The following is a 72,089-nucleotide window of genomic DNA, read 5'->3' as shown; positions in this document are numbered from 1 at the left end:
TTTGTCAGCTGTGAACTCAATCTATGCAACCTCTACTGAGGTTAATCAACTCTTTACCCAGCTAAGATCTGAGCTGACTAGAGCTCGTGAATTAATCTCCTCCTCCTCCCAGTGTTCCATCGAACAGATAAGTGAAGTTGTTCGCCTCCTCAATTTGAATAAACAGGAAATGGACATTGACCTAGTCAAGACAACTGAGATTCTGTAGTACTCTCAAGCCACATTTAAACATGTCCGGTATACCAATGCTCAACGTAAGTTCTATGATGCTGCTTTGCTCAAAATGTATCATCAATCATATGGCAAGCTGACTGACTCCATAACTTGGATCGGGAAGTCTCAAGAGTATCTTTTAAGCATGCTCAGTTCCACCATTAGGATCCCCACTTCCACTCTGGATGATGGTATGGCAGTCTTCGACGGTCTTCGGGAGAGTACGAGTCAACTCCAAGCGTACTCAACAAAACTGACTCGTGCTGTTCTTCGCGATACATTTACTCATCCTTCACCCGATGATGGCAAAACGGGGGAGAAAGAACAAGCTGCTGGAACTCAACAGACTACGGGGGAGACATCTTAGCAACAAAGAATCGCCAAAGGCAAAGGAATAGCTAACCAAGCTCAAGTCAACAGGAAGAAATAGATTGGCTAGTCTTAGTTTTTGACTTGTAGTTTTATCTGGCGTGTTCTTTTTTGTTAATGCTGATCATCTATATATTCATGCATATTTTATCCAAATTGACCTATCTATATGCCATGCTTACCTATTGTGCTAATTTGTCTTAAAATGAACAAACAAACAAAATTAAAAAAAAATATACCCAGTACACACTAGCTCTGATATTAGCTCTGATACATCTTTTCATAACACTGAAAACCTAAACCGACTATGTATCAAACTGAGTAAACATATGAACTCTTTTGAAAGATGACCTAGGCTCATCTGAATTAGATCTTGGAAGGTCTAGAATTGAACTAAGTCAGTATATGCATGTCTTAATTTTACTCGATTAAATCTTAGAAGGTTTAGAGTTAATTTAAGTCAACAGATGCAACCCTTACGGGGGAGTAACTTCAGAAGTATAAAAGGAATTTCAATCATGGAGAATCTCAATGCTGAGTTCCACAATTAAATATTTTGCCAACATCAAAATGGGGGAGTTTGTTGAAACACCTTTCCATGAGATTTTGATTTGACAAAATCATTTAAGTTAATTCATGATTAAGAGACAATTAAATTTAAGTGCTTTGGTTTAATTGTACTAATATATTTGTTCAATGTTGAGTATAAGTATAAATGAAAACAGAAATAAAAAGTAAGACAGGACGAAGTCAGCATGAGAACAAAACACAAGCTGAGTGGAGTGCCACTCAGCACAACAGAAGAAAAGACATCTTCAGAACAAACGCTTAAAGATGAAGCTGACCAAAGAAGCTGAGTGAAACGCAACTCAGTATCAAAGAAGAGAAGTTTTCCTCTAAACTAAAGCTTGCAGACAAAGCTGACTACGGAAGCTGAGTAAGAATATGACTTAGAAACAAAGAACAAAAGCAACGTCAATAAAGTCAAGCTGAGTGTTCGTCAGGACAGCGTGATTGATTTGTTTACTAAAAGACAAGATCCGACAACTGTCTGCACCAATAATAGAAGCTTTGGAACTATGTACGGAGACAGTTTCGAGATGCATGAGTCAACTATCTGCTAGCTAAAAGACGAACTGGCACTAGAAGACGAACCTGCAGGAAGAAGACAAGCCTGACGCCTGCCAATTTCAGACGACAGGATTGGCCTCGGATTTCTAAATGCTGACCAGAGAATGACGAAAGGAAGCCATTTGGATTCAACGGATATATCCAGATTCAAATAATTGAGGCTTTGGATTTCAACTATAAAAGAACAAATCCATCATTTGGAATAGACACAAGGTCGTAATACAAAAAGCAAAAAGAGCATACATACAAAAGCACATTCAAACAAGAAAAATATCTTACACCAAATTTTATCTCTGTGTAAAAGCTAGATTGATTTTGTAATCATCTAAAGTGTTCTTTGTCTAAAAAGAACAAGTTTGTATCGATTGTAAAAATTGAGAGAGTGGTGCTGAGTACTCGGTTTTAGTACTCAGTGGTAGAGAAAATCTAAGTGCTGGGTTGTAGCGCTTAGTGGAGTTGAGTAGATGAATAGAGGACGGTACTCTTGCATATTCAACTGCCTTGTAAACGGTTTGTGCTCTACCTTTAAAGAGCTCAGTAGTGGATTGAAAAAGCCCGGAGGGATTCTGGGGACTGGACGTAGGCGGAGAGGCCGAACCAGGATAAGTCTGCTGAGTTATTTCTAACTCTTTCTCTCAATATATATCTATATGTGTTGCTTGCTATATTTACTCAGGATATAAATTGTATAAGCTGACACTGAGTAAATCAGAGTGCTGAGTTGGAAGCTGACCATAAACGTGTCAATTCCTAACTCACAAGTAAAACAGTTCTAGTCAGCTTCTGACTATAGCTGTCTTGCATCTCACTCGGCCGCTGTCCAAAACTGAGTAAAGTAATTCAAAGAATTACACTAAGTCAGCATAATCAATTGAAAAAGTTATATTAGTTCCTAACCCCCCCCCCCCCTTGGAACTAACTACACGGGACCAACAATGTCATCCTCCATCCATGGCCAATAATAATTGCGTTGAAGGAGAGCTGACATACGATGCCATCCTGGGTGACCCCACCCATAATATGTCATGACATTCCTTCTTCAACATCTTCCTCAAATTTGCGGCAGTTAGTACATGATGCGGTTTCTGGGAAACCTCACTAAGGGATAAGTGTACCCCGTCGTTATCAAGTAATAAATTTCTGGTTTAAGTCCAGGTTATCGTCCACATGATTTATTTCTGCAAGTACCGAGCTAATCGATCTCGGATGTTATCTAGGCTTAGGGGGGTTTAATTATGCTAATCCTAACTAAGTTATCTAATTCTAACTAAGTTGTCTAATTCTAGCTAAACTATTCTATGCCTAATTAAGTTACTCTACCCCTAATTGATCTTTTACCAATGCAATTAACTGAATGCACATGAAGGGATACGATGATAACAATGATAGAATGTTTAAACAATTGAATTGAAACCAAGTCGCTTGTGTCCAAGGCGATTAGCCCGACCTATCCTCCTAAAGTCCCTAGTTCGTGATTCCCTTGTGAGGCCGAAACTAGCTCTAAGGCTCAGTAATTTGGGCTTAATCTTCTATAGGGTCGTCAATCCTATAGGCACTGACTAGGTCAGATTCAGCTCGCAATATGTGCCAACCTAATTTTGGGATTATCGAATGAGTTAAACCAATCAGACAAAGCGTAAGACAAAGATTAAAACATCAAAACAATTGAATGAACAAAAACTATATTATATATCAAAGGTGGAAATATTGTCACGAAGTTACAATAAACCTAGAATTCATAGCATGTATCAGAGGCTAGACAGAATATAAAAGAAGAAAAATCCCTTTCAGGGAACCTGTCTACCAATGTAGGCGTCTTTCTAGGATTTAAGGATGGAGCTTGAGCAATCCTCGGTGAACAAAGCTTCGGAAGTGTCTTCAATGGAGGTTTGAAGGATATGGAGGAGGTGGAGAGGATTTCTCAAGGTGAAAGCTAAGGAAATTACAAAAGTAAAAGATATCTAAATTACAATGGGAAAATCCGATTTATAGTCGCGTCTCGGGCGTCGTTTTGACCTATTTTCGTGTCCTTGTTGGTGTAGGAAGATGTGGGGCCGAACGTGGCTTCGTGGGGGCGGAATTGGTCTTTTTGACCAATTCCCGCAAGGCTACTCGCCGAGCAGGGCAGGCTGCTCGGCGAGCAGGGCTGCTCGCGACGAGCAGCCCCCTGCTCGCCGAGCAGGCGCCTGGTGGCCTGCTCGGCGAGCAGAAATGGCCCACGGGGCCCTGCTCGCCGAGCGTTTTCGCCTGGAGCGTGCTCGAATCTTGCCGAGTGTCCTCTAAGTCCTTTTTCGTCCGAACTTACACCTGCACACGCATAAAAACTCCGAAAAACATTAGTCCAAAAGCCAAATTGATCCGTCAACCGCTTATTTTGAGCAAACGCTTCATTTGGTGCGACTTTTGACGGACCAATTAGCTTCGAAAGATAACGGAATTCTAATATGCATGCTATTTCGGCCGTATTTGCCTAAATTGATCACAAAACGAGCCTAAACGACGAAAAGTAAATAGAACGTTTCCAATTCCTAACTAACTCACACAAAAGCATTTAAATGCGAGAATTGCTCGCTTATTAACTAAATAAATCTAAAACCCATCCTAAAACCGTACCCAAAGATAGGGTTTTTTGACCCCTATCAAACCTCCTCGCACTTAAAACTTTACTTGTCCCCAAGTAAACTAAAAACTAAACCCGCCATCACAAGCAAGCTAGAAAACCTCCCGGTTTGACTAGGTGCTTGACACAATTTCGAGCATCTGTAATTACATGCATTCGGAAATACAAAGTAGAGACACGATATCCAAAAGCCGCATTTCAATTATCATGGGTCATAGTTTTAAGCAAATGGACACATGTTCAATTAAACGAGTTTAAGGGGATCGCTAAGTAAAGCACCTCACCATAGGTAGTTCACTCATTTCACACAGTTTTGGGTGGTTAAAGTGTTTACTCTCGGCTTATGTTCTCGCTTAGGATTACGTTGATTTTGCACGTTCATCCGCGTTCCTCTACTATGCTATATGATTCCGATGATATCAAAAACAACCTCTAATTAGGGTTGTAATGTGGTTAGAGGGTTAAAGGTACAACAAGGGTTATTAGTTCTAGCGCTACAAAAACAAAGGTTAAATGGCTTTAGCGAATATAAAGTGACTGAGCTTTTTATTCATCCCTTATTATTTCTTTTTGGGATGTTTTCTTTGAGACGTTTTTAATTTTTCTAAGAACTAGGGAATGGAGTTCTTCCCTTTTGTTCGGCTCTTTTCTTTTCTCTTTTTCTGTTTTTCTCTTTCTTTTTCCCCCTTTTTTTTCTTTTTGGGGTAGTGATGCTCATTCACTTTTTAGCCTTTTGGCTTGCTACTGAAATGCCATGAACAAAGATAAAGCGCTAGAAGAAAACAAAGGCTCTAATTGAGCTTTGCAAAAAGAAATTGGGTTAAATAGCAAACCAAGTTGTGGTTTGCAAAAACAGGTTAGAACGAACGAAAAATCTATAAACTACAAAAATGTCGGCTCAAAGGGGCTTCCTAGAGTGGATGAAAAAGAAAAAATAAGGTAAAGAAAAGGGTTAATTCTAATGAGGCTTGATTCATCGTTTATCATCTCAAATCATTGCATGTAGGTTCAACACAGTATTAGGCGCAAAATCTGTAATCTTCCACAAGTCAAAGCATTCACACAAAAATGTCAAGAAAAAGAGCTTTTTGATGTTCGCTCTTAGGCTCAAATTCAGCTCACAATTCTTTGGGTTTCAATTTTGTGTTTACTAGTTTTCCCCAAACTCAAGTTTAATATCACATGCCTTCAATTCTTAAGTTATCTACCTAAGTAATGATTTTAGCATTTCTTCAAAAGTAGGGTCTAAATGCAAACTGTAGCTCATGCTTTTACAGATACAAGAGTTGTGTCCTACGCCTAAACTAGTTGTCATGCAATTTTAGATTTGGTTCTCAGCCCTCAAAGACAAATAACGAAGTTTAGATTCGAAGGAGGTTCACGGTTTTAGGTCCTAAACATGCAAAAACATAAACAAAACCTAAAAACGCTAAACTAAACTAGACACGACGCAACAAAAATTTTAAAATTTATACAATTTTTATACAATTTTTGTAAGTTTGTCTACCCCTCCTCCTCACACTAAAACATGCAATAAGTTCCAACATTGCATCACAAATCATGAAGTACGAGTGTAAAGAGTTAGGGTGGAGAAGACAACTTACTGCTCATCCTGAAGACGGAGGATTGGACGCCCGAAGTGTCTTTACCGAGATAAAGTTTAAGTCGGTGTCCATTAACTTTCTGGGTGGTTCCATCATTCAACATGATCTCAACCATACCGGAGGGATGTGCGTCAAGAACTGAAAATGGTCCATACCATCTACTCTTGAGCTTGCCCGGGAAGAATCTCAGTCGGGAGTTATAAAGTAGCACTTGGTCGCCTTTTTGGAAGGTTTTTCGCTGTACTTTTTTATCGTGCACCCGCTTGGTTCGTTCTTTGTACAATTTGGCATTCTCGTAAGAGTTGTATCGAAGCTCATCCAGTTCGTGCAGTTGTGTTAACCGTAGATCACCTGAAATTTTAGGGTCAAAGTTTAGAAATTTTAGCGCCCAATAAGCTTTGTGCTCTAGTTCAACAGTCAAGTGACAAGATTTCCCAAAGACCAAATGGTAGGGGGACATTCCTATAGGAGTCTTGAATGCTGTCCGGTATGCCCAAAGAGCATCATCCAGTTTAAGACTCCAATCTTTTCTAGCATTCCCTACCGTTTTCTCAAGAATACGTTTTAGTTCTCTGTTTGACACTTCTACCTGACCACTTGTCTGAGGGTGGTAAGGTGTCGCGACCCTATGGGCTACGCCATATTTTTGGAGCAATGTGTCAAACTGCTTATTGCAGAAGTGGGATCCCCCGTCACTAATGATAGTCCGGGGGGTTCCAAATCTGGTAAAGATATTCTTTTTCAGGAATTTTGTCACTACTCGAGCATCGTTTGTGGGTAAGGCTTCGGCCTCTACCCATTTAGAGACATAATCAACCGCGATAAGAATATACTGGTTGGTGTGTGACATAGGGAAAGGTCCCATAAAGTCTATGCCCCAAACATCAAATAGCTCACAGACGAGTATGCCTTGTTGAAACATCTCATTCCTCCTAGAGATATTCCCTACTCTCTGACATGCATCACAGTATTTAATATAGCTATTGACATCACTATGCATTTATGGCCACCAAAACCACTTTGGAGGATTTTTGCCACTATCAGCTGCAGAAACACAAAACAATTTCGGGTCAAAACTACACCAACAAAGTTGAGGCCTATAATTAAGGAGGCACAACCACATTTTTTTTCAAAATAGAAGCATGGCATGAGTAGTGGGTAAGTGTGTGCTTAGTGGGCACAAATCTCACCTATAAATAACATTCTCCATCATCATTCAAACCCCCAACAACAAAAAACAAACAATCGATCAACAAATTAAACAATACAAAACACACAACATATATCAATACTTTTCTCTCAAATATATTCAACCTATTCATATTTTTCTAGCCAATTCGGTCCATTTTCGGTCCAAATTCATCCCTAAATTCAATTCTCAAGTTTCCAATACAATTCCAATCATTAATCCTTCGTTTTTATCATCAATTTTAGCCACAATTCCTACAATTTCAAGCTTTTGTTCATCATTTTGATCACCAATTTCCAGCAGCCCCCTTTGTCCGATTTTAGTCATTAAAATCATCCCTCTAGGTCCCTGATTCGATACAATTTGCTCTTTTTCCGATCAAACACAAATCCGATTCATTTTTCTACTCAAATTCACACCTAAAAACTCAATTTTCTAGCCAAAATATCAGTTCTATCACGTCAATTCTGATTTACCTATACTCACGTCCAATCAATTAGGCCCACTAAACACGCCTTTCACTCAAGTCAAGCATCGGTCTCAGGATAACGACCTCAGGCAGAAACGACGTTTCAACGCAATGCTTCGACGCAACTACTCACCGCTTCGGTTAATTCATTTCGATTGTTCATTTCAATTTCAATCACATTTATTGCTTTTTGACATTGTGGATATTAAATTTGCTATTTGTCTTGGCTGTAATTATTTCTATTCGGTTTATTGTAACCCAAAACTCTTAATTTTGATACATATCGGTTTTATCTGACGTGTTAGTTTTAATCGTAAACTAACAAAGATGTTATTCTCTAGCTAAACTAGAAGGAGTGAATCCCAATTTCATGGACTAAATCCATAGGAATAATAAAATCCCCATTGTTGAAGGTAAAAACCTTAACAAACTTCACAAGGAAGAAGATATATTTTTGATTGATAAAAGTCTAACTATTACAATAGAAAGAGATGTATTTATACAATCTTAAAACCCTAAAACAAATTACATAAAAGGGTAAATCAAATAACTAATTAAAATGATAAAGATAAGGGTAACTTGGGGTTAATGGTAAAGGGGTGGCATGATTGTAAATATAGGAGTAGTAGAGTTGTAATTAGGGAGTGGTCCATATCATGAAGAACTTGGTGAAGAAGTTCACTCCAGGCGGGACACGCCCCGCGTGGGTCAAGTTCCTGGACTTGACGCATCTCATTGATGAAGTTCACGCATGACGTCCCTGGTGTTACACCCCGCGTAGTTGACCTCCTGGGTGTAACTTGTTCCGGATGCCTGATCTGCGCCCCGCGTATGAAGAGGCACGCCCCATGTGCATGAGCTCTTGAGCTGTCCTACGGAAGTAGTATCCTCCATGCTCCACGCACTGGCTAATACGCTCCGTGTGGAATTCTAGTGACCTCTCTTCCGCATGTCTTCCCCTTTTCTCGGTGGCCCCAGATTCACACCCCGCGTGTTCTATTTTACGCTCCGCGTAGAGCAAGATTCCCTCATCATACTCCTCTTATTCAAAAGAGTTGGTCCCCAACTCAACTATAGAATAAAAATAGTGCTTGGTAGGTGCTATCCACTCCATATGTTGTTGGTTTCTCCTTTTCTTTATGAACTCTTCCCACACCTCAACTTGTGTCTTGACCCCGGTGCTCATCCCCCATAATGCTCGCCTCAATATCCAACCGACATTGAATGGAATATCTCGATGAACTTGATCAAACCAATCCTCCACAATGCCTTGGAAGCTCCTCCACACTCCCACGACAGGTTGAACCGACCAACCTCGGACCTCATTGATCTCCACTTCACGAACATGGACATTGGTCACAATGTCATTCCGCTCATAGCCAACATCAAATGGGATGTCTCGACGACACTTATCAACCCACTTCATAGTGATCCCAAGAACACCTGTATCGATTCCTTCTTTGTCTTGGGTTAACAATCTCGCAGGTTCTCGAGTCCCCTCTTCACTAACTTGGCCACTATCCCGCCATTCTTGAATTTCTTCCAGTCTCTCTACATCACCCGGATGGCCATTCCCATTCACCAAATACTCTTTGAAGCTCAGTCTCTTCATCATTAAACCACTTCTCATCGACTCCTCATAGGGTTGATGTCCCCTGAATAAGCACAACACATACCCCAACACATGCATCTCAATCAAGAACAAAATAACAAGTTCTGAATTTACCAAGTGGGCGGCTCGGTTCATTCCTAATGTGCATGTGCTAAGAATCTCATTTCTTCCTAGAGGCGTCACAAAGGACCATTTATCCATTTCCTTGAAGCTCAAGCGACTATGAGGAAGACATAGCATACGACCTCCGGGATCCCATGCAATGTCACGTGGTATCTTCCCCAAAGGTAGAATGCCCCGTGGTTGTCCATTGAAGGACACATACTTCCCATCTTCGGACGTTGGCCCCACATCACCACTTTCCTCCATTCCCTTATAGAACTCTCGCTCATAATAGTCAAGTTCATCATCGTTAAGTAGCTCAATGTCGAAGTTTCCTTCTCCATCAAAGTCCTCTCCTAGCTCATCTTCTTCTTGACCATACGCCATTTTTCTTACCTCTTCGTCCCCAATCTGTTTTGTCCTGATAGGGGCATTTTGTCCCTATCTTTTAGCGTGGTTTACGGTTTAATTTTGGATTAACTAAATAAGTTTAATTGCAAAAATAGAGTGTTTTAATAAAATAACGAAATAAAAATAAAATCCATACTTTCGTTTAGTTATCTTTACTTTTGATTAAATTTAGAGAATAAAACGTCAAGCTAATTCGGCTCTCGAGAATTGTATTTCAGGTACGAACAAGGAGCAAAAATCCACTGACATACGCGGGTCGTATCACCCTCCACGCGGGGTGTGGAACACAAAGTCAGAAATAATTGCTCAATCTGCAGGCACCACGTGGGACTCACCCACTGCCACGTGAGGCATCCCACACCTTACACACGGGGTGTATAAGCAATGATAAAGCAATAATGTCTCAATCATGAATGTCAGACTGCAGGATCTTCGAAGTCAACTATCAATACGCGGGGCGTACAACCATACACGCGGGGCGTGTATGGGAATTTCTTCAGTCTAAAAGTCCAGAGACTCACATACGCGTGGCGTAAAGGACCTAATTCAAGCAATAAAATCTCAAAAGCTCAACCACGTGAGGCGTACCCTAATCTACGTGGGGCATGGCTGAGACAACAAGATCTAGATTTGGCCCACATGCAGGAGATTTCTGACGAAATAGGCCAATACGCGGGGCATCCTCCAACATATGTAGGACGTGTCATGGGAAAACTGCAGAAATAATGTAGCTCCATACTTGTATCTTGTGAATTTACAATTCTATCCCTAGCTTGATGTGTATAAATAAGAGTGATTAGCACTCATGGTATTCAGAATTTACATAGCAAAAACTCTATCACCTTGAGAGCTTGTTCGTGTATTCCGTTACTACGTGAAGGTTCCGTTCCATCCTCATTCACCAAGCTTGAGAGTTCCACCTCCAAGTCCTAAGAGACGGCTTTGAGTCCGGTTAGCTAGTTCCAAGGGCTGATTCTTCCCTTTTCACTTGCTAATTAGTTTGTACTCTTCCTATGTACTAGGCTTGGTTGTATCCCGTATTTATGATTTCCATATTTATAATACATGATTTACAATTTCTATTTCTCTATACGTGTTGATGTTTGCTACTTGTTTTGATGTTGATAATTGATTATTATGTAGGGAGACGCGATTTCCGACGCCATTCGGGCTATCTTTAGGGATTCATATAGGTGTTGCCTTATCGGAAGTGACGCACCGGAAACCGTAGGAATTGACAAGCCACGGAACTTATGGGCCCTAATTTCTAATCCCCAGCTTTAGACACGCCTTGACTAGGAACCACGTAGTCTAAGTACTTCACGTGTCGGTTACACTATGTTGAGCAATTTCCGCAAGTGCACGGTATACGCTTGTAGTAATAAAAGATATCGATCCCACAGGGAACATTTTTTAACAAAAACTTATTTTGAATTGGTTAAATATACTTTTAAAATTTATAATAAGGAAAATCGTTAAATCGGATTTGGTTTTGAAATTGCTAGAATTAGAATTAGATTAGAGTATGAAGATGTTAAAAACTTCTGATTTAGGAGTGAATTTGCAAGACAGGAACGTTTAGTACTTTTTAGAAAAGTAAACAAATGTATTCGTTTGCATTAAGCAAAGAAAACAACTTTAAACTTTGTATAAATTATAACGATGAAATAAATGACGGGACCTCTAATTTTTAGGCTTTGAACTGTAGTCAATCCTCCTACGGTCGGGTTAGATCGCTACCTTAACCAAATTAAAACTCTTTCGAGATAGTAATTTGTCTAAGTGTTCAACAAAGTTTCCTTGTAAAGATTTTGAATTAAACTACATTTTAATGAAAACACCAGCAATCCACTTCGGATCCTTTACCAAAGTGCTGCATAAAAATCTATCGAATAGAACAGACTTTATTAGATGAAATATAAAATGATACAAGTTTACAGAGAACAAGGAGCATGAAAACATTCGACGATGTGCAAGTGAACGGGTTGTCAATCCTTTCCTTGGGTTTCATTAGAGTTTGTCAGGCTCATGGGCGGATTCTCTACTCAATCTTCTCACTGAATCTTCAGAATAGAGACTGGTCTATCTACTACCAAAATGTAAACTAAATATGAACAATGTCTAAACGCTACTGTGTTTGTTATTATTGAATAAACAATGTGTGTACATCATATTACTTTGTACAAAAATGAAATCTAATCTCTGATTCATTTCTGAGTCAGAGTTTCTGCATAAGTTCTATACTAATCTCTTTTTTCTATATCTTTTCAACTCTCCATCAACTCTTTATTTATAGATGTTGAAGAGTCGTGGTTGAAGTGTCGTGTCCGTTGTGAAGGATCATATCCGTTGTGAAAGGACGTCTTTATCCACCCGAACGAACGCGTTTCTTGGAATTTAACATGTGTTCATTGTACTTGGCAGAATTTCTACACTTACCGAGAATGGCAATTCTCGGCCGAGAATGGAGGAGCATTTATTTGGTCTTCGGACGAAGGGAAGGAGTTTCTGAAGAACGCGTGTCGCGACCGAGAATTGTGGATTCTCGGTCGCGGCTTTCATAAAATTCTCTACCGAGAATTTGTTTCCTCAACCGAGAATTTGACATTTCTTCTGTTTCTGACCTCGTCTTTGTCCTCATTTTGGTATGATTGATCTTCATCGTTTTTAACTCCTTTTGTAAGGTTTTTATTCTGTTTTTAAGCTCTTTTCGTTCCTATTTGGATTTTACCAAATATTTAGGTACCTTGCAAGAAAGAAACATATTCGAACGTAAAAGTATTCTAAACAGGTATAAATAGCATAAATTCGTAGCAATATTGATGTAATTACTAATGATATTTTAGGTATATTTTAGGCTTAACAAATCTCCACACTTAATCTTTTGCTAGTCCCGAGCAAAATTTCACTGAATTTATTCTTTAACTAATCTCGTTTATGAAAATAAAACATATATCTCAGTATTATTTCTTAAATTAGTTAAGCCGAAAAGACTAACTTCGCATGGCAAATTTATACGCAAAATATCAAACTAACTTAGTATAAATACGATATATCATTCGTCTTGTATTTTCAATTTTGAATTGAAGTATTCGGGACGATATAAGCACGCATGTTATTGAGTCTTTTGTCTCAAGGCATTTCAAAGCACAAAATTTCCTTTCCCAAACCTAAACTAATATATGAGTTATATTAAATTAAAATAAGTACTTAGGATTAATTTATTTACTTGGTTACGCCCGAGATAAGGGTGGTCTTGATCGTAACCTTATACGTATTTTATTGCTTTGTGTTCGCTTAAGAGGTACCGACCATGCCATGGGTGGACGCAATCGTTACTTTAAACTTAAACACACTTATTTTTTTTTTGCTTTTAACGTTCCTTCCATACCTCGATTGTGATAAGGGTGGTCGCAACCGTGGCCAAAAGTAAACGGTACTTAATTTTCTTCCCTTTCATACCTCGATTGTGATAAGGTTGGTCTCAATCGTGGCCAAAAGTTAAGAATTCAACTAATTGATTAATTAATATGAAATATGAAATTGAAATTGTAACTTGGGAAAAAGAAAGATAACACATTCATCCTATATTGATTTAAAATTCAACATGTATTATGGCTAAAGTTTCCTTAAAAACTTCAATTGGTGTTAATGTAAGACGAAATCAAACCGAGTTAGAATTGTTAGTTCAATTTAATGCCTATAAACCTAATTGAATTTAAAAATAAGATTTATTGAATCATGAATTTCATGATATAAAATAGAGATTGAAATAAAGAAGTTTTTACTTAAATACATTTACTCGAGACAATTTTTATACTTAAAATCGTATCGGAGATTTGTGAAAATTTTTGAAAAATATTACCCGTATAGAAATATTATTTCTATCGATAATGATAACCTAAAAATAATCATATTAACTTATGATTAATTTATAAACATATGAAATGTAAAGTTAATAAAAATAGTGTTAAATACATTGTGTTGCAATATATGTTGCATTTGCATACAAAATTATTCGTTGCTTTTAGTGTTTGTGCTAAAAACTAAAATGATATATGTATATCTCCTCCCACACTTAAATTGGACCATGTCCTCATTAGTGCAAAAATCGAGATATCATGAAAATAAGCACGAAATAAAGCATACGAAATAAAGATAAAATATTAGCAAATAAAAATCATTCAATCATAAAATTAAAAATTGTACCAAACATAATAAAAAGAAATATTGTACCAAACTTTAACAAGATAAAAATAAAAATAAAGAAGACAACCTAAGCATTAGGCGGGGAATCCGGAGGTGTTGGTGAAGTCTCCACATTTCGGCGACGGAAAAAGGAAAGCATCCGATACCGAGTAGACCTATGCTCGCGCCTCAAAGTATTGAGGTTGTCATTCATCACCATGTTATTTTCCACCAAATCATCAATTCTTAAATTCATTTGACGATTATTGGAATTGATTTGGTTCAAAATCCTCCGCAAATCCACCGGATCATCCTCTTGAGGTGCTTGGGGTTGTGGTTGAGCATGTGGTGCATCCTCCTTGCCTTCCGCCTCGCCTCCTTCTTCGGTACCTACATATTGAGAACTTGAAGCTCCTCCACCCATAGTGCCACGAAGATGGGCAATACAGGAAGCATAGGATATAAAAACAGGAGGAACCGAAGTAAGCAATAAGTGAGCCCGTTCAAGTGTCGAGATGTCCAAAATTGGAATATACCCATGGTAGGTGGTCATGTCATAATTGGCCAATTCACCCCGTGCTCCTAAAACAATAGCCGTAATGAAATTACAAAGAGGGACTTGATTTGTGTGAGCCCTCGAAGCACGGAACAAATTATCAAACAACATACCAATGCTATCAACCCTCAAACGTGAGGGGATTGGGTAAAAAGTGAGGTGATGTGAGGTTTGTGTAAGGAGTAGTGATAGGGGTATTTTACCCCTATCTTTTAGCATGATCTACGGGTTGATTTTGGATAAAATAAATAAGTTTAACCACAAAAATAAAGCGTTTTAATAAAATAAAGAAATGAAAATAAATTTCGTACTTTCAGTTAATTTTCCGTGTTTTTGAAATAAAAACGTCAAGCTAACTCGGCTCGCGAGATTTATATTTCAGGAACAAGCAAGGAGTGAAAATCCACTCAAACACGCAGGGCGTATCACCCCTTACGCGGGGCGTGAAACATGGTGTCAGCAATAATTGCCTTATCCACGGACGCCATGTGGAATTGACTCAGCATACGCGGGGTGTATGCCACCCTACGCGAGGCGTATGACACATGTCGGAAATGATTGGCCTAATCCTAAAAGTCAGACTGCATTGTCTCCTTGAGTCAACTCTTGGTACGCGAGGCGTACCAGTATATACGTGAGGCGTATCAGGTAGTTCTTCAATGATAAAAGCTCAGAGTTCATTTACGCGGGGCGTGTTTCAACTATGCACGACGTAAAACCTCCAATTCAAGCAATAAAACTTCAGAGACTCAAACACGCGGGGCGTACTCCAGCTACACAGGGCATGTTTGAGACAATTAGACATGGAATTGGTCCACATGCAGGAGATTTCTGACGGAATGGGCATTTACGCGGGGCGTAGACAACCTTACGCGGGGCGTGTCATGGGATTTCTGCACCAAATAATGTTGCTCCATACTTGTTCCTTGTGAAGTTACAACTTTGCCCTTTGCTTGATGTTTATAAATAGGAAGCTCTTGAACCCCATTCAAAACACACAACTAGAGAGAGCAAAACTATACTTGTTTTGATTATTGTAGTTTAGGTTTTAGGCTTTGTGTAACTAAACTCTTCCATCTCGAGAGCTTGTCCGTTGTTACCGGCATTTCACCAAAGTTCCGCTCCATCTCCGCACACCAAGCTCGAGAGCTCCACCATTCAAGACCTTAGAGACGGCTTTTGAGTCCGGTTAGCTAGTTCCGAGGGTGGATTCTTCCCTTTACACTTGCTAATTAGCTTGATCTCATCCTATGTACTAGGCTTGTTTGTAATTCATATTTACACTTTCCATATTTATAATTTATGATTCATAATCTTCTTTTCTATATATGTGTTGATGTTTGTTACTTGTTTTGACATTCATAATTGACTATTGTGTAGGAGAACACGATTTCCGACGCCATTCGGGCTATCCTTAGGGATTCATATAGGTGTTGCCTTACCGGGAGTGACAAACCGGAAACCGTAGGAATTGACAAGCCATGGAACTTACGGGCCCTAATTTCTGGTCCCAAGCATTAGACACGCCTTGACTAGGAACCACGTAGTCTAAGTACTTCCGGGTCGGTTATACTACACATAGTCGTCTTTGCACGAGAAAACCTTCAACCGTATAAACATTAGAAGTTATTATTTGTCATAGTTATAACTTATCGCATTCACATCACTCCATAGAGTTTCGTTATATAAATTCGCCTCACACATAGTTAGTAGTAGCTTGTAGTTGTGTCTCACACCAACCTTAAAGTATTCACCGCTTAAATAACGTATAAAACCGAGTCGTTTAATACTTGTAGTTATAAATCCCGTGGATTGGATACCCGGTCTTAACCGGATTATTACTTGATACGACGGGGTACACTTGCCCCTACGTAGTGGTATCTAGTAGATACAAAGCACTTAGAAAGACCATATCCATAATCATAGCACAATCATCGCAATATACATATTTCGTCGTAGAAAATGATGCTACTAGGTGCCACGCATCAGGTAGGTTTATATAGGGTGAAATAGGTAGATGTAGAGGTAGAATAGGAATAGGAATAGTCTTAAAATAGGGCGAAAATCGGAATTAATAGTGCCTGCAGGTCGCGTGTCGCGACTGAGAATGCGGTTCCGCGGCCGCGGCACGCGAATTTCAGAGAAAAAATTGCTCTGAATTCGGCCGTTTTTGCTGGACTTACCGAGAATTTTAAATTCTCGGTAGAGAATTGGTCAAAAATGGCTTTTTAGGTGCCTTTTGACTTGGTTTGTGCAATTTTGTTGGTAATTTGTGTCCTGAACTTAATATAAACTGAACCTGCACTTAAGAACTAAAATAAATAGCATTAATTGCAAGGAAAACCAAAGGTTTATCCTTATTAATTGGAATTAGAGCGAAATAAATGGGATATGAAGAATTAATGAAACATTAATGCACGTTTATGCATATAAGTTAAAAGAATCATATTAAGTGCACATTAAGTTCATGTTAATACATATTAAAGAAATGAATTTAATCAATTGAATGAATTGGAAAAACTTAATGTATTGAATCCAATGAATTAAGTTTGTGAATTTGGATTATGTGTTGAATAAGAAATCATATTAGATTAATCTAAACATTTAATTATAGTCATTTAACCAATATATTCAACTATGAGAAAATAAATGAACTAAGATGAATAGAAAGGTTAATTTATTAATAGAACACATATGTACAAAATAAAAATAAACAATTTAATTACAACAAAATAAGAGAAATATGTACAAAATAAAATTGAAAAACCTAAACTATTCTATATATTCATCCCTATCAAGCGAGATTTCTGTGACCCTATAGTGGTCAATTTTTAACTGCACGAAAGCTTGACGTTCCGGTGTAGAAAGAAAATGCGGGCCTGCACGAAAGACACGTTTTACGAGTCCTTCAAACTCTAAAAACTCATAGTCTATCGTCGGGAAGAATTCGTCATCACTCCAAGGAACATCAATGGTACCCTTGGTACCGAGAATTATGCCACAGATTATATTGCCGAACCCAATCGTTTTATCCTTGGATCGAGAAGCGGCGACAAGACCCTCCATCAGAATTTTTGAAGAATCAACTGCATTGCCCTGGAATATATCTCCAAGAACATATAAATCGGTGTCACGGAACACACTACTAAATGTGCGACCGAACAAACCGTGACACAAGAATTTGTGTAAATACAGCATGGAGTTGGAGTGAAAGGAATGATTGTAGGCGAGTCTAGGATTGAAACGCCAAAAATCAGTAAGCATTCTCCAAATGTCCGTGGATGTCATGTCTTTACCAGGATGACGTTTGATTGTATCCCTCGGGGGAAAACCAAACCAAGCCTGCAAATCTGGATAGCCAAAAGTGAAGATTTCGCCATCTCGATGAAAACTAAGACGGACCCGTCGTTTGTTAATGAAACGAACGGTACAGAAAAATTCCAGAATCCAATCGCCAATGATTGGAAATCGCATTTTGGCAAATTTTGTCTACCCTAAGCATTCCAAATAGCGACTCATGTCATCGCTTATTCCAAGTTGATCATTCAAGAAGTCATCCATATATAACATCCCAACAAAGAATGTATAACGGAGCCTCCAGTAGCGCCTTCCTTCATCGTGATTGAAGATAGGAAATGGCGCACCATATCGTTTGGACAAGTCTGGACGTTTGTTGCTTGAAGCAGCATTTTTCTTTGAGGTTTTGTGTTTAGTAGGCATGGTAAAGAACTTAAAGAAGCAAGGTATCTATAACTTAGTGAAAAATGGTGTTTGAAGAAAATCAGAAAATTGACCTGACAAAGATGAAAAGAATGTAACAGTACCATGATCTTCAAGGACTTATTTATAAGATTTTAGGATGAAATGAGGTGTTGTTTTGATGCGAAAAGGCATAAAATTATATCTTTTTGAATTGAAGAAACTTAATTTTTCGTTTATGAAAGGTTTTGTCTACAGGTTGAAGATGATTCAGGTCTGATGGTGCAGAAATAACGCGTGTCGCGACCGAGAATTCCAAATTCTCGGTCGCGACACGCTGATTTCCTTGCGAAAATCAGGCGTCGAAACCCATTTTCCTATTCTCGGCGGAGAATTAAATATTCTCGGTAAGTTCAGAAAAAACCTAACCTATTTGGACAATTTTGAAAAGGAGAATTCTCGACCGAGAATTCCAAATTCTCGGTAGAGAATCGCCTGAAACTTCAATTTTGAACTAATTGCCTAAAATCAAATCTAAAATCATGAAATAAACATATTTTATGCATATAAATCATAATATAAAATCATCTAATCATAAAAATGGCATGTGTAAAATAAAATAAAATAAATAATTTAATAATTAATTAAAAATGAAAAATGGAAATGAACAAAAATTTAAAAGAAATAAAACAAAATAAACTGTGTTAGAAAAGCTAAACGAATTATACGTCAGATAATCTTTTTACGAACTTAATTCCTATTTTTGAAATATTTTCGTAATAAATTTTGCATCGATTACCATTAACTTTGAAACGAACTCCATTAGGTCCTTCAAGTTCTAAAGAACCATAATCGAATGTTTTGACGACTAAATACGGTCCTATCCATCTGGACTTAAGTTTTCCTGGAAATAAACAAAGCCGTGAATTAAATAACAGCACCTTATCCCCAATATTAAAGTGTTTGACTTTAATCTTGACATCGTGCCATTTTTTTCACTTTTTCTTTATATATTTTCGCATTTTCGTAAGATAGATGACGTAACTCATCTAACTCATTTAAGTCGAGCAAACGTTTCTTACCTGCTTGTCGTAAATCAAAGTTAAGTTCCCTAATAGCCCAATAGGCTTTGTGTTCTAATTCGACTGGCAAATGACATGCCTTCCCATACACTAAGCGGTATGGAGTCATTCCTATTGGTGTTTTAAATGCAGTACGGTATGCCCATAACGCATTATTGAGTTTACAAGACCAATCTTTTCTTGAAGATGAAACTGTTTTCTCTTGAATCCATTTGAGTTCTCTATTTGATATCTCCGCCTGACCATTTGACTGAGGATGGTATGGCGTTGACACGCGGTGGCATACCCCATATTTTTTCATAAGCATATCAAAACTTCGGTTTATAAAATGGGTACCTCCATCACTAACGATGACTCTAGGACATCCAAATCTACAAAATATATCATCAAGAAAACTGACAACTACTTTAGAGTCATTTGTCGGGGTTGCAATTGCTTCAACCCACTTTGAAACATAATCTACAGCGACTAATATGTAAGTTTTACCAAAAGAATGGGGAAAAGGTCCCATGAAATCTATTCCCCACATGTCGAAGACTTCAACTTCTAACATGGTTGTGAGGGGCATCTCATCTTTCCTTCCTAAATTTCCTGTTCTTTGGCACTTATCACAACGAGTAATAAATGAACGGACGTCTTTAAACATCGTAGGCCAAAAGAAACCACATTCAAATATTCTAGCTACTATCTTACTAACTCCATTATGTCCTCCATAAGAGCTAGAATGGCATTCCGACATTATGGATTCATATTCATTTTCACCAACACATCTCCTAATTATCCCGTCACCACAAGTCTTGAATAGGAAAGGATCTTCCCAAAAATACTGTTTAATGTCAAAGAAGAATTTTTTCTTTTGTTGGAAAGTTAATCCTTCCGGAACAATGTTGGCTGCAAGATAATTTGCAATATCCGCCTACCATGGTGATATGCACTTTCAATTTGATAGAGATATTCATCGGGGAAATCATCTCATATACCGTTAGTTTCACATATAGGACCGTTTTCATCTTCGAGCCTTGATAGATGATCGGCGACAAGGTTTTCTACTCCCTTTTTGTCTTTAATTTCTATATCAAATTCTTGTAACAATAAAACCCATCTAATTAGACGTGGTTTAGCATCTTTCTTAGCAAATAAATACCTTAAAGCTGCATGATCAGTATAAATAATAACTTTCGAACCTAACAAGTATGACCTAAACTTATCGCATGCAAAGACTACATCTAACATTTCTTTCTCTGTTGTGGTGTAGTTTAATTGTGCACCAGAAAGTGTGTGACTTGCATAATAAATGACATGAAGTTTCTTATCCTTCCTTTGACCTAAAACACATCCGACGGCTAAGTCACTTGCATCACATATAATTTCAAAGGGTAAATCCCAATCAGGTTTAGCAATAATATGTGCACTGACTAAAGCTGTCTTCAATGTATTGAAAGCTTTAACGCAATCTTCATTAAAATCAAAGGTTGAATCTTTCATGAGTAAATTAGTAAGTGGTTTGGAAATTACAGAGAAATTCTTAATAAATCTTCTGTAAAAACCGGCATGTCCTAAAAATGACCTTACTCCCTTAACAGTAGTTGGAGAGGGTAATTTTTCTATTACTGAAGTTTTTTCTCTATCCACTTCTAATTCTTTTTCAGATATTTTGTGACCTAAAATAATTCCCTCGTCAACCATGAAATGACATTTTTCCCAGTTTAATACTAAATTTGTTTCTTCACATTTGGACAAAACTTTATCCAAGTTCTTTAGGCATGAATCGAAAGAATCTCCATAAACCGAAAAATCATCCATAAAAACTTCCATGATATCTTCAATGAAATCATTAAAAATCGCAGTCATACAACGTTGAAATATTGCAGGTGCGTTACATAGACCAAAGGGCATTCTCCTATATGCAAATGTTCCGTAAGGGCATGTGAAGGTTGTTTTGTCTTGGTCATCCGGGTAAATATATATTTGAAAGAATCCGGAGTAATGATGCGGCCTCACCTAGTCTGAGATGAAGACTCACTAAGGGATAAGTGTACCCCGTCGTTATCAAGTAATAAATTTCTGGTTAAGTCCAGGTTATCGTCCACAGGATTTATTTCTGCAAGTATCGAGCTACTCGGTTTCAGGTGTTATCTAGGCTTAGGGGGTTTTGAGTTTGTTTGTTTAAGTTAATCTACTCCTAGGTTGAATTATACTAATCCTAGCTAAGTTAACTGATTCTAACTAAATTATTCTATGCCTAATTAAGTTACTCTACCCCTAATTAAGTTAAACTACTCCTAATTGATCTTTCACTAATGCAATTATCCGAAGGAACATGGTATGAACGATAATAATGAAGATAGATTATTAGGTCTATTGAATAAAAACCTAATCTGAGTCACTTGTATTCAAGGCGATTAACCCTACTTACCCTCCTGAAGTTCCTAGCGCGTGATTCCCTAAGGCCGAAACTAGGTCTAAGGCTCAGTAAATTGGTGCTTAATCAATTAAGAGGTCGTCAATCTCCTAGGCTCTAACTAGGTCAGATTCAGCTCGCAATATGTGCCTACTAGATTTTGGGGCTTTTGAATGAGTTAAACCAATTGAATAAAGCGTAAGACATAGATTAGACAAATAATCATAGAACAAAACAAGAGCTAAATTATTATTAAAGGCGAAGATAAATGTCACAAGATACAATAAGCTAAGTTTGGCAACTGTATCAAAGAGTACAAACAAGGAAAGATAAAAGGAGATACAAAAATCCCTTTCAGGGAACCTGTTTACTCTGCAGCCGGCGACCTAATCTTAAGGACGAACCTTGATAATTCCTCGAGAACAGCTTTGAAGGAGCTTCAATGGAGGTCGAAGAAGATGGAGGAGATGGAGAGGAATTACAAGGGGAAAGCTAAGATAATTTACAAAAATGAAAGATACTAATTTACATTGGAAAAACTCTATTTATAGGTGTGGCTCGGCCCTCTTTTTGACCTATTTTCGTGTCCTTATGCAGGTAGGAAGTCGTGGGGTTCGTCGTGGCATCGTGGGGGCGGAATTGGTCTTTTTGACCGATTCCCGCAGGTCTGCTCGGCGAGCAGGCGTTGCTTGCGGTGAGCAGCGCCCTGCTCGGCGAGCAGGCCTCTGGCGGCCTGCTCGGCGAGCAGGCATCCTGCTCGCCCGAGCAGGCCTCTGATGTCCTGCTCGGCGAGCAGGCATGGCCTGCGTGGTGAGCAAGCCTCTAGGGGCCTGCTCGATGAGCAGGCATGGCCTACGGAGGCCCGCTCGTCGAGCATTCTTGCCCGGTATGCCCCCGTGTGCTTGCCGACTGCCGTCGATGCCTTTTTCGTCCGAACTTATACCTGCGCATGTACAGAAACTCCAGATAACATTAGTCCAAAGGCTAAATTGACCCGCCAATCGCTTATTTTGAGAAAATGCTTCGTTTGGTGCGACTTTTGACGGACCAATTAGCTTCAAAAGATAACGGAATTATACTATGCATGCTATTTTGGCCGTAATTGCCTAAATTGGTCATAAAACGAGCCTAAACAACGAAACATAAATAAAACGTTTCCAATTCCTAACTAACTCACACAAAAGCATTTAAATGCGAGAATTGCTCGCTTATTAACTAAATAACGCTAAAAACCGTTCTAAAATCGTACCCAAAGATAGGGGTTTTTGACCCCTATCAAACCTCCTCGCACTTAAAACTTTACTTGTCCCCAAGTAAACTAAAAAACTAAACCCCCAATCACAAGCAAGCTAGAAAACCTCCCGGTTTGACTAGGTGCTTGACACAATTTCGAGCATCTGTAATTACATGCATTCGGAAATACAAAATAGAGACACGATATCCAAAAGCCGCATTTCAATTATCATAGGTCATATGTTTTAAGAAAAAGGCCACATGTTCAATTAAACGAGCTTGAGGGGATCGCTAAGTAAAACACCTCACCATAGGTAGTTCACTCATTTCACACAATTTTCGGTGGCTAAAGTGTTTACTCTCGTCTTATGTTCTAGCTTAGGATTACGTTGATTTTGCACGTTCATCCGAGTTCCTCTACTATGCTATATGACTCCGATGATATAAAAAACAATCTCGAATTAGGGTTGTAATGTGGTTAGAGGGTTAAAGGTACAACAAGGGTTAATAGTTCTAGCGCTAGAAAAACAAGGTTGAAATGGCTTTAGCAAATATGAAGTGACTGAGCTTTTTATTCATCCATTATTCTCTTTTTGGGAAGTTTTCTTGAGACGATTTGATTTTAAGAACTGGGGAATGAAGTTCTCCCCTTTTAGTTCGTCTCTTTTCTTTTCTTTTCTTTTTCTGTTTTTCTGTTTTTCTTTTTCTTTTTCCCCTTTTTTTTTTTTTTTTTTTTGGATAGTGATGCTCATTCACTTCTTAGCCTTTTGGCTTGCTACTATAATGCCATAAACAAAGAAAAAGCGCTAGAAACGACAAAGGCTCGATATGAGCTTTGCAAAAACTTAGGGTTAAGTAGCAAACCAAATGATGGTTTGCAAAAATTGGGTTAGAACGAAAGAAAAATCTATAAACTATAAAAATATGGGCTCAAAGGGGCTTCCTAGAGTGGATGAAAAAGAGAAAATAAGGTAAAGAAAATGGTTAATTCTAATGAGGCTGATTCATCGTTTATCATCTCAAATCATTGCATGTAGGTTCAACACAGTATTAGGTGCAAAATCTGTAATCTTTCCACAAGTCAAAACATTCACACAAAAAATGTCAAGAAAAAGAGCTTTTTGATGTTCGCTCTTGGGCTCAAATTCAACTCATAATTCTTTGGGTTTCAATTTTATGTTTACTAGTTTTCCCCAAACTCAAGTTTAACATCATATGCCTTCAATTCTTAAGTTATCTACCTAAGTAATGATTTTAGCATTTCTTCAAAAGTAGGGTCTAAATGCAAACTTTAGCTCATGCTCTTACAGATACAAGGATTGTGTCCTACACCTAAACTAGTTGTCATGCAATATTAGATTCGGTTCTCAGTCCTCAAGGACAAATAACGAAGTTTAGATTCGAAGGAGGTTCACGGTTTTAGGCCCTAAACATGCAAAATATAAATAAAACCCGAAAAACGCTAGACTAAACTAGACACGACGCAACAAAAATTTTAAAAAAATTTATACAATTTTTGTAAGTTTGTCTACCCCTCCTCCTCACACTAAAAATATGCAATAAGTTCCAACATTGCATCACAAACCATAAAGTACAAGTGCAAAAAGTTAGGGTGGAGAAGACAACTTACTGATTTTATCGCAATCGCCAAAAATTTGATGATTTGCAGTGCCAATTTTCAGCCCTGAAAAGTTTTATTAAAACTTGGGTTGCCTCCCAAGAAGCGCTACGTTATAGTCGGTGAGCTCGACATAGAATTCCCGCCTAGGTGTATGCTTCTACTCGCGTTAGGAACTCGAACTCCTTAATAAATAACCCGTACCTACAAAACGGATTAAGAGCCTCAATTAAGTTTAATGAAAGTAGGAGGCCGAATTTAAACATATTATGAAAAAGTTTGGTTTGCTCCCTTTTGGATTCTCTTGGTAGGTCGAAGAGAATGAAAACTTCTGAACAAGGAGTAAATCCAAACTTTTCGAACTTTTGAGGAAAAGGTAGTTGATATACACAAGCTTCGATTTGATCATTTATTTCTATCACATGATTTAGAATTTCAGATTTTGAACCGGGGTTGCTTACCGCTTCCGGTTCTTCACTTACCTTGAGTGATGCATGTGACAGTGGACTTGGTTCTACCTTTTCGTCATTCCTCAAAGAGATGGCTTGAGCTGATTCCCTTTGTGGGATTTCTATGTTTTCCTTTATGCTTGGGAGGGCATCTCGGGAGTGCTCTTGCATCTCATGGTTTATTTGAGCCAATTGGTTGCTCAAGTCCTTGCAAACCTCCTCATTGATTATAAGTCGGGCTGATATTCCTTTCAAAAGGGACAACACCTCATCTCGTGAGCTAGAGGGTTGTGGAGGAACTTGGCTTGCTTGTTCGTAAGGGAACATTCCCAATTCGTTTTCCCTGTGCTCATTAACAAACCTATTTGGAGGCCTCAACATGTTAGGGTTCCCGTAGGACAGATTTGAGTGTTGAGGTCTCCTCCAATCACTACCATAAAAGCTGTAAGAATTGGGGTTAGAATTATACCTTTGGTGATTACCCACAAAACTTACACTTTCATTGGTGTTGAGGCTCAGTTTCGCCATCAAGATATCCATTTTCTCATTTAAGTCGGCCATAGAGGGATTGGGAGCCTCATTCTCCAGGGCATGAATGTATTGTCTTGATGGGATAGTAAACTTTTGAGCTTGCCACTCGACTTTTTCTTGCCAATTCATTGATCAGAGAATGCTGAGAAAAAGTGAAGTTATAGCACAAAAGTTGATAAGTAACAGTATACAGATATGAACAAATATAGAAAAGTATAAAGAAATTATATATCAACAAGTATAGAGAATAAGTATAAAGAATTATGTATAAACAAGTATAAACGATATAAACAAGGATATTCACAAAAATAATCGTATATAAACAAGTGTATGTATAAACAGGTATATGTATAAACAAGTATAAACGATATAAACAAGGATATTTACAAAAAGAATCGTATATAAACAAGTGTATGTATAAGCAAGTATATGTATAAATAGGTATAAATATGAATAAGTATAAATATAAACAAGTATTAACTGTTATAAACAAGTATAGATAAACAAGTATAGATGATATTCACAGAGATATTCACAAAGGAATGCCTAAACTAACAAATCGACCTTTGGTTCGATATTGCAGAAGAAATAAATCCCCGACAACGGCGCCAAAAACTTGATGCGGCATCACCTAGTCTGAGATGAAGACTCACTAAGGGATAAGTGTACCCCGTCGTTATCAAGTAATAAATTTCTGGTTAAGTCCAGGTTATCGTCCATAGGATTTATTTCTGCAAGTATCGAGCTACTCGGTTTCAGGTGTTATCTAGGCTTAGGGGGTTTTGAGTTTGTTTGTTTAAGTTAATCTACTCCTAGGTTGAATTATACTAATCCTAGCTAAGTTAACTGATTCTAACTAAATTATTCTATGCCTAATTAATTTACTCTACCCCTAATTAAGTTAAACTACTCCTAATTGATCTTTCACTAATGCAATTATCCGAAGGAACATGGTATGAACGATAATAATGAAGATAGATTATTAGGTCTATTGAATAAAAACCTAATCTGAGTCACTTGTATTCAAGGCGATTAACCCTACTTACCCTCCTGAAGTTCCTAGCGCGTGATTCCCTAAGGCCGAAACTAGGTCTAAGGCTCAGTAAATTGGCGCTTAATCAACTAAGAGGTCGTCAATCTCCTAGGCTCTGACTAGGTCAGATTCAGCTCGCAATATGTGCCTACTAGATTTTGGGGCTTTTGAATGAGTTAAACCAATTGAATAAAGCGTAAGACAGAGATTAGACAAATAATCATAGAACAAAACAAGAGCTAAATTATTATTAAAGGCGAAGATAAATGTCACAAGATACAATAAGCTAAGTTCGGCAACTGTATCAAAGAGTACAAACAAGGAAAGATAAAAGGAGATACAAAAATCCCTTTCAGGGAACCTGTTTACTCTGCAGCCGGCGACCTAATCTTAAGGACAAACCTTGATAATTCCTCGAGAACAGCTTTGAAGGAGCTTCAATGGAGGTCGAAGAAGATGGAGGAGATGGAGAGGAATTACAAGGGGAAAGCTAAGATAATTTACAAAAAATGAAAGATACTAATTTACATTGGAAAAACTCTATTTATAGGCATGGCTCGGCCCTCTTTTTGACCTATTTTCGTGTCCTTATGCAGGTAGGAAGTCGTGGGGTCCATCGTGGCATCGTGGGGGCGAATTGGTCTTTTTGACCAATTCTCGCAGGTCTGCTCGCCGAGCAGGGCGAGCTGCTCGGCAAGCAGGCGCTGCTCGCGGCGAGCAGTGCCCTGCTCGGCGAGCAGGCCTCTGGCAGCCTGCTCGGCGAGCAGGCATGGCCTACGGAGGCCCGCTCGTCGAGCATTCTTGCCCGGTATGCCCCCGTGTGCTTGTCGACTGCCGTCGATGCCTTTTTCGTCCGAACTTATACCTGTGCATGTACAGAAACACCAGATAACATTAGTCCAAAGGCTAAATTGACCCACCAATCGCTTATTTTGAGCAAACGCTTCGTTTGGTGCGACTTTTGACGGACCAATTAGCTTCAAAAGATAACGGAATTATACTATGCATGCTATTTTGGCCGTAATTCCCTAAATTGGTCATAAAACGAGCCTAAACAACGAAAAATAAAAAAACGTTTCCAATTCCTAACTAAGTCACACAAAAGCATTTAAATGCGAGAATTGCTCGCTTATTAACTAAATAACGCTAAAAATCGTTCTAAAACCGTACCCAAAGATAGGGGTTTTTGACCCCTATCAAGTAACCGTCTAGAAAACAGTAGAAAGCATGACCAGCTATCCTTTCGATCATTTGATCAATGAAAGGCAGAGGAAAATGATCTTTCCTAGTTGCTTTATTAAGGTTCCTATAGTCTATACAAACCCTCCAACCAGTGGTGGTTCGTGTAGGTATTAATTCACCTTCGTTATTCCTTACAACGATTTCTAAACAGAGAGGTAGAGATAATTTGTTCTCTTAATTCTTATGTCTATTTATGTCTAACATATGCCCCTTTATATAGGTTAAGTTTTCGTTGTACATAAGGATTAGACAATATCAATTCTAGATCAACTACTATTGTAACTTCCTTGTTAGACTAGTATTCTCATTAAATAATTATTAAATTAGATAGAATTAACGCAACTGCTAATTATCTGATAGAATAATTAGATACAATATGAATGCGCAATCCACCAGAATTCAAATTAGTACGGACGGATAATTTCTACAAAAACAAAGTAGAGACTCATAGGGCCCGTTTGGTTTACATGTTGTTTGTTGTTGCTGTTTGCTGTTGGAAAAATCGGCTTTTTCAAAAAGAATGAATTTCATGCTTTTGTAAAAAACTACTTTTCATGTATGAAAGGTAAACATGAAATTCCTAACCATACATTTAAAAATCTCACTTTTAAAGTGAAAATGTAAACATGGAAGAAAATAGAATAAACAAACATCTCTTTTTAATTGATAAGGACTAATTTAGTAAATATAATTTTAATATTACTACAAACAAATAATCACAAGTCTAATGTGTTGAATAGTTCAATCACTTAGGCCATGTTTGCGTATCATATCACTTAATATTACTTATTCTATGTAAATTTCCCTATTTATTTTAGTTAGATATGTTTGACAATTACAATTCTTCAAATCACATTTTTTTTACAATTTATTCGATTTCTCGGTTCGAGACTCATCAGGTACCTTTTAGATGGATCATTTTCCAATTAATATTGTAATAAGTCAAAATAAGCAAAATGTTTAATTTAAAATTTTAAGTTGAATCTTATCAACTAGTAATATTTTTAGGGTAAATAATTTATTAGTCCCCTATTTTTTTAAGTAATACACTGTTTAGTCTCCAATTTTGAAAAACACATTATAAGGTCATTATCTCTTGCTAATATTAATCTTTTGGTGCTTTTATCTATTTATTTTTTTTAGATTTTTAACTGAATATATCTTAGCTTTTAATACAACCATAGTACAATACAAAATGACCATGTTACTCTATTATGTTATGTCTATCTTTTTATGCTAAAATAATTGTTAAAAGTCTAAAAAAATTAGACAAACTGACCAAAGGGTAACTAGTGATAAGTTTAAAGTCCTTGTTTTTAGGAGTTCTAGTTTAATAAGACTACTTAGTCATAGAGTTGTCCTATTCTAAAGGATATAGCTGTTAGTTGCTTTTGTTTTATCAGTTAGCTATTTCGTAGTTGGCTGCTGCTTTTCCTCCTTTATGTTTTGTAAAGGCTATATATAGCCAATTTGTTGATCAATAATAAACAGACTATTTGAAGTCCATTATTCACTTGTTTATTTCTGATTTGCTTTAACATCTGGTATCAGAGCAAACATCTGATTGAGTTAGAGTGAAACACCTGTGAGGTTAGAGTGAAACACGAGAGGTTGTCAATGGCAGGAGAGGGACATAGCATGTTAACAATTCCCAAATTTGATGGGGATTATGAGTATTGGTCCATGCTTATGGAAAATTTGCTACGTTCAAAGGAGTGGTGGCATCTGGTGGAGACGGGATACACTGAACCAGGGAGAGGCAAGATTTTGAATGGGGCTCAGAGAGCAGAGCTAGCAGATCTGAAACTTAAAGATTTAAAGGTAAAGAATTACCTTTTTCAAGCCATTGACAAGACGACCTTGAAGACAATCACGGAGAAAGGTACATCTAAGCAACTTTAGGATTCTATGAGGATGAGGTTCCAAGGAGATGCAAGGGTACGCAATGCACAGTTACAGGCTCTTCCAAGAGAGTTTGAGATACTGGAGATGAAGAGTGGTGAGTCCATCACTGAGTATTTCTCAAGAGTAGTGTTGGTATGAAATAATATGAGCAATCTAGGAGAAGTCATGGAGGATTGCAGGATCGTGGAGAAGATATTGCGTACACTTCCAGAAAGCTGGAATTTTGTTGTCTGTTCTATTGAAGAATCGAAAGAAAGGTCTGGGCATTAGAAAAGCTAGAGACAATAATAAAGTTTTATTAATGAAGCTTCTGCGGCGAATGTGGGAACTTCCATCTGCTCTTTGGGTTCAATTATTATGCGGTAAGTATATAAAGGATAAAATTTTTGGGGGTCCTAAGGATAGAGTGGTTAATTGTTCCTTTCTATGGAAAGGTCTTAGTGCTGTTTTTGCTGATTTTTGTTCTGGGATTGGGTGGAATATAGGTAATGGTAAATCTGTTAGCTTCTGGAAGGATACGTGGATTGGTAAAAAACCTTTATTAGAGGTTTGTAAGTCCTTACCGCCTTTTGAGTTTCAGAACTGGAGGATTGCAGATGTGATAAACTCTGAGGGGGGAGTGGATTTGGTCTAAGTTTGATTCGTACCTCGGTCTAGAATCGCTCCTGAGAATTAGAGGAGTTCAGATTAGTAGCAAGGAGGAAGATAGAGATAGTTACTGTTGGTCTTTCACAAACAACGGGCCTTTTTCTTGTAAATCGACTTTTCAGGCTTTCTTTCAAGAGATGGATACTTCGCAACCTGAAGTGTGGAAGACGATTTGGGCCTTAAAAGTGCCTTGTCGTATCAGAAGCTTCCTGTGACTAGGGGTTAAAAATAGATTGCTTACTAATTCTGATAGGAAAAGGAGGCATTTGGTGGAGTCGGGAGCTTGTGGCAGATGCAGAGGTCATGAAGAAACCTTGTGCCACGCTCTCAGAGATTGTGTGAAAAGTAAATAGGTTTGGAGGAAAGTTCTCCCGAGTAAGATGTTGTCTACTTTTTTTATCCTATTCTGAGCATGATTAGTTTGTGGATGGGATTAATGGAAATCTTTTGGCTGAGTTAAAGCATGGTGTTCTCTTTTTTGTGGTGGTTTGCCATCAGATTTGGAAATGGAGAAACGAGGAGATTTTTGGAGGAGAAGCGGTTGTTTTGCATAATGTTTTTGATTTCTTTTCCAAAAAGATTTGTTCCTTGGTTGATAGCTTTGTTGAGGACCCTTTAGCTAGTACTATTCAAAGGAAAAAGGTCCATCTTTTAGGCTGGTGCAGGCCTAGTGAAGGTATGGTTAAGCTTAATATTGATGGCTCTTGCCTTAAAGACGGGAGAATTGCCACGAGAGGGGTTCTGAGAGATGAAGGTGGTGGTTGGGTTTTTGGTTTCTCTCAGAATTTGGGTATGGGTTCGTCTTTTTCTGCAGAGCTTTGGGGGATCTTTTCTGGCCTTAGGCTAGCTAAAGGTCTGGGGGTAAAGGAGCTTCTGGTGGAATCTGATAACCTTGAAGCGGTCAAGATGATCTTGAAGAATAATGCTTTTTGCTTAAATAACCATAATTTAATCAGAGGAATTAGAAGAATTTGCTCTTCCTTTGATTGTATTAGCTTTGGCCATAATTATAGGGAGCAAAATCGGGTTGCGGACCGTCTCGCTATGGAAGGCCATTCTAGGATGTTGGGCCTCTTAACCTTTTCTTCTCCTCCTTTGCTCATTTCGTCCCTGTTGTTGGATGATGTGGTGGGGGTCAGCTTTTCCAGGCTGATCCTAGGTTAGGCGGCTGTGTTTGTTTTCTTTCCTTTCCTACAAAAAAAAAAATGACACTTTGCAATTTACAAATTTACAAATTAAAGACTTAAGACACATGTCATTTAATATAAAAATGTCATTACATATGTAGATACACACAATTAAGCACTCATTATTTTCATGATTATTATATTATTATCATTTACTACCACCGTATAAATATATGTGGGTATCTATACTATATATAATTACGGAAGTAGAGAGAAATAAGAAGAAGTGTTTTAGAGGTCTTTTTGATGAGTTGTCACAAATTAAAAATATTTAATTATTTAAAAATAATGATTTTATATTTATAATATATTAAATAATTACTAGCCTATTAATTAAAATAATAAAAGAAAGCAAGAGTTACGGGAAGATGAAAAAACACAAAGTAAAGGAAATCCAAAAGTCACTAATAAACTTCTATATAAAGCATGATAGATAGTATTCCACCATTATATTCATTGGTCACGATAGATAGTATTATATTTCTGAAGGTAAATATTTGATTTTTTTCATATGTTGTAGTTATTTTGTTGTCAATTATGTTGTTGTTTTATTTTTATTAAACAATAGTTGTTATAGTTTCATCTTTCAGATTCATTTCTGTTGTTACCCAGGTTCTATACCTCTCGCTATCTTATCCATGTTTTCTTTTTTATTTGTCTTTTTTTCCAAACTGATAGCTTCAATTGAAGAAATCCGACAGAAATAGAAGATGCATGAACAACTAAAACCGAAAAACACAAAAGTGTCAAAAATTATAAGAAATTCTTATGTTTCTCAAGGTAATTATTCGTTTTTTTTTTCATATGTTGTAGTTATTTTTGTTCTCAATTGTGTTGTTGTTTTCTTTTTATTAAACAATAGTTGTTATAGTTTCATTTTTCAGAGATGAAATTCTATTTCTGTCGTTACCCAGGTTCCATACCTCTCTCTACCTTATCCATGTTTTCTTTTTTCTTTTTCTTTTTTTCAAAATTACTAAAATAAAGTTTTTGTAAATTTGTATTCTTTTTTAGTATATGTTGCTAGGTGTTATCGTTTCGATTGCTAACTCTTAACTAAAATTTAGATTTTTCGGCTTTATATGAACTCAATTTTTGGCTTTCTCAATTGTGTTGTTATTTTATTTTTGTTAAACAATTGTTGTTATAGTTTCATCTTTCAGAGATCAAATTCCATTTCTGTCGTTATCCAGATTCCATACATCTCGCTACCTTATCCATGTTTTCTTTTTTTATTTATTTATTTTTCAAAATGACTAAAGTAAAGATTTTGTATATTTGCATTCTTTTTTAGTATATGTTCCTAGGTGTTATCGTTTTGATTGTTAACTCTAACTAAAATTTAGATTTTCGGCTTTTTATGAACTCAATTTTTAGTTTTAATTGAAGTTAGATTAATTTTTCTAATTCGGAACATGTTGAAATCCACTCATTTTTTTTAGTTTGAGTTTAACTAATTGATATGGATTGTATTTTTTATTTTTATGCATTTTGGTACAAATAGATATAAAGTTTCACACGATAGTTGTTCATTGAAGTTTGAGACATATTAAATAAAATATTAAAGAGATATTGGAATATTATACTTACAATGAAGTTTATTTCAATATAAATTATGTTTTATTATTATTATTATTATTATTATCAAGAAGTTATTTTTTCCCAATTTTCTAGACAATGAGATTGTAAGCGTCTAATACGCTTGATAAGATGTTTATTCTTGAAGAATGTGGATTATGCTAGATACGAATTCAAAATCAAGGTAAATAAAAATAAATTTTGATGCTCAAAATCCTAAAAATGTACATTAATTATGGATATTGAGATAATTGCTTTTGCAACATTGGCTTATATAATTTTTAACTATTATATTATGGTTCGTACAAAATTGTTAGTATTTCAAGAGTTTTTAACAGATGAAAATGAAATATGATCATATGACAAATTATTGAAAAATATTAATTAAGAAAATATTATTATTTGAATCTTTTCAAATTCTCAAATGTTGAGCATAATGATTCTAATTAATATAATTAATTTCACATATTAATTATAAAACGTTTTTTTATACTGAGTGGTTACAATTGCGATTTAATTCTATTTAACTAAAATTAATTTATGAACTTAATACTTCATTAAGAAAAAATAAAATGTTTAATTAATGGGCAAAAAATATTTTCACTCTCCTCTTTATACGCTTATGTCTCGACATTCTCTCTTATTTTCAAAAAAAAAAAAAAACCGAGAGGAAGATGGTTCTCTCCTAATTATCTTTTTCGTCCCTTCATTTTTTTTTAATTCTTTTGTTTTTTTTTCTTACTTACAAAATTCAAGAATATATAATTATTAGAAAATATTAATGAAGTCAAATAAGTGATATCTGCGAGTATGACTGATATTCTATATAGTGAAAGAATGAAGAACAAATTGATCGAATGTCTTGATGAGATATTACGAGATGAAAATAGGAGAAACCATCATCTTAAACTGATTCAATTACATATATTGGGTTATTGTAGCAGAATGAATAATTGAATTCGAATACTTGGTGATCATGAAATTCCATCAACCAAAATAATTATCATCAAGATGAATTTGTGACTAATTCTTACGAATTTTATTTTTTTATATGTAACATATCGAATTGATAAAGTTTCTTCATATGCAACATTAGAAAAGTATTGATTGTAATAGTTTATAGAATAATATATTGATGTTGCTTCCATTTTAACATAGATTGTAATTCTTTTGTATCGTAGATATAATATTTAATTTTAATTGTAGTTTAATTCAATTTTTTAAACCTATATTGTAATTCTTTTGTATTGTAAATATAATATTTAATTTTAATTATAGTTTAATTCAATTTTTAATTTTTTTATTATATTCTAATATATTTCTTAATTAATCTTCTATTTTATTATTATTGTTTCACAGAATATTTGGAATATGAAAATGTATTAAAATTCCTAAAAAGTACAAATCATTGAATTTTGTAAAAATAAATAAATCATTAATCTTTAGTTAAAATTCTATAAAAAAAAGTAGTCAATTATTTTTAAAATTAATTTAATTTGAATTATCATTAAAAAATATATATTAATTTCAAATATACATAATATAAATATTTTTCATAACATGATATAAAATTATTTAAAAGTAAATATGTCTATTTATTTATTTATCTAAATTATATAAAAGTTTCATACCCCGTGCATCGCACGGGTTTTCGACTAGTTTATATAAAAATAGAAAATATCAATATTCATCCTTCTAACCTATAATTTATTTTAAAATTTACCCTAAAATTTTAATTTACTATCCACATAATTAATCAATTATCTATTAAATATAATATAATCTAATTATTAAAGAGGTGATTTCTTGTAGTGAGAATCAGCCTCAAGAATACAAGCCCATAAAAGCTAGAGCAAAACATGAATATTAGGAGGAACATCTTGAAAAAAAAAAGCATTCCTAGCATGCCAAATAGTCCAAATAACATTCACCACAACACTACCCCATAAAATAGTTATTTGAGAGCTAAACTAGAGGGAAGAAGCATGTAATAACTATTCATTCAAAGAAGAGTCCAGTTTAAGACACTTATTAAACAAGTACGAGATGCTAAGCCAGACTTGCTTAGCAAAATGACAAGACACAAAGAGGTGATCCAAGGATTCATAGTCCGAATGATAAAAATAACATCTTGAAACAATTACTAACCCGCGGGCTTGAAGAGCATCATGAGTAGGTAACTAACCCAAAAAAGCTCGCCAAATAACCATGGAATGAGAAGGCTGGATACTAGGACACCAAATGAAACCAAACATAGGAGGAAGGGTAGGAGTAGGCCTAAGCCAAAGATAAAATAAACGGGTAGAAAAAATACCATTACTAGCCGGACGCTAAAAGTAGATATCAATGTTGGATTTTCTTAGAGTTATATGCTTTTTATTTTATTTTATGTTGTACATTGTTATTTTCAGGTTACTTGAAAAAAGGCAACAATAAAAAGAACATCATGTACTCTATTATAATTTTTTTTTATGTTATTATTCAGATTGTAAAACTTTTAAAAATTGTGTAATGTAAGAACTGTTTCTCTCAATTGTATATTTGAAAAAATCTTGTTATTGGTTTAAGTTATGATTAAGTTGTTATACATTTCTTAAAAAATTCAACTTTTAAATAATGTAGAAATTAACTTTATTTGTGTTTTGGTGTGTTTTTTAATGAATTTATTTTCATGCAGTATGACAATGTTGCAAATGAACCCTCACTTCAACCAAATCAATTACCTCTCTATCGAAAAAGACACGTAATTAAGTTATGGGACACACTTAACATAAAAGAGAACAATTTTATAATGAGTTTGGATATGATATTGCTAGATGAAGAGTATTTATTTCACATTTTTTATATATTCATTAAAAGTGAAAATATATTGATATAATTTTTATTGCAAAATAGCGTAGCACCATTCATGGAATTGTCCGTAAAGTCCAAATTGATAAATTTTGAAGCAAATTACATGAAAGTAAAATTCATGTTATTGAGGACTTCAAAATTATAATAGTTTTACAAATATAGAAGTATATGATAAATATATACAAATATAGATACGTATATGATAAATAAAATAATTTATTTTAATTGTATATCTAGAAATATGTTTGTGTATCTATCTATATATATTTGTAATTATTATATAATAAAAAATGACTAAGAAGATATTTAATTAGACTAGAAAAATAATAAATGAGTTTTCACACGAAAGAGAGAAAAAAATATTTATACAATATAGATTCATTTATACTATTGTAATGAAAACTATTGTAAACTATTTAAAAAAAATTATATTATTGTAAAATATTTAAAAAAAAAATAAGTCAAAAATTATACTACCTCCGTTTCATATTACATCTCTAAAAAAAATAAGTCAAAAATTATACTACCTCCGTTTCATATTACATCTCTTTTTAGAGACTATTTTTTGTTTCATATTACATGTCATTTTATATGATTAGTACGCGTTAAGTCATCTTTTTTCATACTATAAAACGTGGGTTTATGAAAATTAATTAGCATAATGTACTTATTATAGAATAAATAAATAGTGAAATCAATAAATAAGGGGCAACAATATTTTTCCTCTAATATCCTTAATTTTTATACAACTCTGTAAAATGACATTTCAAAGGGGGCATTTGTTCCCCCTCTCTTCATCCCATAATTTTTTTTAGTCCAAAAAGAAGGGTTAATGTGCAAAAAATACCCCTAACATTTTGGGTCAGGAGCAATTTTACTCATAACGTCTAAAATGGTGCAATTTTAGCCCTAATGTTGGAAGCCAAAAGCAATTTTACCCCTTAACGTCGATAAATTAGGTCAATTTGAGAAATAATTCATCAAACTGTCTTCTCCGTCATGAATCTTGTCATCTACAACACATGCGTTATTTTATCATTAACAAATCATAAACATATGTTGGGATGTGAAAAAAATAAGAAAAAAATATTAAAAATATATTGTCTTTTATACGAATTAGACAAAAAAAAAATTCAAAAAATTCACCGAATTTATAAATATTAATCTCCAATTTTATTATTAAATTAACAAAAGAAATTATATCATTTTTTTAGAACAAATTGATATGCAATTTGGTGCAAAATAAAGAAAAAAATGACTGTATTTTATAATAGTGTTTGAAATTGATTCAATTTATCAACGTTAGGGGTAAAATTGCTCTTGGCTACAAACATTAACGGTAAAATTGCGTCATTTTAAACGTTAGGGAAAAATTGCTCATGACCCAAAATATTAGGGGTATTTTTGCATCTTAACCCTAAAAAGAAGCATCATATAGGTAGAGGCAGCAGATCGTTTTCAAGCTATGACAGATTGTAGATGCAATTGCCACATCGTAATCGTTGATCTACTTGGCATTAGAAGTTTTTTTAAGACATTTTGTATCGAATAACAATTATTTATTAAAGTATATTTTTTTTCAATTAATACTATTTTGTCTAAAATTTTTTTATATAGAGTTTTGCCCCCCCACCTCAAATCCTGGATCCGCCACTGTTAGTACACATACGTTAAAGATGAGTGGAGTTTAAAATTGTTGTAAACTATTCAATCCAAAAATTATACAAAGTGTTCAAATATTAAACTTAAATTTTTAATTTATATATAAAAAAAATCAATCACGTGAATTCTTTGAAAAATTGGAACAAATGTGTTAGTCAAAGTTATCTAAATAATGAAGTATGGTTGTCAATAAATGTGTGGCTACACATTAATATGTGTTGTTTTTTTTTTGTATTGATGAAAACTCTATATATTATATATAGAGTTGTGTGATTGATATAGTGTATGAGTAAAAAGGAAGAGGAAAGTCTGTAATAAATTGTAATGAGTGCAGTGCATCCTTGATTAAAAAATATCAATATTAGTCCTTCTTTTTCTTAAATTTCTTTTTTATCTCTAACAAAGTGGTATCGGAGCCATATTACGAGAGTCAGTCTTCCGCCAAACAGACCCTATAAAAATGTCAGATGGTCTTAAACTTCCTTATCAATACCCTCAGCTCACCAAAACCAAGTATTCAAGTTGGTGTATTTGAATGAAGGCGTTACTTGGATGTCAAGATGTCTGGGATATTGTCGAAACCCAGGCAATGAGGCATCGTTGACACATGCAGAAAAAGATACTCTGCAGAAAAATCGCAAAAGCAATCAAAAGGCGCTTACTCTCATCCATCAAGGTTTGGATGAATTAATGTTCGAGAAAGTAGCCGAAGCTACCACCGCTAAACAAGCGTGGGAAATTCTACAAGTTTCTCTTCAAGGGGAGGAGAAAGTTAAAAAAGTTCGTTTGCAGATGTTGAGAGGAGAATTTGAGACGATGAGGATGAAAGAGACGGAGGCCATTAGTGATTACTCATCCCGAGTAAAATCTGTCGTAAATCAGATGCGGCAGTATGGAGAAAAAATTGAAGAGTCCAGAATTGTTGAAAAAATTATACGATCACTACTACCGAAGTTTGATTATGTAGTGGTGGCTATGGAGGAGTCTAGAGACATCAGTGAAATGTCCGTAGATGAGGTTGTAGGGTCATTACAAGCACGTGAGGAGCGGTTTGAGAAACGAAGAGAAGATTCCACAAAACAAGTCTTAGCAATGAAGACTGTGTTTAAAAATGGCGAAAGTAGTCAGTCCGGCAGAGGACGTGGAGGAGGTCGAGGAGGAAATGGTAGAGGATGAGGACGTGGCAGAAGTCAAGGAAGAAATGAAAACGGCAACAACAATAATGACAGAAGCACTCAATTCACCAGAGGTAGAAGAAGAGGTCGAGGACGTGGTCAATGAAGAGGAAACTGAAGGCCGAATGAAGGACGTGACAAGTTCAATATTCAGTGTTATAATTGCTCCAAGTATGGTCACTACGCGGTAGAATGTTGGAGTCCGCCTAAGGAGGTAGAGGAGACTGCCAATAATATTCAAGATGAGGAAGTATCTGGCACTGTTACTTACCTATGAAGGTGAAGAAAATTGCGAAAATAATATATGGTATCTTGACAATGCAGCAAGTAACCATATGTGTGGTGACAAGAAGATGTTCGTGGAACTCTATGAATCCGTCCGCGGTAATGTTGTACTTGGAGATTCTTCCAAGGTTCCTATTACAGGCAAAGGAACAATTCTTATTCGGCTCAAAAATGACGCCCACCAGTTTATTGATAATGTTTATTATGTTCCCAACATGCAAAGCAATATTTTGAGTTTGGGACAATTACTGGAGAAAAATTATGAAGTTCACATGGTGGATCAGAAACTGCTCCTATTGAATGAGAAAAAGGAGTTGATTGCACGATTACCCATGGCGAAAAACATAATGTTCACAATTAACATTCAGACGGACGTGGCTAAATGTTTGAAAGCTTGTTTGCAAAGTCCCCCCTAGCTTTGGCATCTACGGTATGTACATCTCAATTTTGGAGGATTGAAGCTGTTGGGACAGAAGCAAATGGTAAATGGATTGCCTCAAATTGACCAGCCTCATCAACTGTGTGAAGGATGTCTTGTTGGAAAACAATTCAGAACCAGTTTTCCAAATGAGTCCATGTCAAGAGCAAAGGCGCCACTTGAGCTAGTTCACACAGACATGTGTGGACCGATCACTCCACAGTCTCTGGGTAAAAATAAATATTTTCTACTTTTCATTGATGATTATAGTAGAAAAACTTGGGTGTATTTTTTGAAGGAAAAATCAGAAGTTTTTGAGACATTTAAAAAATTCATAGCCAAAGTGGAGAAAGAAAGTGGTCATTTTATTAAGGCACTCAGATCAGACAGAGGCGGTGAATACATATCCATCCTTTTCAAGCAATTTTGCGACGAGCATTGAATCCGTCATTTCCTTTCAGTCCCTAGATCACCACAGCAAAATGGCGTAGTCGAAAGAAAGAACAGAACGGTGCTCAACATGGTGAGGAGCATATTAAAAAGCAAAAATTTGCCGAAGGAGTTATGGGCCGAAGTAGTAGACTATGCTATCTATCTATTGAACAGATCACCAACTGTCAGTGTTTGGGATCAAACTCCACAAAAAGCATGGAGCGGAATAAAGCCCAGTATTTCTCATTTGCGTGTTTTTGGCAGTGTTGCTTATGTTCATGCACTAGATGAAGAATGCAAGAAGCTAGATGATAAAAGCAAGAAATACTTGTTTGTGGGCTACTCAGAACATTCCAAAGGATAAAAAATGTTCGATCCCCAAATTCAGAAAATCGTAATCAATAGAGATGTCACCATTGATGAAGAAGCAGTTTGGGACTGGACTGGTGAAAAAGAAAACAACTACAGTTTTTATCATTTCATGGATGAAGACAATGATCAGGAAGAACCAGCCACAGTCGCAGCCACAACACCAGCAACCAATTCGACATCAGCAAGCTCATCCAGTTCGAGTTCATCCTCGAGTAATGAAGACAGTTCAGATGAACATCCGCCCGGAAAGCCAAAAAAATTCATACCTATTAAAGATCTCTATGATGTAATAAGAAATCTCAATGATGAATTAACTTTTTATTGTCATTTTGTTAATGATGAACCAATAGATCCAGGAGAAGCAATGAAAGATGAAAAATGGAGAAAAGCCATGGAAGAGGAGATTCATTCGATTGAGAAAAATAAAACATGAGAGCTGACATCACTTCCAGCCGGTCAAAAATCCATTGGAGTTAAATGGGTGTTCAAAGCAAAGAAAGATGCAAACGGTGAAATTGTCCGACATAAAGCAAGATTGGTGGCGAAAGGATTCAGTCAACGAATTGGAATTGACTACAATGAAGTATTTTCCCTTGTTGCCAGAATGGAGAGTATTAGACTGGTAATTTCTGTAGCTGCTCAACACGGGTGGAGAATCCATCAAATGGACGTGAAATCCGCATTTCTCAACGGATATCTGGAAGAGGAAATTTATATCCAGCAACCACCCAGGTATGTTGTGAAAGGTCAAGAAAATAAAGTGCTAAAATTACAAAAGGCATTTTATGGTCTCAAGCAAGCACCACGAGCCTGGAACAGTCGCATTGACAAATATTTTCAAGAAAATGGTTTTGTCAAATGCCCACATGAATATGCCCTGTATGTAAAGGTGAAAAATGGAGATATGTTACTTGTTTGTTTGTATGTGGATGATCTCATTTTTACAGGGAACAATCCTAAGATGTTTGAAGAGTTCAGAAAGACAATGGTTCGTGAGTTCGAGATGACTAACATTGGTCTAATGTCATATTATCTTGGCATTAAAGTGAAGCAGAATGATGATGAAATTTTTATTTCACAAAGTGGTTTTGCAAAAGAGATCTTAAAGAAGTTCAAGATGGAAAATTGTAATTCCGTTAGCACGACAGTCGAATGTGGAATCAAGTTGACAAAAGATGAAGGTGGAGACAGAGTCAACCCGACATTATTCCGAAGATTGGTCGGAAGTCTCAGATACTTGACATGTACGAGACCGAATATTCTCTATGCAGTCAGCTTAGTAAGTCGATACATGGAAGCCCCAACGGTGTCACATTGGAACACATAAAAAAGAATTCTCCATTATGTTAAAGGTACAACTAATTTGGGTTTTCTTTATTCAAAATCTGATGATTTCAAATTAGTTGGGTACAGTGATATTGACTGGACCGGTGACAAGGATGACCGAAAAAGTACAACTGGTTTTGTATTTTTTCTGGGTGATACTGCCTTCACACGGAGTTCAAAAAAGCAACCGATCGTGACGTTATCTACCTGCAAAGCTGAATATGTCGTTGCAACATCTTGTCACGCAATATGGCTCCGAAGATTGTTAAAGGAATTACAGATGGAAGAATGTGAACCAACAGAAATTTTTGTTGATAATAAATCCGTATTGGCACTAGCAAAAAATCCAGTGTTCCATGACCGGAGCAAACACATTGATACAAGATATCATTTTATTCGGGAGTGCATTGAGCAAAAGGAGGTGACACTGAAGTACGTGAAGACGCAAGGTCAGATTGCAGATATTTTTACGAAACCGTTAAAATACGATATGTTCAGCCATTTGAGAGTTCAATTGGGAGTCACGGAAAATTAAGTTTAAAGGGGCATGTTCAAATATTAAACTTAAATTTTTAATTTATATAAAAAAAGTCAATCACGTGAATGCTTTGAAAATTTGGAACAAATGTGTTAGTCAAAGTTATCTAAATAATAAAGTATGGTTGCTAATAAATGTGTGGCTACACATTAATATGTGTTGTTTTTTTGTATGGATGAAAACTCTATATATTATATATAGAGTTGTGTGATTGATATAGTGTATGAGTAAAAAGAAAGAGGAGAGTCTGTAATAAATTGTAATGAGTGCAGTGCATCTTTGATTAAAAAATATCAATATTAATCCTTCTTTTTCTTAAATTTTTTTTTATCTCTAACACAAAGTTCTTTTTAAAAATAATTTTTTTATTATTAAAACAAAAAATTTATACCATTATATGCAAATGATATATAATTAACAAAATATTAGAACGTTAAATTTTTGCATAGAAAGCGAGAACAATACTAGTTCATTATATATTAACCTAAGTTATTGCATAAAAAACCAATTAAGGTTCAGTATAGTAATTAAAGGTCTCAAGGCGCTTAAGATAGATATCTCAAGTGCGTCTTAGTGTAAGTATAAAAAATTAATTATGAGAGGATTCACCTAAAAAGTGTCCGACGAACCTCAGATCGAGTAATAAAATAAACTATAAAAAAGTTGCTGCATAAAATTTATCTTAGGCATGTATGATATGTCAAAATCTCTTACACCAAAATATTGATGGTTCATGTTAGAATCAATCAACATGACTATAGAAAGAATATAGAAAAAAAGAAATAAAATCAAATGAATGGAATGACCCTGAATTCCCTTATTTGTTTATTTCGATTCCAAAAAGGAAACAACTACCTCTGATTTTCTTTGCAATTTTTTGGTTCAAATAAGGTAAAAAAAACCAGAGTTTTAGATTACTTTAACATCAATTTTTTTATACATACATGTTTCTGGATTAATAAATTAATTAGATTTAAATATAAGAATTACAATCAATTACTTCAACCATTAAAATGAAAAAAGAGTGAAGTAGAAGAAACTGAAATAGAATTAATGAAGAAAAATGCAAAAATATTATATTTTAAAAATAAAATAATCATTTTAAATAATTAAAAATAAATACTAAAACTGAATAATATGATAAAAGAATTTTTTTATCAAAACTATTTTCAGGGCAACAAAAGTAAAAATAAATAAGTACAAATAACAAAAGTGAAATTAATTTAGAGATAAAAAATTAAAAATCAATAAGTATAAGGATTAAAAGAAAAATCAAAAAGTAAAATTTGGTCAAAAATATTTTAAGGAAAAAAATTAAAAATATATAAGTATAAAGAAAAAAAATGAAGCTAATTCAATGTTAAAAAATAGAAATAAATAAATATATGGAATAAAATAAAAATAAAAAGTAAAATAGAGGTTAAAGTAGAATTTTACAAGGATGAAATATGTTCAAGGTAATAGTAGACAGGGAAAGGGAATAGAAAACCTTAGGAGGTTGGGAAATGATATTCGGGGAGTTAGGAGTAAGCCTAAGACTTAAAAGAGGTAAAGAGAATGATTCAATTAATGAAACAAACAACAACAAAATGAATGCAATCTTCTCTTTTCCTTACCCTTTAAACCCCCAAGATAAAGCCCCCTTAGAACAAACAAAAATGTGTGGTGAAATCTATACTATCTATAATACCAGAAACAGGGAGAATTTAGAAGAAGCATTTTAGAGGCTTTTTGGATGAGTTGACACCCTAAGAGCAAAGAGAAAAAAATGAGTTAATTAGTTTTAATTATCTCTACATTAACACATTATTTATTGTCAATTACTAGCTCATTAGTTAAAGTAATAAAAGAAAATAAGAGTTACATGGATGAAAAAACACAAAGTGAAGGAAATCCAAAAGACACAAATAAACATATAAAGTATGATATATAGTATTCCACCATTATATTCATTGGTCACTGAAAATCAAAGTTCTCATTAACCTTTAATTTTGATTATGTATTAGTTTTGTTCTTCATACTCTTATAATATAATTTTATTATTTTGTTCTTACTTTAAATAATATAGTCTTATAATTTTTTTCTTATTTAGGAGCAATTTCCATTGATAAACTGTATTAATAGCATTTTCTTCAAGAATTGGCAGAATTTACACTTTGATATCTCCAATTGAAGAAATCGAATGGAAATAGAAGATGCATGGACAACTGCAATCTGAAAAACAAAGATGAAAAAAATTACAAGAAATCGTTATGTTTCCAAAGGTAATTCTTCGGTTTTTTTTGTATAGTAGTTATTTTGTTCTCAATTGTGTTGTTTCATAAATGATGAGGATGTGAGATTTAGTGTTGGTTAAAGCCAAATTTGCATATAATGGGGCTGTCCACTCGGGTATGGGAAAATCACATTTTGAAATGGTCTACATGAAGACTCCCAATCATACCATTTATACCGTGAACATTTCAAAGGGAGATAAGGTTAGGATACCCTCTTAAAATCTTACTATTGATTACAAACAAATGCATGATGAGGTAAAGGAGATGCTTGAAGAGCGGATCAAAAAATTTGAATTCCAAGATTGATTTCTATCGAAGAGACATTCAATTTGAGGTTGAGGATTGAATACTTGAGTAAAGAGCGCTTAACAAGTGCACTGAGTAGCAAGCTCCAATAGTAGAAGTATGGTTCATACAAGGTATCTAAGAGAGAACGCAAATGCCTACCACATTGCACTCTCGAATTGGTTAGGTAAGACTCCCTCCTTCAATGTACGTGACTTAAGCCTTGGAAGCTGGATGCACCTTTTGAGTATACCGTGGGAGACTTAGACTCCAACTCTTCTTGAGAAGGAGAGAATGATGAGGGCATCAACATAAAGGATCCAGGAAAAGCTTGTGTAGAGCTCATATGGCGTGTGGAGACACCAACACATCGTGTGACCAATCAAAGGATTTAGGAAACTGGGGAGCAAAGGCCACACGACATATGACCTCACCCACATGTTGTGTGGGATCTTTGTGAAGTTTCTGTTTCTTTTTGCATATTTCACATGGTGTGTCACTACTGCCACACGCCGTGTGAATCACATTTGTGCTAGTCCTCAACTACGTCCGAAGAAACACCACACAACGAGTCCCTCACACCACTCGTTATGTGGACTGCTCGAGCTTCAGCCACATAAAGTGTGTCATACAAACCACACGCCTTGTGACATTACTTTTTGAGCAAGTCATGTGATTTTGCCATATTTCTGCACAAGTTTTTTACTACTATTTTACCGTTTTGTATTTACTATTTTGCCATTTGGTCTTATTTTATTGTTTGCCATTATCATATTTTCACTCATTCTACCATCACTGTTTAGATAATGTTAGTATTACACAAGGGTATTAAGTCTTTTCTCTCATATGCTTAGGGAGGTATATAAGCCTAATGTTTGTAAGGAAACACAACTTTTATCAATCAAACTTATGTTTCTCAACTGGAGCTAAGATTTATATCTTTGAATGCGATTATTTCCTTCTAATTAAGCCAGAAAAGCGTATTATCTTTGTTAATTTACGATCAAAACCTCCATTTTTGCCAAAATCCGTATCAGGATCTAATTTTATATTTTTTAAATGTAAAATACAATGTTAATTTTATCATCATCAATATTAAATATATGCATAGATTTATAATAAAATATTTATAAATCTCTTAGTTTTGTTTAAATAACAAATATAAAAATTTATAACAACTATAGTTTGAATGGTTAATAACTTTAAATCGTTTAAATCTAGATTTCAAATTTGAGTCTTAATATATCCATAAAACTTTAATTAGTAAAAGATCTATCTACAAAGTGCCTGACAATCTTCGAACCAAACAAATCGGATATATAACAACATTTTTATAAAATAACACATACATCAATATTAATGGCAGTCTCTAATCCAACTCTTCTCCACCAACTTTAAATTTTAGGGACTGGGCATTTGACTTGCCCCCTACATTTAATTTCTTACACCTAACTAATTAAATTAACACTCAATATTTTATTTAATCCAGATAATATTTCCAATATTTTTTTATTAGAAAGAAATATTTTTTTCTAGAACTAGCTGTCAAATGGAAAAATATTCATTTTCGTTTATTGGATATTCAACCGATTTAATAAAAATATATTGTTGATGTTATGACCGGAAAAGTAATACTACTCATTTTTGTTATAGTTTATCCAATTATTCGATTTGAAATAGGTTAAGGTGTAAAAATATCCATATCGTTTTGGATTAGGAACAATTTTATCTTTAACGTCTAAAATTATGCAATTTTACTCATAATGTTGAAAGCCAAGAGTAATTTTACCCATAACGTCTAAAATGGTGCAATTTTACCTCTAATGTTGATAAATTTGTTCAATTTGAGAAATAATTCATCAAACCGTCTTCTCGGTCATGAATTTTGTGATCTACACTTTACACCTGAGTCATTTTATCAGTAACAAATCACAAATATATGTTTGGATGTGAAAAGAATAAAAAAAGATATAATATCTTTTGTACGAATTGGAAAAAAAATTCAAAAAATTCACCGAATTTATAAATATTAATCTCAAATTCTATTATTAAATTATGAAAAACATGAAATATTTTTTTTAGAACGAATTGATATGCAATTGGTGCAGAATAAGGAACAAGAATATTTATGTTTTATAATAGGGGTAAAATTGATCAAATTATCAACGTTAGGGGTAAAATTGCTATTGGCTACCAACGTTAAGGGTAAAATTGCACCATTTTAAACGTTAGGAGTAAAATTGCTCCTGACCCAAAACGTTAGGCGTATTTTTTCATCTTAACCCATTTGAAATTCTTCGTATACTCTTTTAGAGGTATCCTTTTCTATTTAAAACTTTTTATGTACATTATAATTCTAACTCGAGATCTAATTTTAACGACATGAGAACTTAATCACCCAAATCGATACCACTATTTCTTTTGGAACAATGATACCTCTATTAATAAACTATTTATCTATGACAAAAAAAAACACATCCAACGATTATAATCATTTTAATTTTGAGGATTAAGATGTTGTTTCATAAAACTGAATACTGAATTTTAAGTTTTAAATATTTTAAATGTTGAAGGTATTTTTTTTTTTTTTTGGTAGGAAAGGGAAAGAAAACAACAACACAAACAATAATTATCCCGGGATTAGCCTAGGGAAGCTAACCCCCACCCGATCATCAGTCAGAATTAAACAAAAGAAGTCCGGAGGGGAAGAGAAGGTTGAGATTCCCAGCATCCTTGCATGTCCCTCGGCAGCAAGACGGCCAGCCACTCTATTCTGCTCCCTATATACATGGCAGAAGTCGATGGTCTCAAAAGAAGAACACAATCTTCTGATCTCTTTAACTAGGTTATGATTACTCAAGCACATGGCTTTGACTTTAGAGATCATATCGACCGCTTCAAGGTTATCAGACTCCACAAGCAGCTTTTTCAGCCCCAGATCAATGGCAAGTCTGAGCCCAGAGAAGATACCCGAGAGCTCAGCAGTAAAGGAAGAGCCCATTCCCAGATTCTGAGAAAAGCCAGAAATCCAATTACCGCCAGCATCTCTCAGGACCCCACCAGACGCAATTCTGTCGTCCATAAGACACGAGCCATCTGTATTTAATTTCACAAACCCTTCCCTCGGTCTACTCCAACCCAAAAGATGCTCAACAGGACTCTGATTAGTACTAGTGAAATAATCCCCTTTGAAGCTATTGATGATAGTGTTAATTTTCTTGGAGAAATAAACAAGAAGATTAGGGATAACAATGGCTTCTCCTCCGAAGACCTCAGTATTCCTCCACTGCCAAAGCTGGTGATAGACAATGGCAAACAGGATAGTACCATGCTCCATCTCGGGAAATAACAAGCCATTAACACCTTTTAACCACCAATCATTCTCAGAATGGGAAAAGAAGGCAGACTGCAAATGGATCAGAATCACTTTCTTCCACACATTCATGCTTTTCGCACAGTCCCTAAGAACATGGCAAGTAGTTTCTGCCTTACCTTTGCACCTACTACAATAATCTGCCTCCACTAAATGACGTCTCTTCCTTTCAACATTAGTAAGCAACCTGTTCTTTGCGCAAAGCCAAAGGAAGCACCTAATGCGATAAGGAACTTTTAAGGCCCAAATCTTCTTCCAAGAGTTTGAGGGAAGAATATCCGAGTTAAGACTGAAGGCCTCAAACGCAGATTTGCACGAATAATTACCATTGTTTGTTAGGGACCAACAGTAATTATCCCCATCCTCCTTTTGACCACTAACTTTAACTCCAAGAATCCTCAGGAGCGTTTCCAAATTAAGGAAAGCTTCGAATCTCAACCAAACCCAATCTCCCTCCGAATCCACCATATCAGCGATAGTACAACTACGGATCTCTAGAGGCATCGGGTTAGTACACACTTCCGATAAAGGTTCCTTCCCAAGCCAGGTATCATTCCAGCAACTAATTGATCTTCCATTGCCCACCGACCAACCAATCCCAGAGCAGAACTCCGAAAAGACAGCATTCGCCCCTTTCCATAAGAAAGAGCAATTAGGAACTCTCTCTTTTGGGCCCCCAAAAATCTTGTCCTTCCTGTACTTCCACATAATAACCGAACCCAACGAGCATCCGAATTTTGCCACATCCTCCAAAGAAGCTTCATCAGAAGCACTTTATTATGATCCTTCGCTTGTCTAATCCCTAAACCACCCCTACTCTTAGGTTGGCAGACCTCTTTCCAGGGAACCAAATGAATTTTCTTCCCCTCTTCCGAGTCCCCCCACAGGAAATGACGATTGATTTTATCAAGGCTATTAAGAACCGGCTCAGGAAGCTTACAGGCTTGCATTAAATGATTAGGGGCGGCACCATTTACAGGCTGGATCAGAGTAAGATGACCCGTAAGGGAAAAGGTCTTAGCTTTCCAACTGGCACAATTATTATTAGTCCTATCAAAGATTTCTTTAAAAGAAGCTTTTGACACTCTATCACTACAGAGAGGAACCCCGAGATAGTTACCAAGAGTTTTGGTAAGAGGAATACTAGAAATCTCACTCAACTTCTTGCAAATCCTTGGATCCATATTTTTAGAGCATAACATTCTAGACTTATGGATATTAATCTTCTGGCCTGAAGCAGAACAAAAGTTGGTCAGGATATCCATAATCACCCCAATTTGCTCCTCACTTCCATCAAGAAATAACATAACATCATCAGTAAAGAAAAGATGGGTCATTGGGAGACAGAATTTATTAATAGAAACTGGATGGAGCCTTCCAGAGTTCACAACATCTTGGATGAGATGAGATAACCTTTCCATAGTTATTACAAATAAGAAAGGGCTCATAGGGTCCCCTTGACGAATGCCCTGGGATGGAGAAAACTCCTCGGACAAATCACCATTAATAGAAATTTGGAAAACAGGAGAAGAGATACAAACCTCAATCAACTTCTTCCAAGTATCCGGGATTCCAGCTTTACCCAAACTATCAAGAAGAAAATTCTAGTTCAGCTGATCATAAGCTTTCTCCAGATCCAGTTCCAGGGCCACAATACCACGCTTACCCTTTCTAACCTTCATTGAATGAACCATCTCCTGAGCGATAACAATATTGTCCATCATCTGTCTGCCCGGGACAAAGCTACCTTGGTTTTGGCTAATAATATCAGGTAGGATTCACCAAAGTCTATTAGCCACAATTTTGGTAATCACCTTATAGAGCACATTACACAGGCTAATAGGCCTCAATTGTAAGAAGGAAGAAGGTTTATCCACTTTTGGAATCAGGACCAGAAGAGTTTTATTCACAAGCCTAATATCCTCCACCCCATTAAAAACCCCTTTGACGAAGCTATAAATACCATCTTTTACAGTATCCCAATGTTTGTGGTAAAACCCCGCCGGAAGCCCATCAATCCCTGGCGCTTTAGTAGCACCAATGCTAAAAACCGCCTGACTAATCTCTTTCTGATCAATAGGGTGAAAAGCATCAATAATCTTATCCTCACCAACCGTAGGAAACATAGTTTTGGTAAGAGCTCTAACCAAATCCACTGGGTCCTCTTTAAATAGGTCTTTATAGAAGTTAAGGGCCAAGAGAGGATTTCCTCATCCTTATAAACCCAATTCCCATTCGGATCCTTGATTGCATCAATTCGATTTCTCTGTCTTCTGATAACAGTAGAAAGATGGAAATACCTTGTATTCCTATCCCCATCCTTAATCCAAGCTTTCCTCGATTTCTGAAACCAAAGCAACTCTTCTTGCCTCATCACTACTTCCAGCTCATTCTAGAGGGATCTAAGGAGATAACTCAAGCTATGGTCAAATCTGGCCTCCAAGATAAGTTGAATGCCATCTATCCTACTCAGAATTTTCTGTTTCCTTTTGATAATGTGGCAAAAAATGTTCCTATTCCAACCCACTACATTACTTCTAAAACCCTCTGCAGCCATAAGCATGTTGGACTGGGGCTTCCAATTATCATGAACAAATTTCTTAAACTCGGGATGAGACTCCCAAGCCACCAGATACCTGAAAGTCCTGGTCCCTTTAGAACGAGGAGCTCTAACCAATCTGACTAAAATTGGGCAATGACCAGAGTGACGGAAGGGGAGATTCAACACAGCAGCATCAGGGAACCTACTTAGGGCCACAGTGTTAGCATAAACTTTGTCCAAACGAACAAAGGTACTATTACGTTTCCAAGTAAACTTATGACCAACAGCCCCAAGATCCGACAGACCACAAAGATCCATATTTTGTTTATGATTAAGGCACCTATTAATATAATGATTCCCTCCCCCTCTTTGATCACTCATAAGAGCAATGTCATTAAAGTCACCAGCGATGAACCAAGCATCCACCATACCCGTACTTAAAGAATACAACGCCTCCCAAAGACGTTTGCGATTAGCAAGGATAGGATCAGCATACACAATAATAATAAAGAAAGGCTTATTACCAGGATAAGTAACTTTGCTATGAATAAATTGCCTATCCATGATAATGATATCAAAAAGAACAAGATTTGGCTTCCAGAAAAGCCAAATCCCACCAGCCCGGCCCGTGGCCTCCGACCTGACACACTTCCAACTTTTAAAAACACTAACCACCTCATCAGCTTTAGCTCCACTGACTTTAGTTTCTAATAAAGAAAAACAAGAAGGATTGAACTGCTTAATTAAATCCTTCACATGGATACGACTTGCCTTCCTTGCCGCTCCTCTAACATTCCAAATGAACAGATCCATCAAGAGAGGACATCAATCGCAGGCTCGCCCAGCTAAGCCAGATATTTATTCAGGGCTTCTAAGAGCCTAGATGCGGTACCTGCCGCCCCCTTTTTTTCCAAGGTACTAAAGGAATTTTGGAAATTCTTTTGACTACCCTTATGCTTTTTTGTATTTATTTTATTCACCCCAATGGTTTTTCCATTCCTAGTCTCAATACTGAGTTTAGGATGACTAACCTCTTTATTCCTTCCCAAAGTTTGAAGAATTTGAGCCTGAGAATAACCCTAGGGAGCGTCTTTGGCTTCAAACAAAGGATTAACCGTATCCACATTGTTAACAACAGGATCAACCGGTTCTAGGTCTGGCATTTCCAACTCAGTTTTCTCATTAGTAGGACCAGGTTCTTGATTTTCCCCTACTAGTAGAACCCCAAACCTAGATCCCGAGCATCCATCTGAAGGATTGCCCGAGACAGCACAATTCTTCTGGCTAGGCAACTCCTTCCTTCCTGCATCCTTCTGGATTAGACTCTGATTACTAGCAATATCAGGAGGAAGATTATGGGCCACTGGAGCACGGGTCTTTCTTCTCCCGGAACGCTTGGCGACCATCCAAGGACCAAAGTTTCTCCTATCCCCTTAGATCCCCTCTTCCCTAACCAAAGCAGCCCTCGCGACAACCTCGCAATCCTTCTTCTTTTTAGGGCAACCCTCATAGTTGTGCCCAAACAACCCGCATTCATAACAGATATTATGAATCCCTTCATACTCAATGAAATAGATAGTATTTTGTAGACAAAATTTGGACAGAAGGGGCTTTGCTAGGTCAATATCAATGCAAACCCTGGCAAACTTACCTCTCTCAGCACCAATAGTGGTTTTATCCACATGGTGGACCTTTCCAACAAGCCCAACAATCTTTTTTAAGAAGGTTTCATTATAATACTCAATCGAAAGGCATGGGAATCTCACCCAAGTTAGAATCCTGTTAATTGAACAATCGTTTGGGTTAAAATTAGGGACCCAAGGGCTAATGGCAAGAACATGGTTAGATATGATATAGGGTCCACCATTGATAACCGCTTCGTAATCTTCGGCCTGTGTAAAATTAATTACATAGTAATCATTTTCCAAGTCTGTGATATTGACTTTCCTTTTTTTTTCCATTGAGCACGAATTCTCTGTGCAAAATAGTTAAAGCCAATTTTTTTTTCCCGAGGACATTAATAATTAAGGACCATTTCCATTTGGACCGAAGCGAACGTTTTTCAGCTGACGATAGATGGATAATAGGACACAAAGGATCAACTTGCTCATCATCATCAATATCTGAATCTGACAGAAATTCATCCCATTCCTCATCCACCATCCCTCCTATAATGGAGTTATTCTCTTCCACAATCTCCAAAACAGTATCCTTCCACGACAAATTCCTTGTATACTCTTTTAGAGGTATCCTTTTCTATTTAAAACTTTTTATGTACACTATAATTCTAACTCGAGATCTAATTTTAACGACATGAGAACTTAATCACCCAAATCGATACCACTATTTCTTTTGGAACAATGATACCTCTATTAATAAACTATTTATCTAGGACAAAAAAAACACATCCAACGATTATAATCATTTTAATTTTGAGGATTAAGATGTTGTTTCATAAAACTGAATACTGAATTTTAAGTTTTAAATATTTTAAATGTTGAAGGTATTAAAGTGGTAACTATTTGATAAATACAAAAATAGATATTGAATATAAAAATATGGGTAAATAATTTATTAGTACTCAACTTTTTATCTAACGCACTGTTTAGTCTTCCTATTTTGAAAAACACATTACAAGGTCTCTATCTTTTGCCCATGCTAATTGTTAAAGCAAATCAGAAATAAACAAGTGAATAATGGACTTCAAATAGTCTGTTTATTATTGATCAACAAATTGGCTATATATAGCCTTTACAAAACAGAAAGGAGGAAAAGCAACAGCCAACTACGAAATAGCTAACTGATAAAACAAAAGCAACTAACAGCTATATCCTTTAGAATAGGAAAACTCTATGACTAAGTAGTCTTATTAAACTAGAACTCCTAAAAACAAGGACTTTAAACTTATCAAACCCTCTCTTAAACTCAGCAATATTGCTTAGTTTACTTCTGGAATTTCGCACACTCCTAGCAGACTCCTAAGCATCTGAAACTGCTCCAACTTTAGAGGTTTTGTTAGAATATCTGCAACTTGTTCTTGAGATCTGCAATGCAGCAGCTGGACAACATTCTGCTTTGATAAATCACGTAAAAAATGATAGCGCACATGAATATGCTTACTCCTCCCATGTAGAACTAAGTTTTTTGAAAGCTTAATTGCTGAGTTATTATCACAGAGGATTGTCGTGCACTCTTTGCTTTTGTTCCCGAGTATTTCTAGAATTCTCTTCATCCACACCGCTTGACAAGCGCAAGCAGCAACAGCTACATATTCAGCCTCAGTGGAAGATAAGGCAACAATTGCTTGTTTTCTAGAAGACCATGCTACTGCCCCAGCACTCATAATAAACGCATATCCTGAAGTGGACTTTCTATCCTCCACACATCCTGCAAAATCACTATCTGTATATGCGATCATTTCACTGCTGCCCTTTTTCTTATACAGAATACTATAGCCCATGGTACCTTTGATATACCTTAGTACTCTCTTGGCTGCCATCAAATGTGATTCGGTTGGTTGTGACATGTATCTACTGAGGAGGCTCACTACATACATTAAATCTGGATGCGTAGTAGTTAAATACATTAAGCTACCAATCAGTTGCTTGTAGTAGGTGCCATCAACTGCTTCTCCTTGCTCAATTTTAAATCCTGGAACTATAGGATTCAAAACTTCATTGCATTCTTCCATACGGAATCTTCTAAGCACATCCCTTGCATATTTTTTTTGACAAATAAAATTCCCATCTTCCAATTGTTGTACTTCTAATCCAAGAAAGTATTTCATCATTCCTAGATCTGACATTTCAAATTCCCTCATAGAACTCTTGAATTCTTTCATCATAGAATCATCATTTCCAGTAAAAATTAGATCATCAACATATAAGCTAACAATCAAAAGTTTACCTGTACCATTTGTTTTCACAAAAAGGGTCTGCTCACTTTGACATTTTTCAAAACTCTCCCTTAAGAAATAACTCTCTATCCAACTGTACCAAGCACGGGGAGCTTGTTTCAGTCCGTATAGAGCTTTTCTTAATTTGTAGACTTTGTGTGGATGCTCCTTTTTCTCAAAACCTTTAGGCTGTTCGACATAGACATCCTCCAACAATTCACCATGTAAAAATGCCGACTTGACATCTAATTGATAGATTTTCCAACCTTTTTCAGCAGCTAACGCAATGATGATTTGTACTGTGTCCGTTCGAGCTACCGGTGAGAAGACTTCAGAATAATGAATCCCATATTCTTGCACGTACCCTTTTGCAACGAGCCGAGCTTTGAATTTGTCAACTTCGCCACGTTCATCCAGCTTGGTCTTAAAGACCCATTTGACTCCAAACTTTTTTTCTCCTGTAGGAAGATCAGTAAGAGTCCATGTTCTATTTTTCTCAATGGACTTGATTTCTGCCTCCATCGCTTGTTTCCACTCATCATGTTTTTCTGCTTCCTCAAAAGTCACAGGATCTATATTAAGAAAGAAAACATTGTTAGCAACATCAGTAGCGTCTTCTTCTTCTTCTGACAGTCCTTCGCCACTTTCAAAATCACTTAACCAGCTAGGCGGCCTTCTTGTTCGTGCTACCACAACTTCTGGTTCATTATTTGTCTCCATTTCTACTTCTTCTTGGTTGGTTTCAACATCTTCATAATCACTTTCAGCATCTATATAATCACTTTCAGCATCTACTTCTTTGTCATCATTTTCTCCCCATTCTAGAGCTTCTTCAATTTCAGGTTCATGCTTTTCATCCCAATCCCAATTCTTTCTCTCTTCAAAAACAACATCTCTGCTGGTTGCAATTTTTTTAGTTACTGGATCATAAATCCTATAACCCTTTGATTCATCACTGATCCCTACGAACACTCCACGGATACTCTTGTCCTCCAATTTTGTTCTTATTGCATCTGGTACATGTCTATGGCATACACATCTGAACACTCTAAGATGCTCAACTAACGGCTTTACTCCGCTCCAAGCCTCTTCAGGGGTTGTGTCTTTTAAAGCTGATGTGGGACAACGATTGAGCACATAGAACGCCCATTTTACTGCTTCAGGCCAGAAGGTCTTTGGAACCTTCTTTTCAGAAAGCATGCTCCTTACTGAATTCATCACAGTACGATTCTTCCTTTCAGCGACTCCGTTCTGTTGTGGAGTATATGTCATCGTCAGTTGCCTTTTGATCCCATTTTCTCTACAAAATTGGTTGAATTCGGTGGATGTAAACTCGCCTCCTCGATCTGTTCGCAGTCCCTTGATAGCTAAACCAGTTTCTTTCTCAACAAAAATCTTAAACATTTTGAACATGTTAAATGTTTCTGATTTTTCATTAAGAAAGTAAGACCAAGCTTTTCGACTATAATCATCAATCAAACACATCACATATTTCTTACCACTATTCGAAGTAGGAGAAATTGGACCGCACAAGTCCGCATGAATAAGCTCTAACCTTTGAGATGCTCTCCACACACTTTTCTTTGGGAAGGATTTGCGATGTTGTTTCCCTTTTAAGCAATCAATGCATACTTCTCCTGAGATCGTTAGTTGAGGTAGACCACATACCAATTTGCTCCGTTGCAAGGTTTGGAGAGTGGTGTTGCTGATGTGACCAAGTCTGCAATGCCAGAGGTTAGCAAGGTCGTGTGCTTCGATGGATGCACAAGTGTTGAAACAAATTTATTCTTTTGTTTGGTCTAAAGATGACAATCTTTTGGCTATGAGAATGAACATTCGATTTGCAGTGATCTCAGTTTGAATGATAAGACCTGACAAACCTCATTCCAAGGCACAAGGTGAATCTTCCTTCCCTCTTCAGCTTCCCCCCACAGGAACCGATGATTAATTTTATCAAGATCTTTGAGAATAGGCTCCGGAAGATGACAAGCCTGCATAATGTGATTAGGAGTCGCACTATTGACAGACTGATGAGGGCATCTTGCTCTACACGGAGCGTAGCATAGAACACGCAGGGCGTGGATCCAGGGACCACCGAGAAAAGGGGAAGACACACGGAAGGGAGGTCACTAAGCATTCCACGCGGAGCGTATTAGCCAGTGCGCGGAGCATGGAGGATACTACTCCGGAGGACATCTCAAGAGCTCATGCACGCGGGGCGTGCCTCTTCATACTCGGGGTGCAGATCATGCATCCGGACAAGTTACACCCAAGAGGTCAACTACGCGGGGCGTAACACCAGGGACGCCACGCGTGAACTTCATCAACGAGATACATCAAGTCCAGGAGCTTGACTACGCGGGGCGTAGCAAGTCCCACGCGGGGCGTGTGGCGCTTGGAGTAAACTTCTTCACCAAGTTCTTCATGCTTGGGACCACTCCTTATTTACAATACTGCCACTCCCTAATTACCACTCTACCACTCCTATATTTACATCTATGCCACCTCCTTATTATTATCCCATTTTACCCTTAAATTCATCTCTTTCTCTTTGTAATAGTTAACTTTTTATCAATCAATATTATATCTTCTCCCTTGTCACCTTCAATAATGGGGATTTCACTATTCCTATGGATTTAGTCCATGAAACTTGGGATTCACTCCTTCTAGTTTAGCTAGAGAAGTTGGTATTCTTTGTAAGTTTACGATTAAAACTTTCAGATAAAACCGATCTGTATCAGTTGGTATCAGATCCGATCGTTTTCCTTGAACGGAGACTTCTTTCGACTATGGTTGAAGACGGAGCTCCTATGTGACAAAATACTAAGAAAGATAAGGGAGGACTTGGAGCATGAAGAGATGAAGAGGCTCCAAAGGGCAACCACTATTTTGCCTCCTAAGGATTCATCCCAAATCTGTCCTCTATTATATAATGAAGAGGTAAATCCAAAACTTTCAACTCTTGATGTAGAAGTTGTGGGTATGTCAATTATTAGTGAGGATTTGGTTGTTTGTGGTGGTGAAGTGGATTTAAATTCTTCTTGTGAATTTATTGATAATGAAATTATGGAGGAGGATTTAGATTCATTAATGGATGAGGAGGAAGGGATGCTTGTATGTGAGAACATGGGGGAGGTTTTGTTTGTGTGTGTTAAAAATGAGAAAACCCATGTAGCAAGGGATGCTCCTTTTGTGTTTGATAAAATGCCCCTTGAACATAACTTCATTGATGTGCTTGAGGGAAGTGAGGGCATTGATTTGGAGGTTGAGGAGAATGAGGAAACGACATTATATGTGGAGGTTGATGGTTATGGAGATGGGAGAGATGTTGGTGGTTCTACCATGTTGGGTGGTAATAGGTCTTTTGAGTCAAGCGGCTTAGCACGTGAATTAGTCGGCTTGAGCTATAGAGGGAAGCAAATGGAAACGATAGGTCGTGGGAAGAGACAGATTGGGGACGATGAGGGAAGTGAAATTCCATATGGTCAAGAAGAATATGAGCTACGAGAAGAGATTGATGGAAAAGGAAGCTTCAACATTGAGCTAGTTAACGAAGATGAACTTGACTATTATGAGCGAGATTTCCGGAAGGGAATGGAGGAAAGTGGTGATGTGGGACCAATGTCCGAAGATGGGAAGTATGTGTCCTTCAACGGACAACCACGGGGCATTCTACCTTTGGGGAAGATACCACGTGGCATTGCATGGGATCCCGGAGGTCGCATGCTATGTCTTCCTCATAGTCGCTTGAGTTTCAAGGAAACGGATAAAGAGTACTTGGTGACGCCTCTAGGAAGAAATGAGATTCCTAGCACATGAACATTAGGAATGAACCAAGCCTCCCACTTGGTAAATTCGAAACTTGTTATTTTGCTCTTGATCGAGATGCATGTGTTGGGATATATCTTGTGTTTGTTGAGGGGACGTCAACCCTATATGGAGTCAGTGAGAAGTGATTCCATGGTGAAGAGAGTGAGCTTCATAGAGTATTTGGTGAATAGGAATGGTCGTCCGGGTGATGTAGAGAAAATGGGAGGAACTCAAGCATGGCGGGATAGTGGCCAAGTTAGTGAAGAGGCGACTCAAGAAGCCACGAGATTGTTAGCCCAAGACATAGAAGGAATCGATATGAGTGTTCTTGGGATCACTACGAAGTGGGTTGATAAGTGTCGTCGGGACATCCCATTTGATGTCGGCTATGAGCGGAATGAAGTTGCGATCAATGTTCCTATTTGTGAAGTGGAGAAAAGGGGAATCCGAGGTTGTTCGGTTCGGCATGTCGTGGGAGTGTGGAGGAGCTTCCAAGACATTGTGGCGGATTGGTTTGATCAACTTCGCCGAGATATTCCATTCGATGTCGGTCGGATATTAAGGCGAGCATTACGGGGGATGAGCACCGGGGTCAAGACACAAGTTGAGGTGTGGGGAGAGTTCATAAATAAAAGGAGAAACCAACAACATGTGGGGTGGATAGCACCTACCAAGCACCATTCTTATTCTATAGTTGAGTTGGGGACCAACTCTTTTGAAGAAGAGGAGTATGAGGGCATCTTGCTCTACGCGGAGCATAGCATAGAACACGCGGGGCGTGGATCCGGGGACCATCGAGAAAAGGGGAAGCCACGTGGAAGGGAGGTCACTAAGCAGTCCACACGGAGCGTATTAGCCAGTGCACGGAGCATAGAGGATACTACTCCGGAGGACAGCTCAAGAGCTCATGCATGCGGGGCGTGCCTCTTCATACTCGGGGTGCAGATCAGGCATCCGGACAAGTTACACCCAGGAGGTCAACTACGCGGGGCGTAACACCAGGGATGCCACGCGTGAACTTCATCAACGAGATGCGTCAAGTCCAGGAGCTTGACTACGCGGGGCGTAGCAAGTCCCACGCGGGGCGTGTGGCGCTTGGAGTAAACTTCTTCACCAAGTTCTTCATGCTTGGGACCACTCCTTATTTACAATACTGCCAATCCCTAATTACCACTCTACCACTCCTATATTTACACCTATGCCACCTCCTTATTATTATTCCATTTTACCTTTAATCTTACTCTTTAATTAATTAGGTTAATCTACCCTTTATGTAAATTGACAATTAGGTTTTGAAGTGATATAAATTCATCTCTTTCTCTTTGTAATAGTTAACTTTTTATCAATCAATATTATATCTTCTTCCTTGTGAAGTTTGTTAAGGTTTTCACCTTCAACAATGGGGATTTCACTATTCCTATGGATTTAGTCCATGAAACTTGGGATTCACTCCTTCTAGTTTAGTGATGCGCCTTCGGTAAAGAAGACTCACTAAGGGATAAGTGTACCCCGTCGTTATCAAGTAAAAAATCTGGAAAGTCCAGGTATCGAATCCACATGACTTATTTACCACAAGTATCGAATTACTTAGTCTTAGGTGTTATCTAGGCTTTGTGGGTTTTGAGTTTGTTTTCTTAAGTTAATCTACTCCTAGGTTGAATTACGCTACTCCTAGCTAAGTTATACTAGTTCTAGCTAAGTTATTCTATGCCTAATTAAGTTAAACTACTCCTAATTAAGTTATACTACTCCTAATTGATCTTTCACTAATGCAATTACCCGAAGGAACATGGTATGAACGATAATAATGAAGTTAGGTTATTAGGTCTATTGATTAAAAACCTAATCTAAGTCACTTGTATTCAAGGCGATTAACCCTACTTACCCTCCTGAAGTTCCTAGTGCGTGATTCCCTTGTAATGCCGAAACTAGGTCTAAGGCTCAGCAATTTGGGCTTAATCAACTAAGAGGTCGTCAATCTCCTAGGCTCTGATTAGGTCAGATTCAGCTCACAATATGTGCCTACTCGATTTTGGGGCTTTTGAATGAGTTAAACCAATTGAATAAAGCGTAGGACAAAGACTAAACAATTAAGCATAGAACAAAATAAGAGCTAAAATATTATTAAAGATGAAGGATAATGTCACAGGATACAATTAGCCTAGGATTCATAGACTGTATCAAAGAGTACAAACAAAGTAAAGTAAAAGGAGATACGAAAATCCCTTTCAAGGAACCTGTCTACTCTGCAATCGGCTTCCTAGGTCTTAAGGACGGACCTTGAATATTCCTTGAGAACAGCTTTGAAGGAGCTTCAATGGAGGTCGAAGAAGATGGAGGAGATGGAGAGGAAATTCAAGGGGAAAGCTAGAGTAATTTACAAATAATGAAAGATATCTAATTACATTGGAAAAATCCTATTTATAGGCGTGGCTTGGGCCCTTTTGATGACCTATTTCGTGTCCTTATGCAGGTAGGAAGTTGTGGGGCCGATCGTGGAGTCGTGGAGGCGGAATTGGTCTTTTTGACCAATTCCCGCAGGTCTGCTCGCCGAGCAGGGCGAGCTGCTCGGCGAGCAGGCACTGCTCATCGCGAGCAGGCACTGCTTGCTCGGCGAGCAGGCCTCTGAGGGCCTGCTCAGCGAGCAGGCCTCTAGAGGGCCTGCTCGGGGAGCTGGCCTAAAATAGGCCAGTTCGTCGAGCAGTCTTGCCCGATACGCCCCCGCGCGGTTGCCGAATGCCAACAATGTGTTTTTCGTCCAAACTTATCCTTGCGCATGCACAAAAACTCCAGATAACATTAGTCCAAAGGCTAAATTGACCCGTCAATCGCTTATTTGAGCAAACGCTTCGTTTGGTGTGACTTTTGACGGATCAATTAGCTTCAAAAGATAACGAAATTATAATATGCATGCCATTTTGGCCGTATTTGCCTAAATTGATCATAAAACGAGCCTAAACAACGAAAAGTAAATAAAACATTTCCAATTTCTAACTTACTCACACAAAAGCATTTAAATGCGAGAATTGCTCGCTTATTAACTAAATAACGCTAAAACTCATCCTAAAACCGTACCCAAAGATAGGGGTTTTTGACCCCTATCATTTAGCTAGAGAAGTTGGTATTCTTTGTAAGTTTACGATTAAAACTTTCAGATAAAACTGATCTGTATCACAGACTAAACCAAAGTAAGGCGTCCCGCAAGTGAGAGAGTCTTAGCTTTCCAAATGGCACACTTCCTATTGGTTTTATCCAGAATATCCTTGAAGGAAGCTTTCAAAACTCTATCACTATGGAGGGGAATACCCAGATACTTCCCCAGAGAATTAGTCAGAGGAATACCAGACAAAACACTCAACCTTTTGCAGGTTCCCTGGTTCATATTCTTAGAACACAACATCCTGGATTTCTGGATATTAAGCTTCTGCCCAGAAGTAGTACAGAAACAATCAAGAATATCCATAATCACACTTAACTGCTCCTCATTACCTTCCACAAAGATCAAAACATCATCTGCAAAGAACAAGTGGGTAACCTGGGGACAGAATTTATTGATGGACACCAGGTGGAATTTCCCATTACCAATAGCATCCTGGATAAGGTGAGTCAATCTTTCCATAGCCAAAACAAACAAGAAAGGACTCATTGGGTCCCCTTGACTGATACCCTAGGAAGGAGAAAAACCTTCCGACATATCCCCATTAATCAAGACTTGAAAAACAGAAGAAGAGATACACGCCTTAATTAAGCTCCTCCAATTATCCGGGATCCTATCCCTCTCTAGACTCTCCAGAAGGAATCCCCAGTTTAACCGATCATAAGCTTTTTCCAGATCTAACTTTAGAGCCACAATACCTCTCTTTCCCTTTTTTATTTTCATAGAATGGACCATCTCTTGGGCAATGACTACATTATCCATCATTTGTCTACCAGGAACAAAACTTCCCTGATTTTGGCTAATGATATCAGGAAGGATATAACGGAGCCTATTGGCCACAATTTTAGTATGAGCTTTATAGATAACATTACAAAGACTAATAGGCCTCATTTTTAAGAAAGATGAAGGCTTCTCCACTTTAGGAATAAGAACTAGAAGAGTGTTGTTCATAAGCCCAATATCCTGCGAGCCATTAAAAGCACCTTTAATAAAGCTATAAATGCCTTCCTTCACAACCTCCCAATGTTTATGGTAAAAACCAGCAAGCAGACCATCAAGCCCAGGAGCTTTAGTAGCCCCAATACTAAAGATAGCTTGATCAATTTCTTTTAGGGAAATAGGGCCGAAAGCTTCCAGAATTCTATCCTCCCCCAACATGGGAAAGGAAGCAATAGTCTTAGCCTTATCCAGATCAACAGGATCCTCTTTAAACAGGTCTTTATAGAAGTTAAGGGCCAAGTGACGAATATCTTCATCCTCATAAACCCATTCGCCACTAGAGTCTTTAATAGCATCAATCCTACTGTTCTATCTTCTTATAATAGTAGAGAGATGAAAATACTTGGTATTCTGATCCCCATCTTTAATCCAGGCTTTCCTAGATTTATGAAACCAAAGAAACTCTTCCTGTCTAAGCACAGCTTCCAACTCCTTCTGAAGGGTTCTGAGGAGGCATTCAAACTGTGATCGAAACTAACCTCCAACCTACGCTGGATGCCCTCAATTCTACTCAATAATTTATTCTTTCTCCTAATAATATGACCAAAGACGTTTTTATTCCATCCCAGAACATTCTTTCTGAAGCCCTCAGCAGCTTTTAAGACATTAGAGTGAGGCTTCCAATTGTTATGAACGAAGTCTTTAAGCTTATGATGAGATTCCCAAGCCACCTGATACCTAAATGGTCTCTCACCCCTAGGCCGATTACCTCTCACCAGCCTGACTAAGATATGATAGTGATCTGAATGCCTAAAGGGAAGATTTAACACAGACACTTCAGGAAATCTAGCTTGAGCTGAAACATTAGCATACACTTTGCCCAAGCGAATGAAAGTACTGTTACGCTTCCAAGTAAACTTATGACCAGCGGCACCCATATCAGAAAGCCCACATAAATCCATATTTTGCTTATGGTTAAGGCAACGATTAACATAGTGATTCGCATCCCCTCTCTGATCACTCATAAGGGCAATGTCATTAAAATCACCAGCCACAAACCAAGCTTTAGACATACTAACACTCATAGAGTAAAGAACCTCCCACAGCCGTTTGCGATTAGCCAGGACAGGGTCAGAATACACCCAGGTAATGAAGAAAGGTTTATTGCCAGAAAAGCTAACTTTACTATGAATAAATTGTTTATCCATACTAACAATATCGAAATAACACAATCTAGCTTCCAGAAAAGCCAAATACCACCAGCCCGGCCAGTAGCCTCCGATCTAACACAATTTGTAACCCCCTCACGTGGATCACATGATATCTCACACAATATCAGTTATAGACATGCTTTCAATTCTCAATCATATAAACTTCAATCTCATATAAACTTTACATATTATACATAAGAGAAAGCATTTACAATACACGTTTAAGTCATTATCCTACATAGAGGATTTATAAAACAAAAGTACATCACAAGACTCCAAAATGCCTAGATGAGAATGGACGGACACTGCTGGTGCGGCCTTAAGCAAGAAGAACTCCACCTAACCTGTAAAATCTGTTGGCAAGGGGTGAGCTGCCTACTCAATAGACATATTACGCATCTATGTATATACAAAAGTAATGTAAAGATCACAAATCAAAATATATCATCAGTACCAAGTTAGAATTTATTCACCTGTTTCACTTATTATAGTAATACTTATTTTAGAAAGGCCTTGCTGTACTTAGACAATATATATAAAATGGTCCTTGGGCCCAATCTGTATTCCGGCTCACTAAATTCGGAATACAATCATCTGTGCTATGGAGGAGTTAAACTCAACTCACGTACTCATATATCTCAACACATGTGCTTCCGGCTCACAATATTCGGATAGCACTCTCAACTTGGACCATTTCACATATCCATCTAAGCAAGCTCATATTCATATCTTATCCAACCATTATTCAGTTCCAGTATGTGGACAAGGCTCAACATGCCGTATTTACTCATAACACTGCAACATACTCAATCATATCACTTTCATATCAATCATAACGTATCATAAACACCCAAACATTATCCACATCATTCACATCAGATTCAACCACAACTCGCACTCAACAAGTCACAAGGCACAATACTTTCATACAGATATATAAGCAATATGCTTACCGTCGCACTTGGTTCGATCTATTCAACACGATCGGGTGTGCGTTCAATTGCACCTTTCCCTCCTAATGTCACACAACATTTATACAATTAGCCTTAGCATAAACTTAATGAAAATATAAACTAAAGAATGCTATATGATTTACAAGACACTAACTCCACAAAGTTCATGCAATCTAATCCTTTTGTCTTAGATCATCACATGACCTACTTGCACACATTCTACCATAACTTTCTCTATATGAATCCAAATGCCCTGTTTCTTGAACCTACTGAAACTAGACATATATGGGTATAACATATCCAAAATTCACATTAATATCACTTCTACGCAATATATGGAATGCAAAATGATTCTGTCCTATTTCCAGCCAAGAAACAGACTACCCAGATTTGCATCTACCATAATTCACTCAACCTAGCTCACACTAAACACAATGGATTGCCAAATCCTTTTACATACATATACTTTAAGTAGTTAAGAACACTTTTATATAGATAAACGTTCCCAAATTATGACTCTAAGGTCCTCAAAATGCTACATCAACATAGCTGCCTCACATGACATTCAATTTCGAGGCAGTCATGATCCATCTAGGTTTTATTCCTATATATATGGAATTAAAGTCCTATATTTTACAGAAGGTTTCATAACACATATAGGAACATAGTTTATTCTTTATGTATCTTCAAATTCGAACAATATCAATATGCAAAACATGCTCCAAAATGACTGAAAGCAGTACCCTAGATTTCTATTTAGGGCACTTGATACATATCTTTCATTTGGACAGCCTATAACCACTTTAAACAACACCAAAAATCAACAAACTCAATCACAACTCATCCACAACAAATCCTATGATCATACCTATGTATTGCAGAATCTCCAACTCATAGAAAACAAGCTAAAACAGCATACTAACCTTTAACTTGTGTCTATCACCTAGTATGCTTCCTAACTTGACTTGTTTGGTTTGAAAATGGAAGAAATTGGAAGAGTTTTGTTTGGAGGGTGTTAGGGTATGAATAATTAAGGTTTGCTGAAGCTCTCTTTGAAAATATGGCTGAAAATAATAAGGATGAAGTCTTGTACATCCTTTTAAAGATGAAGAGGTGTAGTTTGTCTTACCTTGGGTGACATCATGCTTTGTGAGGTGCTTACCTACTAAACTTCATTTCCAGCCCTCCATAAGTCTAATTTAATCAATTAAGGACATGTGCATTCATTCATTTAAGTCCTAACACAATTAACCAATCGTTACATCTTAACGACACACTAATCGCCTCCTAATCGCACGGTAATCACATCATGAATACGAAACTTCTAATGACAATGAGATGAATCTAAAATGTATGTATTCAATCATGAAAACATATATGAATATGGGAAGACTCATATGTTAGGGTTTTAGGGATGTTACACAGTTCCAGTTCCTAAACTTTTTAACCACCTCATCTGCTTTAACTCCACTAATCTTAGTTTCCATTAAAACAAAACAAGAAGGATTAAACTGTTTAATTAAATCTTTAACATGGATACGGGTAGCCTTGCTAGCCGCTCCTCTAACATTCCAAATCAAAAAATCCATAGAAAGGAGGATAACTGACCCCACCCACAACCCTAAACCAGGTATTTATTAGGGGCTCCTGAGAGCCTTACCGAGGTACCAGCAGGACCCCTCTTATCAGAAAAAACCATAGAGCTATGGACAATTTTCTGTTTACATTTAGGCTTTTTCATACTAGCTTTGTTTACCCCCATAGCCTTCCCAATACTAGGTTCACCACAGTAATTAGGAATACTAACCTTATTTAACTTCATCTTCCCTTATGGGGCCTGAGCTTGGGGCCCAATCTTGGCATCACCTTTGGAAACAAACATGGGATTAACAGTCTCAACCACCTTATTTGATGTATCAGCAGATTCTAATCCTGGCAAGCTGGGATTAATATGAACGTCAGCCTGATCAGATTCTTGGACCTCCTCAATATTCAGAGCCTCAAATCTAGACCCTGAAGTGATGACCGAAGTAACCCCAGAACCCCCTCTAGTCCTACATCTAACCGACCTCTTAGCAACCATCCAGGGGCCAAAATTCCCCCCCCCCCCCCCCCCATCTCCTTGGACTCCTTCAGCTCTACCATTAACTCCCTCCACCACCTCTTCTAAAACCTTTTCCCTTTTAGGACATCCCTCATAAGTATGACCGTACATACCACATTCAAAACAAATATTATGTAAACCTTCATACTCAATAAAGTACACCTTATTATGAACACAGTATTTACACAATAGGGGTTTAGCCAGGTCAATGTCAATACACACTCTTGCAAACTTGCCTCTAATGGCCTCAATGATAGTTTTGTCCACATGATGGACTTTCCCAACAAAACCGCCTATCTTGTTAAGAAAAACTTCATTATAATACTCAATTGGTAGGCCCGGGAACCTAACCCACGTTAAAATTATGTTAACCGAACAATCATGAGGATTAAAATTGGGAACCCAAGGCCTTAAGGCCAAAATATGATTAGAAATAATGTACGGACCCCCATTAATCACTGCATTATAGTCCTCAACCCGAGTAAATTTAATAATATAGTAGTCATTTTCTAAGTCAGTAATACTAACTTTCCCCTTTTTCGCCCACTGAGCCTGGATCCTTTGAGCAAAATAGTTAAAGCTTATTCTTTTACCAAGAACCGTTACTATTAAAGAAATCCTCCATTTGTCCCTAAGAGCATGCTTGTCAGCTGAGGAAAGCCGGATCACAGGACACAAAGGATCATTTTGATCCCCATCCTCTTCGTCAGAATCAGAAAAAACTTCTTCCGAATCTCCCTCCATAATTACTTCATTTACACTGGGCTCCTCCTCGACCACTCCCATGATCGTATCCTTCCACGAATTTCTCCCAAAGCTAGGTTCAGATTTATTTTTATTTGCTAATTCTTCTAAAGATCTAGGTGAAACAATTCCACCGATCGAGTTTCCGGAGGCAGCCACGCCTCCTAGACTCTGGACTAGGCCAGTGCTCTCCGGTTCCCCGCCCCCTGTCTGGGTAGTGCACGAAGCCACGCCCAGCCGCTCCGCAGGCAAAGCCCCCCTGCCGCCTGCCTCCCTACCACCGCTGCTTCCTATCCCTAGCCTATCTCCTTCATACCCAGCCAAACGTTGGCCTTTCACCACTTCATCACAAATATTTCCCAAAACGGAAACACAACCCAGTGCCTCCCCCGCAACAGCCAACACCGCCCCTACCTCCCTTGGTCCCTCATCCATCACTCCTTCTCTTCCCAACGACTCAGAATATACCGCCGCCGCTCGACTCAGGTCACCGAAGGATCTCGAAGATAAGGATCTCTGATTCCCTGATCCGTCCATCCCCTCCCAATCCCCACGAATCCTGTCACTCCCTAAACCTGCTCGCTCCGATGCCGTCTGTGCCAGCCCCCCTCTGGACCGTGATCGGTTGCTGCTTCTCATTGGAACCAATGACAAACTGGCAAACACCGCTCGCACGAGGAAGAAGAAATAAGACCTAAATCGCCGCCATACGAGAGAGAGAGAGAAAACTGTGGTCGAAGAAGAAAAAGAAAAAGAAAAGAGATAGGCAGAGCTCACTAAACCGAGTTTCGATTTGGCTATCCCTTCAGCGTTGGCGAATGGGTTTTTCTGAAATTCCATTCGGTTCATTCAATTCGCAAATAAATAGCAGGGTCAGTTCAATTTGATCCGATCTCAGATGCTGAGGATGGGAATGATCTTGTTTAAACTCAATATTCGTGTTCGGTAGATAAAAAGGAAAATTTTTAATTATCGTTTAATGTATCTGAGATAGTTTTAGATTTAGCTTCCGAGTCTCTAGTGGTGGACGAGCTTTTCACGGTTTGATTCTGATTCCCTATCTGAAATTTGACTCTGTTTTAACCTTTTCTCTTATGTTGCGTGGGGTTGTTTTGATCGATAATCATTTTGATGCTGATCTGCACTTCCTTTTTCTACTTATGAAATTATTCTTTTTGTTTTCTTAAATTGAATTAACTCTTGATATATGTGAATTTACATCTAATTTGATCGGTGTGCGTGTTTGTTTTGGGATGGGATTTGTTAAAATCTGATTTTATGGTAAAAGAAACATATTAGTCTTGGATTAATTTGTTGGTAGTAATGATTCTTTTGGTAAAAGAGCCTTGTTAGACTTTGTGTAAATTCGTTTGTTAAAAACAGTTTGTTTGGATAAAAATATTCGGGTTAATTAGAGTTTGAGTTTGATTCGATTACCGGTCGTTTCAGAACGTAGAGGAGTTTGAATCGGGTCTTTTAGTAGAACTACGTGGCTTTGATTCCCGGTTAAATATTAAAAGACGTTCGGGATACGTAGGAAGCTTGATATAATTATCAAGTCCAAGCCAAATAATAAATAAATTCTAAATAGTCTGAATAAACATTTTTTTTCTAGTTGAAGAGTATAATACCCTTCATGCCTGATGTCGTCTAGGGTCGGGTGTGACACACTTGGAACTCATCTGTTGAGCTGCAAATTCTTCACACTCTTGGTTTACTTCTGCGACTGCACTCTGCTTCGCGTATGATTTCTGTTTGCTAGAAGCCGGCTGCGTTTGGCTAGATTAAGGCTAATACTGACGCCTCGGTGGTCTTGGGTTGGCGGGTTGCAGGGGTGTCTTTAGGGATCATCGTGGTTGGCTTGTTGGTGCTTTTGCTTTTCCGTTTAACTGCTCTCTGGTGTATATGGATGAATTTAAGGCTGCCATTTTGCTGTTCTGATTGCTCATTCCATGGGTTGTAGACGTTTTTGGCTTGAGAGTGACTCCAGTTATGTCATCCATCTATTTCACTCTCATTCTACATTGGTACCTTGGACTTTGCGTGCAGAGTGGTATTCTTGTTTAGAGATTATGGTCGATATGATTGTGGTTTCTTCTCATGCCTTCAGAGAGGGTAATCAGGTTGCGGATACTCTTGCTAATTTTGGTCATGTCAGCTGTCGTCACTCCTGATATTCAGCTCCTGGTTTCTGTTTGTTGCTTATTCGTGATAATGCAATAGGACGTCCTTTATTTCGTTTTACTTAATTTCTGGTTTTCATTGTTTCTTTATTTTTTTTTTCGTTTTTTGAATATTTTCGGGTTCAGCTTTTTGTCCCCAACTTTTAATAAAAAAAATATATAATACAATAAATTGTAACAGATATTGTAAATAATAATACCTATTATGAAGATATCATTATATTTTAATTAATACAATACCTCCTCACCTACTTTATTAATAATTTATTATTATTCTATTAATTAATACAATATCTCTGCACCTACTATAATATGTCATTTTTTTTTGTTCTATTATCTATACTACATAAATTTAATACACATTTTTTCGGGTTGTATGTTGTATTATTATAAACTATATCATTAGTTAATTACTATACTCCACCCGAAATTTTTTTTATGTCATTTTCTTTTTGTGTTATCTATACCATATAAATCTGCTTTTTTGAAGAAAAATCTGCTATAATTATATCATTAAATTAATACTTTTTTTGTATTGTATTATTATAAATTATATAAATCTGAATTTTTTTTTTGAAGAGAAGAAACATTTCATTGTCGAATCGTTAAAGCATCATTACAAAGCATTGGCCAAACAATATCTGGACTATCATCGTGTAAAATTAACGGTGCCTGAAAATTCCGCGCCCATCTTGCAAGCTGGTGTGCTACCTTATTTCCCTGTCTCCCAATGTATTTTGAATGCACAACTATTGAATTCTTGGGCTAGCTGCAGTACATCCAAGTACAAGAAGTGAAGTGATGATTCAGGAATAGGACCACCGCCGAGTGCTTCAATCACTATCTTTGCATCAGACTCGACCTAAATATTCTGCAGTTCATGATCTCGTGCCAGCTTAAGGGCTTCATGTATGGTGTGTAGCTCTGCAGCTTCTACCGAGATACACGGCAATAAAGGGATCCCTGCTGAAATTATTACATGAGCGTGGAGATCACGAGAAATTACCCTGATGCTTGCGGAGAGGCCATTATTCTCCCATGCGGCATCACAATTGAGTTTTGTAACGCAATCGGGAGGAGGATACCAAACCTTGTAAGCATCAAGAGGCGTATCACCCGGACCATCTTGTTCTATCCCTATATTCCGCGTTTGCCATTCCGTGTGGAAGCTTTTAGCTTTATCAATCAATGTCACTACTTCTAAGCCTTTTCCTTCATGTAATAGCAAGTTTCTGTTATACCAAATCCACCACAAAAGAATTAACCCATACTCACTGTCCTTGGTATTCGACTTTGCCCAGCATTCGTGTAGCCAGTCTTTGAAGTTCCCTGTTGTAACACGATCCCAGCGCATCGATAATTCCGCAGCTCTCCAGATTTTGGCTACAGCAGGACAGTCGATAAACACATGCTTCAACGTCTCATCCACAGCTCGACACGCGTTGCAACCTGCACTCACATTAATCCCTCGCTGCTGCAAAACAGCGGAACACGGCAACAGATTGTTCAGGAGGCGCCAAGCGAAGTGCTTTACTTTAGGTGGAACTCTAATTTGCCAGAAGCTTTTCCACAGTGAGGTGCAGCTAGCAGATGATGATGGGTTGCCTATTTGGGCTCAACGACGCTGCTCAATGAGGTAGTAACAGGATTTTACAGTAAACCTCCCATGCGTCGTGCCTCGCCAGAAAAAGCCATCGATGTACCGTGATTCGCTGATGCGGATTTTACTGATCTCTGTGCATTCTGAATGAACAAAACAAGAGTTAAGCACATTAAAATCCCAATCATTACATGTATCATTTATCAGTTCCTGCACAAGGTTCGGTCGTGGTGAAATCAGTGAAATTAGAGGTTTCCTAGCGTTGAGGGTGGGCACCCAGTTATCATTCCATATGTTTATCTTTGATCCGTCTCCAACCCTCCACATGATACCATTCTGTACTGTGTCACGTGCTGCCCAGAAGCTTCTCCAAAGATAACTCGGATTGGTACTCAACCTGGCCTCAAATAGGTTCGTATTTGGGAAGTATTTCACCTTTAGCTAGTAAAGCCATATTGAACGATCGGAGCCACCTGAAACCTACCCCTCCCTCTTCTTTAGCATGACACATAGCTTCCCATACCATCCAGTAAATCGATCTATGTGAATCGGAACCTCCCCACCAAAACTTACTGATTAAGTCTTGAATTTCAGAACACAGGGTATTAGGAAGGAGGAAGCATGACATTACATAGGTCGGGATTGACTGGATAACAGACTTTATCAACATTTCCTTGCCTCCTGATGATAAAAACCTTTCTTCCCATCCTTTCAGGCGTCTGTGAATTCGTTCCTTCAGCATTGAGAACACCGTTCTCTTGTTTCGTCCTATAAGGGTTGGTAAACCGAGATAACATGGAAGTGCCCTCGTTACTCGGACCGCCAATGTCTGTGCTATCAGGTCTCGTCTATCCGCAGGGACCCCTGAACTGAAAAAATTTCTGAT

This window comes from Euphorbia lathyris, chromosome 10 (assembly GCF_963576675.1).
Source record: "Euphorbia lathyris chromosome 10, ddEupLath1.1, whole genome shotgun sequence".
In the NCBI taxonomy this organism is placed as follows: domain Eukaryota; kingdom Viridiplantae; phylum Streptophyta; class Magnoliopsida; order Malpighiales; family Euphorbiaceae; genus Euphorbia; species Euphorbia lathyris.
The sequence above is the reverse complement of the archived record's forward strand: the minus strand, read 5'-3'. Positions refer to the sequence as shown.